This window comes from Quercus robur, chromosome 7 (assembly GCF_932294415.1).
Source record: "Quercus robur chromosome 7, dhQueRobu3.1, whole genome shotgun sequence".
Lineage (NCBI taxonomy): Eukaryota > Viridiplantae > Streptophyta > Magnoliopsida > Fagales > Fagaceae > Quercus > Quercus robur.
The window spans coordinates 19,762,029-19,834,117 of NC_065540.1; the positions used below are offsets into that span (position 1 = coordinate 19,762,029).

The window sequence follows — 72,089 nt, forward strand, 5'->3', positions numbered from 1 at the left end:
TCACATTCAGGTTCAGGAAAAAAAAAATAAAAAAAATAAAAACTATAATGAATGAAGAAAAGAAAAGGAAAAAGAAAATTATAATTGTTGCTTGAATGGATTTCTCTATAAAAATAATATATATTTTTTTAAAAGTACATTTACTCTTTAATTTTGACTGAAAAAGGATAGACCTACTCAATTTATTAAGCTCCTGCTTTTCTCTTCCTCTTCTGCTACGAAGATGATATTCTAACTTGATATTCTGTTACTATCAATGTTGGCGGCCCCTCAGCAGTACCACAGGACCTCACCACCTGTGTTAATTGTTGCCAGATGGTAGGCCACTATAGGACAATGACGTTCGCATTTGCTATGGAGTACAATGTAAGGATAATGCCGGATCATCAATAAATTCCTCTTTATTTCACCATTTTCACTTTTCCACTCTTTATTTTATTTTATTTTTATAAGCACTATTCTACTCTTTATTTTTTATATATGAAATTACGCTCTTATCCTTGAGGTTTGAGATCATCTCTGACCTAAAAGGAAAAAATATTTTCCCTCTGGACATCTATTTGACAAAATTTTATTAAATTGATGTTAAAAAATATTAGAATAATGCTAGAGACAAACTATTTTACAAAAAAATTTACAAATTGCTTATGTGGTGAATGATTATTGGTAAATGAAAAAGTGATATTAATGATAGGTTTAGATGAAAACCAATAAGAGGTTGGTTACATCAACATTTTATAAAAATGTTGTAAAATAGTTTGTGACGGTAACATTAATCAAAATATTATTTACTAACTTATCCAATTAATATGTATTTTGTTGAGTATAGGAGGTCATGGCTTGATTGTTATATGAGTTCAAATAACAGTTTTCAGTGCTTAATAAAATGTTTGAATTGCAATTCTAAATGAGTGATCAAGCACTGTATTCTGAGAACACATATGGAGTGATGTTTAGTTTTTGAGTAATAATGCTCAATGACATTATTGTAAATATTTTGAAAAATATGAGACCCACGTGATTTGACAATACACAAACCAAACATACTCATACAACTTTAAAAAGCATGGACCCGCTAAATAACTACCACTTGATTTAAAAAATACACTCGTACTAAACGTACAACTTATTTTTTCACATTTGAAAATATGTTATTAGAAATATGGTACTAAGCACATTTTTTTTGGCACAATGAATGCTTTAAATACATATTTTCATAACACTTTTTAAATTACAATTTTCACATCATTTTAAAAAACCAATACTAAACTTTCTTACCAAACAACATGTATTTTTGCAATTTATTATGCATGTTTTGGTTTTGTGTATCTGCTTGTCATGACTCATGAATGTGACTAAAGATTGAGCAAAATCTAGTCTTATTTACTTCTATGAGTAGACAAGTCATAAATTAAAAAACATAGAGAGAAATGTTGTGTTTACAAAATTTTCACAATACTTTTATATCAAATTTTAAGCGGCAAATTGTTATTGATTGTTATTGGTGAACAAAAAAATAATTTTAGTGGTGAATTCAAATTAGAATCAATAACAACTGACCACTTATGATTTGTTATAAAAGCGTTTTGAAAATATTGTAGATGTAATACTTTTTAAATGTAAAAGGCGGCAAATATGGATTGTGAAAAATAAAAAGTCATCTACCCATAAAAAGGTACCATTAATTAACTTTTCTTTGCTTCTTTTTCCCTAATTCTAAAATCAATTGTTTTAATGAAAGAGTATTTTAAGCTATTCAATACGACTTTTGCTTCTTCCTGTTCTTCTTATAAAAATCGGCTAAAATTGCCCGTAAAATGGAGTAGCTACACCACATCGCAAGTGGCAGTGAAAAAATCGCACCACACCATGCATGCATGCACGCACACACATATATTAATATGAATATTAATATTATATGAAGTAATATTATTATAAAAGATGAGCCATTTCACAACTAAAAAACTTGTTGGCAAGGGTGGCTATTTGTGTTTGCGTGTCAGGTTTGTGTCATGTTGACTCATAAGTATTCAATTATGTTGGTTGACACTAACCTGACTCGTTTAATAAACGGGCTAAGATTCCTAAACCCTAACACAACATGCTTATTAAACAATTCAATCGTGTAGACTCATTTATCAGATTTTATCAAAGTGAAAAAAATACAAATTTTAGTTTTAATCTAATTCATATGGATTTTGCCACCCCTACTTGTTGGGCTACTCTTAATCAACCCAAACTAAAGGAAAACTAGCCCAACATTTTAAAAATTGGCCAAAAACAAAGGAAAAAATAGCTTTGGATGGGTCAATCCAACTCAAAAATTTGAAAAATGTCCCAATTTAAAACTGATCAAACCACACCCTGATACATCGCATTGAACCGCATAGCATCACACATGTGACCGCAAAATTGAGATGCAATGCAATGATAGTTTTGGCCAAACCAATTGTGAAAACCTTATTATTATTATTATTATTATTGATGATCAACAACAAGTGTTCTTTGTCCATAATGGCCGTCCAATATCAAAAACGTCCAAAATAGCCTTTAGAAAGGTAAAAGAAGTATGCATCACAAACATACAATAAAGACTTACAAGCGGGCCACCAGTCATCCAACTAGGATCTGGTCGTCTACAGAGAACGTGGTCGTCCATACCATGTTAGAGTATGGACGATCAATAAACATTTAGAAATTTTCTGAGTATTTTCTACAATCTCAAATGGTTAGACCACTAACCCTCACCTCGGAACGTGGGGTGAATTCTCTGAAATTCACTCCACTCTTCCCATTAAGTCCACACATCTCCCACAATGCTAATGGCACCTAACAAGTAGACCTACTCCAAAATTTCTATAAAAGGAACCAAGCCTCTTTCAATGAATGTATGTTTTAACTATTCATCCACTCAATACACTGGTGTTCTAGAGAGAAAACTGACTTAACCGTTGGAGAGTCCTTGGCTGGTTCATCCCGATCACCCTTGACAGTTTCTTTCTTCCTCATTAGGTCATTCAACCGACGTTGTAGCCCGGAATACTCAACCTACTGATTATCATGCATCATAAATTATTATTATAAATAGGTTGTGGAGAGATTTTCCATTACAAGTCTTTTGGACCTTGATGAGCTTTTCCTTTTTATTTTAATTAATTAGTTATTTTTTACTAACCATTGTTAAACTTTGGTAAAGAGAATCTCTTACAAATTTAGTATATTCATATCTCAAAAGTGTGGAGCATTTTTAATTTTCAAATTTGGGATAGTGTGTCATTTTTCTAAACAGCAAGTGAACGGGGTGCAAATTATTTTGAGTAGGTTGTTTTGTTTGTCAAAATTAACAAGGACCTCACTCTAGTATCCCAAATTTCTAACTTTGACCTATATTAAAAACTTTAATAAAAGAAAAAACAAATTGCTCCAATTTACTATGTGGCAATTAAAAAAAGAACAATTCATGTGTAATTTTAGTTATATGACTATTTTAATGAGTCATGTAACTTGTTTAAATAATACACATGATTTTTTTTTTTTTTTTTTTATGAATTCTCACATAGTACATTATTTAAACAAGTCACATGACTCATTAAAAAGTTAATAAATTAGTAAAATCATTTTATATTCTAAAAATATTTTTTAACAACAGTTTTTCGAAATAACATTACATTATAAGGCACTGGCGGAATCAAAAATTTATCTTTGGGGGGGGGGGGGGTGGGAATTAGAATGTGATGATTAACTCATTTATGTACTATATGTAATTTCATATATAGCAATGTAAAAAATCATAAAGGGTTGGTCTAGAGATTCTCAAGACCTCATAAAATCTATGAGGTACTAAATTCAAAATTTTAACCCACATCATGAGGTCTGAAAGATTTTTTCTCTGTAATTATTTGATGAGTGTGGAATGGGGAGATTACACATACTTGGAGGAATAGTAATATTCTCAAATAGCTTCACGTCAACAAAATAAAATAAAAATACTAAAGTAAAAAAATTATAAACATTTTCAATATGAATATATAGTATTTTATGAACTAATAGACGTATTACAAAAAGTGTCAATCAAGCCTAATAGATATTTGTCAAATCATAGCGTAAAAGATAAATGTGGATTTATTTGAATTTTTGGCTATTAAGAAATAACTAGGTCATTTTATTTTTTTTTAACATTTTAATTGATTGAAAAGTTAAAAGTTGGAACAAAATTGTGAGTTATAAACCATTGTAAAAGAAAGTTTAACGATACAATTTAGGAGAACATGAATTTCAAACCCAAAAAATTATCTTTACACACATATAAATCAGTTTTGAAGGAGTCACCATATCTATATGTTGAAAATTTTTTGTTCAAATATACCTATATTATTTTCAAAGTATTCATGGGCTTTGAAGGTGCCATGGCCTCCCCTCCCCCTTAGTAGCTAGCTCCACCGCCGTTATGAGATGATTAAAAAATTCATATATGTAAGTCAAGCAGCATCTCCAAAAATGTTCTTGTAGGCATATGCATGACTAGTGGTAGAGCTATAATATTAGTGGATTTGGTTTATCTCCAGTATTTTTTAACTGGTATCTTATTTTGTTTTAATAAGAAACTGTCACATTATCCACTAACTAAATAAAATACGAAGATTAAGGCCTCGTTTGGGAGAAAGAAATGGAATGGAATGGAAAGGAATGAAAAGAATAATTTTAGAATATTCTTCCCTTCCCTTCTTCCCTTCCCTTCCCTTGTTTGGGAGTTTTAATGGAAGGAATGGAGAGCTCATTCCCTTATTGGGGAGTTTAAGTGGGAGGAAATGGAATGAGTAGGAGAGAATACTCATTCCTCTCTATTCCCTTAAAATCTCAAATTATCATTCCCTCCGAAATTGAGAGGAATGGGAGGGAATGAAATTAGATTTAATGATTTTTTTACTAAAACTCTCAAAATACCCCTATATATTCAACAATTTATTTTAAAATAGGGGTCTAATAGTAATATTGTCATAAAATGATTCCATTCCATTCTCTTCACGTTGATCCCAAACAAAATTACTTACATTTCATTTATTTTCATTCTTTTATTTTAAAACATCCAATTAATGTTACTTAATTCCATTTCATTCCATTTTTTTCCATTCATTTCCCTTACTTAAATACATTTCATTCCATTCAATTTCTTTCTATTCCCTTATGATCATTCCATTTCCATTCCCTTATGAACTCCCAAATGGAGCCTAAAACCCACTATCACTTGCTACTGTGTATTTAAAACAAATGGACGCCTCTAGTTAAAAAAGTACTGGAGATAAGTCAAATCTAATATTAACTTAAGCGGGAACATAGTTAAAAGAAAGGGGTAATTACACGTTATCACTATAAACTATACCTCAAATTACACTTTACACTTTTAATTTTCGGAATGCATAGTTAACACCATAAACTATAACATGTGTTACACTTTGCACCTTATTGTAAATTTTGCTGTCATCTTAAATGAAAAAGCTAAGTTTATGGTGTAAAGTGTAATAAAAAGTATAGTTTAGGGTTATAAAATGTAATTTCCTCAAAAATAAAAGATAGAGCAAAATTAATTCTTAAATTAATCAATATTAAGAATAATGCTAAAGATACAAATTATTTTACAATTTTTTTTACAAATTGCCGATGTGGTAAGTGATTATTTATAAATGAAAAAGTGATATTAATAGTGAATATATATGAAAATCAATAAGAGGTTGGTCACATCAACATTTTGTAAAAATATTGTAAAATAGTTTGTGCCTGTATCATTACTCCAATATTAATAATAAAGTAAATAAGTAATTAATATCATGCACAATATAATATAAATATATATGATAAATTATTTTTTGAAGTATAAATATACTGGTATAATTAAAAAAAAAAAAAAATTAAAAGCCAATGACATCTTCAACCTCGTAGTGGCTTAGTGTTTGGGGTTTGATCGCTAGTAAGTTAAGGAAAATAAGCTTAAACAAAGTGAAGTTAAATTTTCCCTAACTTATTATTATTATTATTATTATTATTTTTGAGAAACAAACACACATACAAAAGGAAGAGGGAAAAATGTTTTAACACAAAAACACATCACAATTCCACTCAAAAGTCATGATAACTTTTAAGGAAGGGTGTGACAAGTTATACTACATACAATATACATTTTTAAGTAATGTGAGACAATTATTTTTTTTTTTAGAAACAAACACACACACACACACACAAGGAATATGGAAAGAGGTTCTAACAAAAAGGCATACCATAATTCTACTCAAAAACCATGGTAACTTTTAAGGGAGGGTGAGGCAAGTTATATTACACACAACACACTCTCTTAAGCAATGTAGAACAATTACCCATTCTTTTTTTCTTACAAATAAAACTTTTCTTTAGCTAGATTGATAGAGGGTATTAAATCTTTACTTTAAAAATAAGCCAAATACACCACAAATATAATCATAATTTATATATAAAAATTTTAACAATCTAATTTGATTACTCAAAAGTAAATTAAGAAAATAATCAATGTTATATGTGCATTGATTGGTTTTTAAAAAAAAAAAAAAAAATTATATAACATCTAATATTTCTTTCTCCTTCAATTATTCAAAATTTGAGTTTATAAACAAACACCTTAAAAGGCATGAACAAACCTAGTTAAAAGTGGCTTGATTTAAGAATACTTTCCATTATTTTTGGAGTTTTAAACGTGGACTTACAGAATTAGAAAGATTATAGGGAAAAGTGGTGGATCTGGATTCTGGTGGCCGGTGGGTGTGGTTCGCTAAAGGGAAGTAAAATGGAGTCAATTAGAGGAAAAGTGGGGGTCATGCAGTTATGTAAGGAGCATCTCGGCGAGGTAGCTCTGTCATTGAGCATGACACTGATTTTTTTATTTTATTTTATTTTTTTTCCTTTCCCTAGAACAATATTGGTGTTGAATTGAATGAATTAATTAAGAACAGCAAGTTCAAAATCGAAAACTTATAGTGGCTCCAGTTATCTATGGCATGATATTTACTATTCATGAATATAGTACGTATTCACTTGCTAGCAAAATATGCTTTAAGTATCGATGACTTATCTATTTGGATTGAAGAGAGTTTTTATTTTTTAGAACAGATTATTTTTCATAATATAATTTATGCCTTTTGTTTTGAATGAAATTCAGTATTCCCATTAAAAAAAATCAAAACTTACAAAGCAAGAGAATTGGTTTGTGAAGTTTGGGATTCTTTGGAGTTTATACAATGGAATTTTAGAATTTTGATTTTACTCTCATAAGTTATATTTCGTTTACATCAGCAGTCATTTCATTCATATTTTTGTTAAGTGTTACATAAATTTGTCACGCGTGTTTAGTTCTTCTAATGAAATAATATCATGTTATTTTATTGGATTAACTAAACATGTGGTCTAATTTAAATTAAATTTAAATGAGCCCAGAATATGACCTAATATGTCACTTTGGAGCTTGGTCAAACTAGTAACTCCAGAATGATAAGGTAGTAGCTCGGTCATTTGCAACAATGAGCACACTTGGCTAGTCTAGGCATGCCTTGGAAGGAAAGCTACATGAGTAGATGACTCCTCATGTTCTAAATAAGAGAGTATAGACATTAATGGACAAAGGAAGATATGAACAAACATTTAACCCCCCAAAAAATAAAAATGTTTTAAATAAGATTTTTGTGAGAACTATGCGAAAACCTTTTTTTTAATTTTTAATAGGAACTATGCGAAAACTTAGACATTAGAGAGTCCTCCACCGACAACCTCTCGATGGCACAACTAGTGCTTTTTATTTTCTGAAAGGTGTTCATGGATCGAGATCTCCCTTCTCATCAATTGCATCATAAAACAATAAAAAATTCATAGAAAAAAAATTAAAATCCCAGCATAATAAACACAAAAATTGATTTTTTTTTTTTCCCATTAGATTTTGTAGCATAAATGATCCCATTAAAGCTCCTAATTTTTTTTTAGATAGATTTAGCAATAGTTTTTTGAGTTGTAAATTTTGTTGGATTAGTAGAGACTGTAATGGTGCAGTCTATGCTTCAGCTAAGTTGGCTGGTAGTCTTAAAAGGTATTTTTTCTTATAATAAGTCCAACCTCCCTCCTGTTAGTGCTAATAATTGTAGAGCTGATTGTTTTTTTTTTTTTAGTGGGGTTGCAAAGATTTATTAATATTATAAAAAAAAAAAAAAAAAAAAAAAACTCATTTGGCATGTCAGGAGACATCAGTGGAAACAAAGAATTACCCCACTCAATAAAATTACTGCTATTTTCATTATATATATATATATATATATATATATATAAAAGAAAAATGGTGGCTCATATATATATATAAAAGAAAAATGGTGGCTCACGAGTCACTACGCAGCAGACCCCGCTGAATGAATGAAGTCATGAACCATTTTTTCTCTCACGTGTTCGCAATACCAAACGTGAAACTTCAAAAAGTGAAAAATGGTTGCAGTGATCAGACGACTGTGCAATTGATTCAGCTTTTGTAATTTGTAATTTGAATTGATATCTATCATAGAAATAGACTTGTCCTCATCTTTTAATGTAATTTGGCGCCTCTAAACAAAAGATTAGCTTCCCCATATAGTAGTGCAACTGTTTTTTTGCTGAAATATAGTAGTGCAACTGTTAAATCAATCAGAAAAGGGGCTTTCTCATTGATAAATCAAATTAACTTTGCAAAATTAAGCTTCCCCATATAGTACTGCAACTGTTAAATCAATCAGAAAGCGACTTTCTTTTTGATAAATCAAATTAACTTTGCAAAATTAGAACATTTGCATTGGAGATGCAAAAAAAAAAAAAAAATCTGTTTCAAATACTATTTTATTTTATAATTCATCATACATCTCAATTTTTATTTTTACATACAATTTAATAAAATGATACAAACTACTTAATAAAATATAAAAAATACAACTTTTTCTCTTTCCTCGTATTCTCTTTTTCTTTTTCCTCCACTCTTTACCTAATAAAATAATATTTTTTTACAACTTGTGAACAATTGGTTCTCAAACAGGACGTAAAAAAAATACATCCCCACACTCGAATTTGGGGTTTTATTTTCTTTTGTTAGTTGCTAAAATAACAATTTGAAAGGTTTTTACACTCTTAATACTAGTACTCTAAATGTTAAATCATTGCTTGAAGATAGTCATATACAGATATGAGAATGACAAGCTCTTAATCGTTAATTCCTCTGCAAGCTCAAGTTCTAACTATGGGAACATAAATTGCAAATGATATATTAAATAAAAAGACTTAAAACCACCGGCAGGTGTGGTACAACTGGTAGGTGATTGTTGAGACTTTCACCACATCCTAGGTTCGAGTTCTCACGAGGACTATAATTGTAATTTCTGGAAGTTCTAGAAACCAATAGAGCCTGGGGTGTGTGTGGGTTCGGAATTTCCGAGTTCCAGTTCGAGTTGGTGGTACCCATGGGCTTACTCAACTGTACCGTGGGGCATGGGACAATGACTACCACACGCGAGTCCCCTTTTTTTTTTTTTTTTTTCTCAAAAAAAAAGAAGAAAGACTTAAACAGTGCAAAGACTTAGTGTACATGGTTATTTTGGTTTGATAATATAAACTATAACGGTTAGGACAAAATTTAGCTACAAAATTGGTTGTAGCAAAAAACTACAATCTTACTCGATAAAATATAAATTACCACATATTTTGAAAATCTAACCGTTGAATTGCATGTTCTTTACACTCTTAATACACATGTTAAATTTTGTGTCAATCAAATATTATTTACTATATGATCTATAAGTTTATATTTTATGCATAATTTTAAACTACAAAAACTTGCAATTTAAAAAATTTATTGATGACATAGTTACTGATCTTTAATATTTTAGAAATTTTGCAAGCATGAAGGATGTGGAGGGGTGAGCTCCCTTAAAAGGTACTGTCCACTTTGGGTGAAGACCTTCATGGTTTTGTCACACATCGGGGAACTACACCTCCCACCCCTGACATATAAGCGTTGAGTTTACGAAGGGGTGTACTAATCATGTGAGACTCCCTCCACAGAGGATATAAGAAGAAGATTTATATCTAATGATGAATTTATCAAAATTCACCTCAAATAAAAAGATATTAAATAAGGTTGTAGTTTAAAGTTATAACTAATTTTGTAAAAAAACTTTGTCCTAATTGTAATGAAGTTAGAAATAATTTATAAATCTTATCATTTGGAAAATAAAAAAAAGGGGAAAAGCTACTATACCAGAAAGCTAATAACTTAATAGTAGTCAGAAAGGAATATCTAGCTAGCTAATCAGTCTCTAATCACGTAAACATGAAGAAATCCTGTCATTATCAACAGTGCAAAGACCACAATAATACTGCAATCATGCAAGACTTTTTTGATAATAAGGCCAGACAAAGAAGGCAATAGGCTCCATCATTGACAAGAAGGGGAAAGGAAAAATTGAAACAAAAAGGGTGTAAAAAGCGATTGGCGACTATGAATACTGTAGGATCTAATCACTAATCACTTGATCTAATCACTAATCACTAATCACTTCAGATTTCTACACCCATGTTATATCGTATTTAATGCATAATTGCATAGATTATAGGTTAAAGTAGCTAGGCTGCTAATAAATGAAATGAGGAGTCCAAAAAAAAAAAATGAAATGAGAATAAAGTCACATGATATATATGAAGTGCTGGTGTTGATATGCTATGAAGTGTTTGGTGCAACTTCTACTCATGTTAGATTTATGCAATCACGAAATCATCTTTAGGTCTAATGGTATATTCCAAGATGTCCAAAGTCTGAGAAAGAATCCCCTTTTCCACTTAAAAAAGAAAACAAATCACACAGGAAATGGTTTAGTGTAAGGAAAAGGTTTGCAGCCCAAACATGTTGAAGCAGCTTCTTCGAAAAGCCCAAGAAACTTGGATTTTTTTTAAAATTTTTGGGCTGAGTCCAATCAACTTGCAATTGGAAACGTGGAAAGCATGCAATATTGCCAAAACTAGGCCAACCAAAATGCATCATTGACCCAAATGGGATGCCGGAAAGGCCCACCCAAAAGTGAATAAAAAAATATCCACAATAACAACGTGCAGATTTTTTAAAGATTCAAATAACTTATATTGTGATAAAGAGCTACTATTAAGAGCGGACGCTAAAGGATGAAATTATTTCTCAAAAAAAAAAAAAAAAAATACTGATACTGTGATACACATACTAGTATGTCCAAATAAGTGCCGATCCTGTTATACTTTGGAATAGAGCTAAGTTGACGGCCTTCTTCACTTATTTGGGCTGTCTACAGAGCGTTGCACACTTGCACTCTCTTCCACCATGACATATATCTGGGCCTTAGAATCGTAATAGTCAAGGACTTGCTCGCTCTCACTAGTAGCAGTAAGTAGTGGCCAGTGTGATTTTAACGATTTGTCCTAGAATTTGTATTAGCGTCTCTCATTGTGCCTCACGAAAACACGTTGACTAGGAGGCAAAATCTTGTTCACCATTCACAAGGTTGATGGGAACCAGAAATTGTACAACAATGTGATGTGGGTCAAGGGTTGTGTTCTGTTATGAAGGTTAGCCTCTACCAAGCTGACTTTGTTGGTTCTTATGAAAATCCTAGTAAAAATAGAATTTTTATTTAAAAAAAAAATACAGAAAAATAGTTTTTAACAAAGAAAAAAAAGAGAAAGGGATTTTCTTTTTTTAAAAACATTTTAAGTGGGGAGAAATAATTCGAAACCTAGACATTTTCATTGAAAACGCAATGAAATACTATTTAGCTTACACAAGTCTTTAACGAAAATAGTTTTTTTCAATGGTTACTTGCATTAAATATGGTCTTATCACACATTTTTCCATGGAACAAGTAGAATGAAAGAAGTGATCAGGTTACAAAAAAATTGTAAAGGTAATTTGATAGTTTGGGAGGACAACTTTAACCCTGGATATTTTTATTGAAAATACCAACGAATACGTATTGGAGTACAAGGGTTTTCTATGTTATTGTACAGATAAAGCATTTATCGAATGTGTTTGGGTTTTATTTACATACCAAACATATTTTGTGAGTAATTGTACTCTATATATATAAAAGGATACGAATACAATTAAGTCTAAAAGACTAATAATACAATAAATACAACGGTAATAATCTAATGCGCTTAAGCCCACACTTGGACTTAGGCTAATGAAACTGTCACATCCCCCCTATCCTTCCTTAAATTTATGATTGATTACAAGAAGCCAACTTGAGTTTGGTTACTACTTACTAGATTATGGATGTGGCATGGTGAAAGTGAAAGTGAAACAGACTTGGCTAATAAACTGTCACATCCCCCAATATCCTCCCTCAAATTCTTGATTGATTATTACAAGAAGCCAACTTGAGTTTGGGGACTAGATTATGGATGTGGCATGGTGAAGGAGGCTTGGTGAATACGTCGGCAAGCTGATCCTAAGAGGAGGTCGAATGAGTTATTGAGTGCCTTGAAGAAGACGGTTGTTTCTCATCATGAAACACATCTTTATGGACACATAATTGAACAACATTCCTACTATAACGTAACAATGCACGAAACTAGCAGTAGGAAGTGAAATAATCATGTATTGCAGTATCCATTGCAACCATAGAAGCTTGTATGTGGCATTAGCTAAGCCAAAGGGTGATACTTAGCCTCATTACTAGAACGAGCAACTACCATTCATTTCTTACTCTGCCAAGAGGCCCAAGAGAGAAGAAGATTGCCAAGTAGGAAACAAAAGGATGCCGATCAAATTGCCAGTGATGAACTTGTTGGGTCCCAAATAATATTATCAACAATATTAGCAATTCAAAATAACAATTACACATAAGAACACAAAATTAATTATGAGGAAACTCCTTTATCTTTGAAGGGAAAAATTACGGGACAAACTCCGAATAATTTCACTATTATCAAATTAATTATAATAATTTTTATATATGTCTCACAACTAAAGAAAAATCTTTCTTATTTTTCTTTACTCTCATACAAACTAATTATCTCTCTCAAAGGCGGCAACACTTTACTCTCTCTTTTTTATTTTCTTCTGCACACATAACTCTCTCTTGGTTGTCTTCTTTTTCTCTAAGTGGCTCCTTTTTGGCTGCTCTCTCTTTCTCTTTTGCAGCAATCCTTGTTGCTGCTCTCTCTTCAATATGCAGCACACTTCTTGTTGCTGCTCTCACCTTCCTCTTTGCGTTTCACAAGCAAAGATTCTTTTTTTCTCTCTTGGTTTCATGTTCTTTTTTCCCACTTCCCATAGGGAGGACTCTTGGGCCAAAATCATCAAATTCTTTGTAACATTGTCAATTTGTAAGAGTCTTTTCCTATTCCCTATTGGACTAGGAATATAGTACTTTTTTAATAAGGAATAGACTTTCCTTGCACACCCAGAAATGGTCTTTACTTCCACAATAAGGAAACCCAAATTAATTTTTTATTCTTCAACTAGGAAACTTAATTGACTTCCCAAGTCACAATTGGAATTTGGGGCAATTTCCCAACAATCTCCACCTTGACTTAAATTCCATCAATTGTCCTCAACTATCTTCTTTCCCCTTGCGATAGCTCCACCTTAATCAAGTAATCATCTTTTCCTCATGGAATAGCTCCACCTTAATCAAAGCAATCCCTTCTCTTCTATCTTAATTCACACAAAGAGTCATCCACTAAATCAACCAAGCTCTGATACTATTGTTGTCTTTTCTTTTACAAAATTGTGTGCAACTGATCTTGATATAGTTAATCGAATAACTCCCAATACCTGTCTATCAAGAAGATTTCATTCTTCATCTTTCATAATATCAGGTTTTGTCCCCAAAAGAGGCAGATACAACTTCTTCCCACAGAGATAATCTTCAATTTGTATCCTCCAATACTTAACAGGGCTGGCCCTAGGCCTAGGCCATTTAGGCCATGGCCTAAGGCCCCCTAACATAAAAGCCCCCCAAGTATGGGGGCGGTAAGGGTTTTTTTTTTTTTTTTTTGGGTAATTAAGGAAAAAATAAAAAATGTGAGTTACGTGTACTGTTTTTCCCCACTCTTAAGAAACCCTAAAATATTAGAGTTATGCTAGTATATTACTAGTTTGATTACATAGGTCCTATAAATTGATGTGCGAGTAATTCAATACTCAATTGATTCTGTTGTTGAAATGCCACTTCATTGTCACAACAGTTTGTAAGCTTTTTGTAGTCAAATTTGTAATAAGTTTAGCATTTTTTTTTACAAAAAAATTAATAGAAATATAACCCAATCATCATTAAGTGAATGAAATAATATAATAAATGAATGTTTGAATAATTTTTTTTTTTATTGGTGATATGTCAGTTTCTAAAACCTATATAATAAGTAAGAATTAATAATAAATTGAAATAAAAATATATAATAAAAAAATAAACTAAATATTATTTAAGTGAAATATAAAAAGGCTCATTTAAAATTTTTGCCTTAGGCCTCAAACTATCTTGGGCCAACCTTGATACCCAAAGTCTGTTCCATTAAACTTCTCAATTCCTGAAGCATTGCCTTCTTCTTCGGCCATCACTTCCACTTTAATTTTAACTTTGATACCACTTGTTGGGTCCCAAATAATATTAGCAACAATATTAGTAATCCAAAATAACAATCACACACAAGAACACAAAATTTACAAGGAAAACCCTTTTTCTTTGAAGGGAAAAACCATGGGACAAATTCTGAATAATTTCACTATTATCAAATCAATTACAATAATTTTTATGTATGTCTCACGGTTAAAGAAAAATCTCTCTTATTTTTCTTTGCTCACACACACACACACACTAATTATCTCTCTCAAAGACAGCAACACTTTACTCTCTCATTTTTATTTTCTTCACCACACACAACTTTCTCTTGGTTATCTTCTTTTTCTCTAAGTGGCTTCCTCTTCCTCTTGGCTGCACTCTCTTTTCTCTTTTGTAGCAATCCTTATTGCTGTTCTCTCTTCAATATGCGGCACACTTCTTGTTGCTGCTCTCACATTCCTCTTGCGTTTCTTCCAAGCAAAAATCCTTTTTTTCTCTCTTGGTTTCACGCTTTATTTTCTCTCTTCACATAGGGAGGACCCTCTTGGGCCAAAGCCATCAAATTTTTTTGTAGGATTGTCTATTTATAAGACTCTTTTTCTATTCCATCTTAAACTAGGAATACATTACCTCTTTAACAAGGAATAGACTTTCCTTTCATACCAAGAAATAGTCTTTCCTTCCACAACAAGGAAACCCAAATTAATTTTTTATTCTTCAACTAGGAAACCTAATTGACTTTAAGTCACAGTTGGAATTTGAGGCAATTTCCTGACAATGAACATATCATCGGCATATAGAAGAATAATGATAGCACTTTCAGTTGGTGTGTCAAATAAAGAGGACAAAATAATGAGAATTGGTTGTATATCCAAGGATGCTGCTCCTGGTTAATGCTTGGCAAACGAAGCATGTGGATCTAGCTTAAGACCATAAAGAGCACATTGAAAACAACATACTTTGGACAAAGGATTGGAAGGTCGAGGAAGAGGTTGCATGTAGGAATGACAATTTTGCCCCTCCCCTCCTCGCTTTGTCTCACGTAGGTTTTTCCCTCCACACATAGGTGGTGAGGCAAGGTTGGGGTGAGATTTTAGCCCCTGCTGTGGGTTGGAGCAGGGAGGGGATGAAATAAATTTAATTATAATTTCAAGTATATTTATATTAATGAAACAAATTTTATTAAAAAAATGTAATAGTTTTGAAGCAAATTTAATATAAAATAGAATTTTATGGGATAGGGTGGGGATGGGACAAAGAAGTTTTTCTCGTCATACTGGGCGGGGCAAGGATGAGGCAGGACAAAGTTATGCGAGGCGGGGGTGAAGATTCGAACTCGCCCCTCCCCATTACCATCCCTAGTTGCATGTACGCCTCTTCATTCATCGCACTATTAAAAATGAATTTTTTACATCCATTTAATAAAAAAAAAAAAAAAATACAAGAGAGGCAACAAATACAACAAGAGGGCAAACAAATGAAAGGTGAGCAACTGGTGCAAATATGTCTTCATAATCAATGCCATACTTTGGAGTAAAGTCCTTTACCATAAATCGAGCTTTATAGTGTTTAATTGAACTATCAAATTGAGTCTTGATCTCATAAATCCGCTTGCACCCAACTGCAAACTTTCCTAAAGGCAAGTAAAAAAGTCCATATGTAAACACCCTACAACTTAAGTTCTCATTCTCCAATGGCAACAACATAAGAGACCTAATGTAAGAGTCTAGCAAAATGTGACATGTAACCCAAATGATGTCCAAAAATAACCTAACCATGAGTATGTAAGGATTAAATCATGCTTACACTATCACATCCCAAATCATAAAATATGAATTTAGATGCATGATTAAATTATCACTCTAGATATCAATTAAAGTAACTATTTCAAAATATAATAAAACTACAAATAATAAAGTTCTTAAATAAACCATTACAATGCCTAAACATCTACAATTGCAAATAAAACCCAAATATCATAAAATCTAAAAAAAAAAAAAAAAAAGATAACTAAAATCATATAAATAATGCCATTCACTATTGAAATTGCCTAGGTACTCTAGAGTTCTACTCTTGCACTTTTTATGTTTTTGGTTAAAAGGATAATTATATTAACAAAACATTAGCCTGTTGGAAGATGGGTATCAGTTACAAAAGGGTTGCTACTAGCAGTTACATGAGCACTGTCAAAGCTTAAAGCCTTTATAACAAATAGGGGAGGGGTTACAAAGGAAACAAAACACTCTGCTTGAGCACATCCAATTTTTGCAAGGGAATCAACTGCTCTATTGGCTTCCTTGTAGTAGTGATTGAACTGGACCTGATTGAAAACTTGGAGAGTGTCCCTGCAATCATTGACCAAAAGTTGGGTTTGCCTATTAGAGTTGGATGAGGAAGAAAGGAGCTTAATAGCTTCAACAAAATCCACATTGATAATAAGATTGTGGATATGAAGATTCTTTGCCATGTGGATGCCATCCTGGAGTGCCTAAAGCTCAACCATAAGGGCAGAGGCGGAGCCAATGTGCCTAGTGAAGCCTTGAAACCATTACCCCTCGGAGTCACGTATGAGGCCCCTATTGCTGACTTTGTGATTAGTAACAGATGCATCAGTGTTAAGTTTGAACCAACCTGAAGGGGGTTTGCTCCAAAAACCTCTGACCCGAGCTCTAGGCATATGAGAAGATGGATTGGAAGTAAGGAAATGGTACTCAAGAGCTTTGGCAATACAATCCTTCAGCAGGTGGGGGTCAAACTGATTGAATTGCAGGGCCATTTTATTTCTTTTGAGCCAAATGGACCAAATACCAAAAAGGAAGAGAAGGTGCCAAGGGACACGATGGTGCCAAGAAGCAAGTCTGGAGGTGTAGTTGGTGTGAAGCCAATCTGTAATAGGTAGACTGAATGTATGGATGAGGCCAGAAGGACGGCTGAGTCGATTCCAAAAACTAATTGAGTGAGGGCATTCACGGAGCAAGTGGTTGATGGATTCCGAGCCAGAATTGCAGATAGGACATCTTTGATCAAGGTTTAACCCCCTTGAGCACAAAACTTCCCTAACAGGAATGCAATAGTATGGACATAGCCATATAAAAATAAGGAATTTTGGAGGCGCTTTTACCTTCCAAATCCAAGATAAATGGAAGTAGGGTGGTTCAAGGCATTTAAGCCTTTTGCAGCAATGTAGGCTGGCCAAAGTGTGAAGTTTCCATCATTGGAGAAAGCCCATGCTATTAAGTCCCCATTTGAGGCTCCCATATTGATAGGAACAGTGTGCAAGATGTTAAGGGTGTGGGCAAGGAGGTCAAAGGAAGGTTGAAAGTGCTAGTTGCCATTGTTATCTATCATGTGGTTGACAAGCTGATGCTCTTCACCCAAATTCAAAGGCCCGTGGAGGTGGGATCTTAAGGTGCCAAGCGAGGGCCATTTATCAAACCAAAATGATGTGTTGATGCCAAAGGTAATGACCTTTCTTAGTCTAGTATCAAGGAGAGGCTTAGCTGCTTTACAGGCAGCCCAAGCGCGATAGCAAGCACCTTTGGATGACCAAGGGTTGCTATTTGGGTTGTTGGTGAGGTATTTTGCTTAAGATAGGAGCCTCCAATTGAGTTTTGTGAGAAGGGTGACGTTTCTGGGCCTTGATTCATGTAGATCGAGTCTACCATGCTCTTTAGGGAGAGTGATAGCATTCCAATTAACCAGATGTAACCTCCTTTCCTTAGGGGTGGAGCCCCACAAAAAGTTCCTATCAGCTCTATTGATCTTAGAGCAAACCTTGGCAGGAAGGAGAGCTCCTTGCATTACATAATTCGGTATGGGGTTTGATGAAGATTGAATAAGTACTCATCTTCCTGCAAGGGAAAGGAGGCTTGCTTGCCAACTAAAGAGCTTTTGTTGAACTTTATGAATAATAAAATTAAAGTCTCTGGTGCCTTGGCCAGCAAACTTGAGGGGGAATCCAAGGTATTGATCAAACTTATTAGTTTCTAGGATGCCAAGAGAGTGGCAGACCAGCTCGTGGTTCTCTGCAGAAGTGTTCTTGGAAAAGAGAATGCGAGACTTATCCTTGCTTACTTTCTGCCCAGATAAAGCGCAAAAGGTGGGTAAAGCTTCCCCAATGGCCTGAGCATTCTTATGAGTGGCCTGACCAAAGAGAATCAAGTCGTCTGTTAAGAATAAGTGAGAGAAGGAAGGGCCGGACCTCGAAGCTTCGACAAGTTTCCAAGTATTGTTAGCAATTTTGTCCAGAATGAGTAGGCCAAGATATTCAATATAAAGGATAAAGATATAGGGCAACAATGGATCCCTTTGGAGGATACCCCGAATGGGGGTGACTTTAAGTTTCCCACCATTGAAAAGAATAGAGACCGAGGTAGACGATATGCAAGCCATGATGATGTCAATTATATTTTTGGAAAAGTTGAAATGAACAAGGACTTCACGAATAAAGCTCCACTCGAGTTTGTCAAAGGCTTTCTAGAGATCAATCTTAAGTGCCATGGTCCCAATCCTCCCTTTCTTTCTTTTTTTTCCATAGTGTGAAGAATCTCTTGGGTAATGATCATGTTATCAAGGCCTTTCCTACCCGGAATAAAAGCTACTTGTAGTGGAGAGATGAGATGATGCATGTGAGGCCGAATTCTATTGATAATAATTTTTTTGATGACCTTATAGATAATGGAGCACAGACTTATGGGTCGAAAGTGATTTAGAGTTTCCGAACCCTCCCTCTTTGGAATGAGCACCACCAAAGTTTGTTTAAGGTAATTGGGAATGCATTTGGAGTGAAAAATTGCTAGTATCTCTTCAATGCCAGATTTCCCCAAGACATTCTAAAAATGTTGTAAGAACCCAGCATGCAACCCGTCCATACCAAGGGCTTTGTAGGGCTTAAGAGAGAACATGGCTTTATGAATTTCTTGTTCTGAAACATTGGTTGATAGTCTTAAGGAGTCCTTGGCAACGAGAGATATAGCCCAGTTTAATTCAAAGTTTGAAGGAGTTACCGAGGAGGTATGGTTTGTGAGGTAGATCTTTTTGAAGCCATTTAGGATGATATCTATAACTTGATCCTCAGAGTCCAACCAGTTACCAAGATTGTCCTTAAGGCGTCTTATCTTGTTGTGCTTCCTGCGGGTGATTATTTTAATGTGATAGAAAGCAGTGTTTCTATCTCCAAGAATCTTCCAGTCAATTCTAGACTTAAGGGCACAAAATTTTTCTTCTTGGTTAAGGATGGCAGTGTATTCTAGAGATAACTCTTTTTCTAGGGAAATCAAGAAAGCTGAAGGTCTGACCGCCAATGCTTTTTGAAGGCCACTAATTCTAGCAAGAATTTTTCTTTTCTTAGCGAATAAGTTCCCAAAGACTTCCTTATTCCAATTGGAAGCCAGAGTTTTGAAGAATGAAGTGGCATGGTTTAGGTTTAGAAAGCAATCCCAAACATCCTCAACAACCCGACAGAACCCCGGATTGTTATGCCACATTTTTTCAAAGTGAAAGGGCCTATCTAGTCGAGAATGAGAGCTACTTGAAAGCTTAAGGAGCAGGGGGCAATGATCCATGCTGATCTTAGAAAGGTGGGTGAACCTAGCCTTAGGGAAAAGAAGATTCTAAACCGGGTTGGCCCAACAGCGGTCCAATCATTGTTGAATTAGTCAGAAACATCTCTGTGGTTTGTCCAGGTAAAAATGGGGCCAAAGAATCCCAAGTCAATCATATTACAGAAGTTCATACAATTACTATATGTTGAGGTACGCCTTAAGCTAACACAGTTGCCTTTTTTTTTTTTTGAACCATTCAAGATGACATTAAAATCCCCAACAATGGATCAGGGAAGATTACGAAGAAGAGAGACTGAGCAGAGATTATCCCAAAGGACTTGCCTTTCCTAAAACCGAGGACTACCATAGATAGATGAGAGGAGCCAGGGAGTGGGAGAGTTAAGTACCTTTACAATAGTGTGGATTTCCTGTTCAATGGCTCTAAGAACATCCAGGTCCACCATATCAGTATGCCTAAGGAGCCAAATCTCCCCAGTATAGCCAATGGGGTCAGTTGTATGGATATTATTATAAGGTAGAGTACAGATTATATCACCAGCTTTAGAGTCGCTTATGCAGGTCTCAGTAACCACCATAATGCCAAAAGAGTGGAAATTAGTTAGGTCACGAATTGTACTATGAAAGGAGGGCTTCATTGCACCTCGACAATTCCAAACTAGTATATTCATTTTGGGAGATAAGGAGTCGGAGAATGACCCACATTCCTGGGTGAATGCCCTCTTAGGCGTCATCCAATTCCATCTGACCTGCTTCAGGTCCATCCTGTATATTGCTAGATCTCGTGCTAGAGTAATGGCATGCTCTAGGACATTCATTTGGGTGTGATACATGACTATCTCAAGGGTGAAGCTCTCAGTTTCCATAAGAGTTTGGATGAGCTTGAGTTGGGGAAGAATGCCTTGAATAAGGACGCTTATTGTTTCCCTTGTCAAGAACATCCTTTGAAAAATTTCCACTGGTGCCAGTTTATTTTCTATGAGGTCCAGCGATGTTTTGGAGAGGCTGGATTGCAAGCGAATCCTTGAGGTGTGAGATTTCCTTTGGGTCGATCCAGTGTGAATCTCCACCACGGGTTTGGTGTGTTGTGCCAAGCTGGGTGGGTTAGAGGAAGGCAACCGTCCCTTTTGCTTACCTCCGTCAATGGGAATATGAAGCTCCATGAATTCATTACAGCCTTGTCTGTCCACCAGTAGATCATTAACGGAACCCATCTAATATTGTTGATTGTAGTGTCGCTTAGCTCCATTGCCTTGTTGTTGATCCATATTGCCCACGACATGGTGAGATAAGGTAGAGAGGTGGGGTGGTGTTGTGAGTTCAGGGGTGTTAAGGAATGGTGACCCAGTTGAGAAACAAAATGGAGCAGAAGGTTGTGGAGGCTTCAATGGCTTAGAAGTATCTAGGTTACCTGCATGGCTATTTTTGGGCTTGCTACTGGGATCGTAATTAGTTGTTCCTTTGGTGGCCACACTTTTTAAAAGAGTGGGCTGGGTTTTCCTTTGAGAAGCTAAGTGATTGGGCTTGGTAGGATAAGAGGCCTCAGAGTGAGGTGGCATGGGAGTTTGAGTGCTATTAGAGGTGATAAGGAGTTTACGTTTCCCTTTGCCTAGAGTTGAGTTGGGGTCAGTACTCATGACTGCATCAAATGGGACGTGAGGTGTGCCCTTGTCGTGTTTAACAGAAGAAGCCCTAGGTTGAAAGGGCAGTTGATGGGACACGCTTGGTGAGTGAGGCTATTTTTTTCCGCTCTGCTTTTTCCGAGAAGCCAACAGCCATGGGCCAAATGACAAAGAAGGGTCGGAGTTCTTGGAAGGTGTATCATTGAGAGGTTCCTATTCCGAAGAGCTACAATCAACAGAATCCTTTGGGGGCGGAGTGGTTTGAGCTGATGTCTGAGTGGTTGGGGCTGTCGACGGAGATTTGATGGTATAGTGGCACGACTCCTTTTTATGCCCCATTCTGCCACAAATAAAACACAAGGACTGGATTCTTTCATACATGAATTTTTGCATGAATTTGCCGATGAGGACCGTTGTTATAAGGGGCTTATCAATTTGGACTTGAACGCACAGCTTAGTATAACGACCTCTAGCGTTGGCCATTGTGTGACTATTAATGCTTAAAACTGGGCCTTTAGCCGATGCTATCTTTTTTAGGACCTCCAGTTCATGGAACTTTATAGGCAATCCCGGAAGGCAAACTCAGATTGCCACTTGAGAGAGGTCAACTTCAGACGCTGAGAACTCCGGTTCCCATGGTTTAATGGCGAGAAAGTGCTAAACAATGAACCACGGTCCTCCTTTCAGAATGTTATCCAGGTCCTCTTTGATCCAGAATCAGGCTAGGAAATAGTCATGACCTAAGTCAACTAAATCCATGTTTCTAGAAGGCTTCCAAAGTTCTCGAACACGTTGAGATAGATATTGGTAACCCACTGCTCGACCAAAAGTTTTTATGATGAGAGCATTGGACCATTGGGCACGAATGTGTACCTTCTCATCTTTAGAAAGAGAAACAGAAGCAACACCCTTGCAGAGGTCATCTTCTTCCAGATCGGAGTCAGATTCTTCTTGCACGTGGTCGAGGAGGTTAAAGGCCATTTCATATGCACCTGGGAGCTGCCCAATTAGCTTTCCTTTGTAACTGATGTTCAGGGGTTTCCGGGGTGTGCCATCTTTGATCTTTTTGGTGCTTCATTGTAGGGTGTCTTCTTCTTCGCGAGAGTGACAGGCTTGAAAGCTCATGACCTTCCTAAACTCTAGTGGCAAATCCTCTACAAAGCATCAATATTGGTAGTGTAAAAAATTTAGCAATTTGATAACATAAAAAATTTAGCAATTGGGCACCACCACTAACACAATAAAATAGTATAACTGTTAATGAAAAAGAAATTTTACTATCTTTGGCTATGCACTATAGCTCAACAGCCAAATTTTTTGGCTTTTCCTCCACTATTGCATCATGCTTTTTATTATTAGTGGTGCTAAAAATAGCAATATGACTTTTTAGCACCAACAATGCTAATGAGCAAAGAAGGAAAAGCAAAAGCCAAACAAACAATTACTCAAAATTGAAAAAAAAAAAAAAAAAAAAAAAAAAAAAAAAAAAAAAAAAACCAAAAACAAGTCCATTGCCCATTATGTGACTTTCCCAAATTCTTCAACACTTCATGTTCTCTCCCAATAACAAATAGAGACCCCAAATTTGAGCTTTGACAGTTCTTTGGTGCTTTAAATTCCATGCAAATCAAAAGTTCCTTGCCCTTGGTAGTGGCGCTGTGGCAGTGGCATCAGTGTTGAATCTAGATTTTGTCTTCAAATCAGACAATGGGTTCCTCAAGTGATGACATCTTTGGATTTGATTTTCTTGCAGATATTCCAAATATGCCATGGTCTTCCCATCTCGACTGAATTAGACTTTAAATCGAAGGTCATACACATGGTTTGTGAACTAGATACTAAAGCCCTAACAACACCATAAGACACTGTTGGCCTTGGGATTCATACCATCAAAAGGTGTACAAACCCTCGTGCTCGTGATATTGCTAGTATTGTACATCGCTACCTAGGGAAGCTAGTTGCAAAAGATGGTAGAAGTAGCGATATTGCTTTGGGCAGTGGCAAAGGTTCGTGAGAGTGCTAGATGTGGCAAGCACAATGGAAAATATGATGAAGACAATGTAGTTCAATGAAACCACCATTGTGTTACTTTGGATCCGAAGACGGTGATATCGCAGAAGTCTGAAGAAAGCACACAAGATGCTTTCTTAGATAAAACGGAAACTAAATTATTAGTTTCTTGTAGTTAACCTTGAATCCATGAATAGGTTTCCTTGAATCCACAATGTGATATTATTCTAGAATTCACTAGAGAGAAGTAATAGACAAAAATTTGAATTTTATGAATATGAAAAACTGAATTGCCTTGGAGGTTATAATGAGTTTAAATAGTAAAAGAAAACCTAGGATGACTAAGAAAATGCTCAAAAATCTCAATTCAAGCTAATCACAAGATTAGAAGCAAAATACTGATTTTGCCCCCAAAAAAAGGGAAAAATTGAGTTAAATGGAAAATTATAAAGTATGGATCTTAAGGGTTGTCTGAAAACAAGCGGGAACTTATTCTAACTTTTGAGCAAAAAATTATTAAGAAAACAAAATTTACTAAAAAGGGCAAAATCATTGTTTCCAGGGGCCTTAATAGAGGAATTTGCCAAAATTAAGGTGCACCTCTTGGCAAAGCAACGACTTTTGATCAAAATACTCCCTTCAAGCAACAAAATTTTATGCAATTCAGTCACCGTCGCCCCGATGATTTCTATAAGTGCTTTTTGGTCTTGCGTCATGACTTTAGCCTCCCAACCCCCCCCCCCCCCCCCCACACAAAATTATTCCAAGAAGGCCTATGTTGTTTGTTCTATATCAGATGATGATAGCAGGTGGTGGTTGCCAATGTTAGAGTTGGGAAAGGTAATGTTTGGTATTTCCTAGATTTGTTGTTGCGGGTTTTTTTTTTTTTCAAATTATTTGAATGGTTTGGTGATTAAGAATCTGACTCGAGCGCATGATGTTAAATTACAGTGTGGGAGGACCACTAGACATTCCTAATGTGGTCCATTGGGGTTACTAAATATATATATATATATATATATATATATATATTTTGAAGAGAGTTTCAACATGTGGTTTTTTTTTTAGTGTAACTAGTCGCTAACCCGTGCGATACACGAGATTCATTAAAAAAAAAAAGCAATATTGCAATTATCATTTGCTGCACTAAATCAGAATGTCTCAAGACTCACTAATCAAATAATACAACTAAATGGAGAAGACCCAAGCATAACATAAAATCTTCACTGATTCAAATATTAAACATTGTCAAACCTAGTACACAATGTGCTTGTGCCCAATAAAAAATTATAAAGAAAATAAGGGATAAAGAAATCCTATATATCAGCTCCATAAAAATACAAACATGCCGATAAGATTAATACCACTACCATAAGTCCATTGACAATGTAATTATTTTCATAGTTACATATATACTGTGAATAAACAAATAAACAAATTGCAATAATGATCGCAACCTTATTTTCATAATAAATAAATAGAATATAGTTACCAATGTCAAATTCTTTTGCTATGACTCAAAAAGAGTAGAAAACATAATACAATACATCTGCATTATATAGAAGAGTACATCATATATGTATTCAACATAAAACATTGAGTTATATAAATTGTTATTAATCTGTATTTCAAATCTCTTGTTAAATAAATTAAAGACACAACCATTAAGTCCATCAACACATATTTGGCAGCTATGTAAATGCAATAACAAAACTCAAAACAATAGATGAGACATTTTCATGGGCAGTGTACTACACAGCCTTATTAAGTGCATCCCTTTTCTGAGGATCCAAATGTCCCTTATAGTGAAATAATGGGCAAATGGCCACTGAATGTTTTTGCATTTTAATCAACCTCAAAGCCTGCATAAAATTAAAGAATAATTAGTGTTATAATTTTTTATAAATTATATCTTCAAGTGACAATTTGCCAAACACATCCATCTAAATCCACATATCCAACTAATTTTCACAATCTAAGCAATAATTACGTCAAAAGCTAAGTGTCCTGTATTAGATTATTAGAGCTATTTATGTCAAATCAATTTCCATTCTCAAATAAAAGACAATGCATTGTCTAATTCCTAGTTTTATAATATTGAAATCAAGTTAGAGCATACACATAGCATTCTGTATGCAAACTTCAACCAAATCACAAAGAAATAACTGGGGTTAGAAGACAAACCAATTTTTGCAACTCCTTTCATTTAGTTATTTCTTATCTATTCATTTAGCAGTTCAACTATTTCAAAGCAACAACTTGAAGGACTTACTTTTTCCATTGCTCAAATACACAAAGGAAGGCCTTGCTCTCTTTTTGTTTCTACATTGGATAGTGACTCCCCTTGAATATGATGTCTGCTTCAAAAGTAACCATTAAGAGACGTGAGCACTTAACAGTACTTCAACAATCATCAATTTGCATATTTTAAATAAGTATCATGCAACATAAACTTAACATGACACATAATGTTCATAAATCATTGTTAAGAAAAATCTAATGCACCTACTTTCATAAGAAACTTACCATGATACATACAGTTCTTTTAGTCAACCAATCATGGATAGGGGGCCATGAAGGCAAATCCTTCTGCCAAGGAATTCAATACATTCTAAGAAACAAAAATGTTATATCCCTCATAACTAAAAAGCAATGCTCTACTAGCTGGAACTCATAAGAATTAAAGAATTCACACAGAGTTGTAAATTAACCCACATAACTTGCAAGAATTCCAAATTAACACAAATTAACACAGAGTTGTAAAGCAATCTCTTGAAAAACTAATAAACAAACAAACAAACAAACAAACAAAGAGGGTAAATTGAAGATAAAAGGGAAATATGAAAAGAAAAAACATTAAGTCCATTAAGTGCATCAACACATATTTGGTAGCTATGTAAATGCAATAACAAAACTCAAAACAATAGATGAGACATCTTCATGGGCAGTGTCCTACATAGCCTTATTAAGTGCATCCTTTTTCTGAGGATCCAAATGTCCCTTATAGTGAAATAATTGGCAAATGGCCACTGAATGTCTTTGCATTTTAATCAACCTCAAAGCCTGCATAAAATTAAAGACTAATTAGTGTTATAATTTTTTTATAAATTATATCTTCAAGTGACAATCTGCCAAACACATCCATCTAAATCCACATATCCAACTAATTTTCACAATTTAAGCAATAATTACGTCAAAAAAAGAAGAAAGCGGTACCAATTTAACAGGATATATCACTACTTGTTATTTGGAAAGCAAAAAATAACAAATTATAGTTCACTAACTCATTTATCCTAAAATTTTCAAATACATGCTAACAAATAGATATTGATATAAAATATTCACCTTGTAACAAAACTTAATAAGTCTCAAACACACATCTTTAATAGCTTTAAATGAATTTGTCATAATTGTATTTAAACTATGGCTCAAGCAATAAGAGGAAGCAAATATTATTCCATAAAAAACTATTCTCTTCTTGTCTAATAATGTTTAGGAGGGTTGTTGCCTTGAATTCAGCTATATTCTCTCAATTCCATCAATCACAGCACATACCATGTTGGCATGAAAAGAAACAAAAAATAATCCAAACAACAATAGAGGACTTTCACAGAACAGACATAAAATTTTTACCAAGCATAAATCAACTACACTCAATTTTCATAGAGTACAAAATGTAAATATTTTGTACTCTAAATGACACAATGGATTCTGCACAGTGACCTTGCCTAATCATATCAAAATATGCCCCAAGGATCCAAAAGCCAAGACAGTATTTAAATTTAAAACTTTCACACTTGACCATAACAACTGCTTGCCTTATAAATCATTTTGCTTTATTCAAATGAAAATCCCAAGTTAACATAAAGCACAATCTTGTAGTCATTTGATTTAAAAAACATTTATTCTATTGCAATGATCATTATAACTTATTCAACAGATTTTAACACCTTTAAATTTAAAGCAACAAAATTAAACAACAATTAATTTGCATTTGTCAAATGACTACACTACAACATTCAAGCTTGAATTACAGAACGATGATCAAGGATAAACCATCTAAATCTAAGAAACAAAGCAAAAACCATTATATAAAAACACACACACACACACACACACACACACACACACACTAAAACACATAGAAACCTAACCCAAATTCCTTTATCAACACAAAATCCTCCAATCTAAGCATGGTCACCATCAAAGGGTCCCACACATTTGAGGGAGACTATCAAACCAACACCCAAAAACCCTTTCAATTATATTTCCACCTTTTTTGCTTCTTGATTTTGTAGATGTCTTCTATCATGCTATGCTTTTCTCATCATTCAACCTTAATTAAAACCAATAACCAAAATAACTAAATTAAAAAAATTAACCCAAAATAACAAAACCTAAATAACATTTAACACAAATTTTTTGTTGTTAACATCTTCCAAACCCATCAATATAAGCTAATCATTCAAAACAAACACTCTCAAACGAAACCCTAAATCATATTTAACAACCAAAAATGAAACCCTAGATCATATTTAACATCCCAAATTATAGAACAAAATAAAAAACTTACCGGTAATGTTTGCGGAGAGAATCAAAAACTTTTTGCCACTAAAGGAGTGGCTGGCTAGCGCCCGCGGACTATAGTTTAGGGGTTTGAAGGTAGAGAAGGGACAAAGATTGGAAGCAGGGGAACGTGTATGTAGAGAGAGGCATGGAGGAAATTGTGTGTTTGAAGATGGAGATGGGGGTCTGGGATTGCGTGAAGAAGAAGAGAGGGAGTTTAATGAGTTTGCGTTACTATGTTTGCGTTTAAGGGGAAGAGTGTTTTTTTAATTTATTTTTTTTTTATCGGGTTTAGGTTTTGGGGAGAAGGAAATTTACGGTTTTAGGCTTCAAGCTTTTTTTTTTAAGGCTGAAATTTTTGGGTGTTTTAGGCTTTGAGCCTTTAAAATTTTTTTTAAGTTTTTTTTTTTTAATATTGTGCTGACGTGGAAAATTGTGGGAGCTTCAAAAACTTTGGCTTTATATATATAGATGAAGGATTGAAATCTATAATAATTTGTCTTTGACTGCTCAACATTTTGCTTTCTTGCCAAGTTTCCAACCATATGATATGATGTTTCCTCAACTTTATGTACCCGAATGTAATCAAATGCTTTTAACGTAATAGAAAAGGAAAAGTTGCTATTATTATAGAAATCTCATAAATAAATTTCATTATTTGTATCTAGTTGGATCATGGATGATGCATGGCTTTCGTCCTACTTTTATCAAAAGAATTATTAAAAGGTCCTTTCCCTGAATCCTTAGTTGTCAAAGCTTTTATTGTTAATTGGCTTTGATAAAGCTAATAATATGGGACACCTTTTGCGATCTAGAGGTATGTGACCCATTCTACTGTCTAAAAATATTTGTTGAGAAAATCCAAAAAATTGAAATGGAATTTATGTTATAAATGTTGTACATTAGCAATTGGCAAAGTCGACGTATTCTGTTTGGAGAGCAGGTTTGATGGTCTAGGATACCATAAAAGTGTAACTTTTTTTAGTTTACTTTGTTTTTGTTGGATTTGTGCCGAAAGAAGGGAGAAATTGGTGAACTGAGCATCCCACAACCACAAAATGTAGGGAATATATATGAAATTCCTAGATTTGTGAGATATGTAAAATTAGAGAAAAATATGCTAGAAAGAAAACAATCACACAAGACAATATTTACGTGATTCGGCAATTAACTTATATCCACAGAGTTATAGTAATTCACTATTTATAGAGAAAAAAAATACAAGGCGTGGTAGTACAATTTTTCTTTCTCAAAACTACATACCAAATTCTAATTTGAAACAACGGTATTTCTATCATGCACAAAGAATTCACAATGGGCTAAAAAAGGAGAAACAAATATTCTCAGGGGCAAGTCTTTGCTTCATGGAATAAATTTAAGAAAATCTCTTGTTATAAATCATAACACTTTTATATTTGGTCGGATTATAATTTAGATTAAACATAATTAGGCTCCATGTAGCCCAACACAACAAGTGTAGTTGTAACTTGTATCTATTTGTAGCAATATTATATCAATGAATAGATATATGCAAATTATAGAATTGGATTTAGAAATATACTCATAAATAAAAAAGACAAAATAACAGATCCTAGATGACCAAGACAATGACACCAAAGATGAGAGGGAGTTGCTTTCGTCGCAAGTGATGAACGTATGCAAGCCGACTTGGATAACAGTATTACAAGAGTGAATGCCCACTGCTGTCACAAAAAGATAATTGCATTGCGTTACAAAATTGCTACAATCAAATACACAATGCCAGCTTTATAATATATAGAAGTGGGTTGTGTGCTTTTCCCCTATATCCTTAAGAACATCTCAATATTGTGAAGCAATAGAAATTTTGACCTAATTAAAATCCTAAACTGTTTAACAAAGAAAAAAAAAGTTGTGAATATGTCGAATCATCATTGATGATTGATTTCTCTTAACAATTTGAGACTTCAATATTTGTAAGTCAGTCTCCCACAGAATATATTGTCAACATTAACCACCAAATTTCTCATAAAGTCATATACTAAACATTCTCTTTACTCTTCTTCTCAACACCAAAATCATCGAGTTTTGGGTGAAATCTGCCTTTAATTGGACAAGTTAAAGTTATTGGGCTACCCTCTATTGTAAGTATTTTTTTTTTTGAGGAAACTCTATTGTAAGTAAAGTACATTATAATTTTATACACTTTAAAATTTATTTTATACTTGTCGGTTGTGATATTATAATTATGTATAAAGTGTTTTTTTTTTTTTGGTATATATTTTTTATTAGAATTTTTTACTATAAAATATCAATTTGAATATAATTAAAAAAAAGAGAGATAGAAATAGAGACAAATGTTAAAATCAATTGAACATCAAATAAGATTTCTTGGTGAATTTGTTACGAGAAATGTAAGAAAAAAAAAAAAAAACATAACTGGAAATTTTGATGAAAAATTTATAAATGAGCAAAATATTCTTCATTAAAATCGAGAAGATGATGAAATAAGAAAATAGAAAGATAACAACGAAAATAATCATAATGATGTTCAAACATTTAATATATTAATTCTTGATTATAAAAGATTAGATTTTGTTCTAAATACATGTATCATTTATAGAATTTTATTGATAATATTTGTTATAATTATTTTTATAAAAAATTATTTTTTGAAACAAGATCATTCGAGAAGTATAACTCAAGATAATAGACACTAAAAGGAAGAATGAGGAGTAAATCAGTAAAGGACGAAGCTATTGAAGAGTACAATAAGATTCCTAAGGTCCACGTAAAATTCCGATATCATAAACATTGTGAAACTTACAATAGGATTTTAATTTATGATGCTTGATCTTAATTTGGTGATTCCTCTTAGTTAGTATAATTTTTTTTTTCCAAGATAATTTGATAGTTATAATGAAAGGAGGAATTTGACCCTTGAATATTTTTATAGAAAACATCAAAAAGTTATAGTTGAGTTACAAGACTTTTGACTTTACTTAATGTAAGGACTCAATTCGTAACGACCCCAAAATGATATTGGATTCGTATGTTAAGGATCCAAACAATATAATTTGTAGAGCGTGGGTATTCAAGAACTAGATTAACCTTTCTAGAAGTAAAAAGATTCAAACTCACGTTTATAGATGGATCAGAGCTGCTATAACCATCGGTTTTTCTTTGAAACCAATATAACTCTTTTCTTTCTAAGTTTTCTTCCTCAGTCTTCACTCTGTTTCTCTTTATCTTTCGATCCCCTTTCTGCATGCTCTCCTTTCATGTTATATACCGCATTCTTTATTCCATCTTCACCACACACGTGTAGGTTGGGTTCAGGGGATCTCTTTCTGTCCCATCTAACACCTTCTGGAACCTCTTTCTAGTAGCTGTAAGGCTGCTTCATCACTATTCAGGCATCACTTTCACATTAATGCGGCCAGAGAGTTGGTTGAGAGGCAATTAATGCGGAGGCAGCTGTTACTATAGATATTTGTTTGCCTTCTCTCTCTCCCACCTTTGGCCCCTTATCCCACCTTGAGTGGTGACGTAGCTCCGAGGTATGTTTGTAACCAGATGGCATCCTGATCGTCCTCGGACTCGTATTGCCGAGAAGGGTTTTGTCCTCGAATGAATACTGAACTCACCTTTCGTGATATTCCCTCTTCCCTTCGTTTGGTTACCCCTTCAATCTGATATGGGCCTCCTCGGGCAGGTTTGCCTCCTCGGATGGGCCACAGGCCCAATTAACTTGACTTTAATAACTTTAGCGACTGATCGGCCCCCACACTTAATATTAAATAACCTTTTAGTGTAGGTGAATTTGGAATCAAAATCTTTTATTCAAACACACACACAAAAACCAGTCAAACTAACACATAATATGTGACTTCCAGGAAAAATAAAAAAGTTAACTGATGAGTGAGAATATAGTAGGTTGATAAGTACAAATGTACAATCCAAAAATTTAACAGTAAGATTGTACGTAGTAAGTTGAGTTGGGTTTAGGAAAATGACATGCAACATTTGGTAATAGTGGCTTATATAAGCTCATATTTAAGGGTGGTAATTTGTGTTAACAGGTCTTGTAAAGATATTCAAATATATAATTAAATCCTAACTCGACTAATTTAATATAATCTTGTAAAAATCCCTCGACCTTAACAAAACTTATTTATTAAGCGTGTTCACGTTATACAACTCATTTTAACTTGTTTAATATACAATCTAAGAAAAATTAAGCAAAAATAGAATTTTTTTCTTCACCTTCTTCTTCTTTATTTTAGGTAAAAGGATTATGACTTTAGGATTGTAGTTATTTTTAAAATTCAAATTTACGTTTAGATAAATATGTTTATATGAATTAGGCCATTTTGACTTATTTATTGTGTTAATGCATGTCGACTTACTTGAACACGAATCTATTTACACTAGAGTACTAAACACTAATGACTAATCCGCAAACAAATGTGTGGTGTTGTATTCACATGATGCGGCAAACATGGCCACCCTTACTCATATCTTCACAGTAATTGCACTTATTAAAAATAGGACGGATTGATCAGACGTACGATACATGGAAGCAGAACCGACATCCATCACATGATGATGATGGCTCCATTTTTTTTTTTGTTGTTGATGTTGTTGTTGTTGGCTAAGCCATGGTGGGTTGGCTCCACTTGTAGACATTAGAATGTTTCACTATCAGATTTCGTCAACCACCTTCAGGGGTGGAGTCAGGAATTTTTGTTTGGGGGCCAAGTTGCGATACTAATATATTTATTAAGACAACCCTCATATATATATATATATATATACACGTTTTTTTTAATATATTCACACATATATACACATTTTTATTTGATAAGTTATATATATACACTCACCCAACAAAAAAAAGAAAAAAGAAAAAGAACTTAGTATTTTCAATCAAAATTATGTTTGATGACAATCTTTATAAAATAAAATTCATTTTTTTTTCCATTTTCATAGTGAAATTCTTAAAATGTTTCATTTTAAATATAAATTATCAAATTTTATACTAAAGTAAGTACAAAATCTTTCAATTGAACTAATAAAAATTTCAAAAACATGCAACTAAAGCCATTAAAATAAGTTAAGCTCCAAACATATTTGAAATTATCTTACTCTAACTTATTATGTATCCACTAAAGACACATTTCATGTGTTGTTTTAGTGACAAGAATTTTATAATGAGTTGATGACTTGTTAATTGCCATATAACTGGTTAAAAAAGATAAATGCAAACATATTTGATATCAAACTTTATCAAATACTTAACAGATGTAAGAGCACATTTTACAATAAAAAATAAAATTGCAAAAAAGAAAGTTATATCTCTATAACTATTAGACCAATTATTTTTTTTAAGAACATCATTAGACTAATTCAAATATTTGAGGGGGCCAACTCTTATTTTTATAGACTAAACTTTAAAAATATTAAAATAATTATATATATAATTAAAAAAATTTCAAAATTTTGGGGGGCCAACCTTCAACTTAGCTCCGCCCCCCACCTTCCATAGCCTACAAGCCCTACAGTACATGACACAATTGCCCTCGTTCCCCAACGAGTCACACTACACTTCTCCACTCCGGTGCAAAGAACACACATTCATATATCTTCTAGGTATATATGGCCTAGAGGACCCCACCCTTTATAACCGTAACCTTTTATTTTTAGATTTAAATAAGTCCATCCTAATCTCACATCAACGGCCCACATTCACTCCCATCTTTTCATGCCATCCCACTTCACAAATTGCATATCTCAATATCCTTTAAGTACAAGCTTCTCACCTCACTCCAGCTCACTCCTCAGTAGTCAGTCCCCACTTCCCTCGTCACGCTGTCTTTTTCCACCCAATGGATTCTGTTTTATCAAAATGGCTTCTCTTATTCTTCTTCACCATTACGCTTACAACGACCACTAAGCTCGCACGTGCTCAACTCCCCGGCACGTGGGAACTTGTGGTCGAGAACGCTGGCATAGCTTCCATGCACACAGCTGTCACACGCTTCAACACCGTGGTCCTTCTAGACCGAACCAACATCGGCCCCTCCCGCAAAATGCTCCCCAAGGGCCACTGCCGTTTCGACCGCACCGACGCCGTTTTGAAGCGAGACTGTTACGCCCACTCCGTCGTCCTCGACCTCCAAACCAAACTAATCCGACCGTTAATGATTTTGACCGACACGTGGTGCTCATCGGGCCAGTTTCTCCCAGATGGTACTCTGTTACAGACGGGCGGGGATTTGGACGGGTTGAGGAAGATCCGAAAGTTCGAACCGTGTGAACGCGATGGGCACTGCAACTGGGTTGAGCTTGATGACGTGGAGCTAAAGGATGGTCGGTGGTACGCTTCGAATCAAATATTACCAGACGGGTCGGTGATTATTATCGGTGGGAGAGCAACGAGTACAGTTGAGTACTATCCGCCGAGAAAAAACGGTGCCGTTGCGCTCCCATTCCTTGCTGACGTGGAAGATAGTCAGATGGACAATCTGTACCCTTACGTTCATCTCCTCCCCAACGGTCACCTTTTCATCTTCGCTAACAACAAAGCAGTGTTGTATGACCACGAGGCTAACATGGTCGTGAAGAATTATCCACCGTTGGATGGGGGCCCACGTAACTATCCATCGGCTGGATCATCCGCCATGCTGGCACTTGATGGCGACTACTCAACGGCTGTGATTGTGGTCTGCGGTGGCGCACAATACGGTGCGTTTATTGAGAGGAGCACGGACACACCGGCGCACGGTAGCTGTGGGCGTATTGTAGCGACAGGACCCGACCCGGTTTGGGAAATGGAGGATATGGCATTCGGGCGGATTATGGGGGATATGGTTATGTTACCCACGGGTGAGGTTTTGATTATCAATGGAGCTCAAGCGGGTACTCAAGGGTTTGAGATGGGTTCGAACCCGTGTTTGTACCCGCTTCTTTATCGACCCGACCAACCAGTCGGGTTACGGTTTATGACTTTGACTCCAGGTACTGTTCCCAGAATGTACCACTCAACTGCCAACCTGTTACCGGATGGACGGGTTTTGATCGCCGGAAGCAATCCGCATGTTCTTTACAGATTCAATGCTGAGTTCCCGACCGAATTGCGAATTGAAGCGTTCTCGCCCGAGTACTTGTCGGCGGATCGGGCGAATATCCGACCCGTGATTGAGGGAATTCCTGAAACGGTGCGTTACGGTGATGTGTTTGAAGTGTCTCTATCTGTTACATTACCTGTTGTGGGGATTGTGGAAGTGAATTTTGGAAGTGCGCCTTTTGCAACGCATTCATTTTCGCAAGGACAAAGGTTGGTTAAATTAGCCGTTAAAAGTGCCGTACCAGACGGTGATGGCCGTTATAAAGTGGGATGTACGGCGCCGCCAAATGGGATGGTTGCTCCGCCGGGTTATTACATGGCATTTGCTGTCAATCAGGGCGTGCCAAGTGTTGCACGTTGGGTACAGCTGGCAGCAAAATGATATAGTTCCTTTAAAAAAACAAATTATTTTATATATATATATATATCTATATATATAGTTTCATTTTTTTGTTTAATTGAAAATATTTTCTTTTTATGAAAGTGCAATTTTAGTTTTCATTACAATTGCACACTGGGAAATTGCAAATTTGTAACTGGTGATAAAAGAAAATGTTGATGAAGAAAACATCTAATGGCTGATGGGTTTTAGACCACTTTTTTTGTTTTGTTTTGTTTTATTTATTTATTTATTTTTGTTGTAATAGCTTAAAGTGTGCGTTGCTTTTTTTCTTGACTGATTGGTAAAAAGGTTGTTAAAGTATGATTTTATGTTGAAAAAAACATGGTTTTTAAAAGCTGTAGCAACTGAGTTAAGGATGATATCGAAGTGATGGATTCAACTGACTTTGATTCAAGGTGATGATGGCATATAAGCTTTGTTGCGTCGGTTTTACAATCCTGAGGACATGGATAATAATTTGAAAATCTTTATTGAGATATCCCTTGAAAAAAATCATTTGGATAGGAACAAAGCTTGGTGAATCTACTGTCTGTAGTGCGTACAATATGGATGTTCGACATTGACAAAGTGCAACACAGGTTGAATCAATCAGTTGCTTCTTCTAGAAGTCTAGGAGTTTTTAATTTGGAGAATTCATTGGTCCGTGAAAATCCCTCAGAAAATGAATATTTTCTTTGAAGAGTTCTCAAATATTCCATTCCCACTGTGTCTAACATGTGAAATAAGAAAATCCCAGTAGACTGAATAAGCCGGATTTTGTAAACAAAGTGAGGAAACTGTTGTTCATGCTTAGACATGGCAAAATGGGTCAAAATTTTCTGACCTGACCCAATTGACCCGCAACCCAATTGACCCGACTCACCCATTTTGCCACATCTACTAATGTTGAGTAGATTGAGATTGAGGTGTAATTTTTATAAAACATTTACTTGCCACTCTTTACTTGCCACTTTCATTTTCTCTTCCTACTTTAAAAAGATCGAAGATTATACTAAGGTTAGATTCTAAAAAGCTGGAACAAGAGTTAAGTTTGGATATCAAGTGTTTAGTGGTAATTGGTAATAGTATCACCAGTGAGAATCTAATCACAGTTAAAGAACTCATAAACAATTGACAGATTGCATCTATTTCAAAAAAAAAAAAAAAAAAAACTTGTTTGAAAAATACGGGTCAACTCGACCCGACTTGCGACCCTACTCAACCTACGACCTGATTGACCCGCAAACTCGATTGATCCGACCCAAATCGCCTGTTTTGCCACGTCTCATGCTCTATGGTTTTGTGATGCGGCAGATTTGGGGCCTGTTTTGTTATGTTCTCTAAATTATAGTTTTCGTTGTTTAAACAACATAACATGTATTTTCACAACATATTTTCTTCTACACATATTTTCACAACACTTAAATGTTGCTAGAACAATATGAGCCCTAACCACATAAATGCTCAACAACTTTGACATGACTACTACTAGATTTGTGAGTTAGAGAGATAATTCATAATTGCCCATCCCTGATGTGTGGTAGTTTGTATGGAGGAGTTTAACCTCCTCTTTTTTTTTCTTTTCTATTTTTTTTTTTTTTTTGGTTAAAGGGAAAACAATTACAAGAGAGTTATCTCACACAAGCAGTGAGACCAGTTCCAGTACTTCTAATTACATACATGCCAGCTATATCCATATTTACTAAATACAAAACATCAAGGCTTGGCGGAGAACTAAAATCAACAAAATCTTCCTCCATGGTATGCCCCCACCTTGCAAGCGCATCCGCACATTGATTGCCTTCTCTATACACATGCACCACTTAACCTCCTCATTTTAGTGAAGCTGTTGCAGCTGATGTACCTTAACGAATTTTTTCAATACAATTTAGTAATCTTTTACTAAAAAAAAAAAAAAAATGTAGCAAATTAGCAAAAGAAACTTTCAAAAAAGAAAAGAAAGAACATGATGGCAAAACATCCTCTAAATAATTCCTTATTACCTTCACTTGAGTGTTACTTGCTAAGTTGGTAGCCTATATGGCTATACATTCTAGAGCCTTTAGTTTATGTGGAAAGTTGCAATAGTTTTAGTAAGAAGAAAAGGTGGGGCATCTAATCCTAGTGGGGGTAGTAATGATATGAGAGAAGAAAACATAATGGTCCATCAGGTTAAGTAATAAAGAAAAAGAATACAGTTTTGGTAGTGGTTTAAGTTCACTTTTTCTCTTTTCTCCCAAAAAAAAAAAAAAAAAAAAATTCACTTTTTCTCTGAAAGGCAAAATGCAAGTAGCGGTTTCGTTAAGCAAAGGAAGCTGGAAAGACACTAATCAAAGACTCAAGAAAAGGGGCATAAAATTTTGTCACTATTAAATACTAAAGAATCCTTTGGACCTTTTGGAGGTACCAAATTAATTTTGTCGAAAGCTTGTGAATGTAATGGGACAACCATAAAGTCATGATAGGGAATTTACAAATTAAAAGTTTGATGTCACTTTAGAGCCCCACTTTGTGGGCATTGAAAACAAGCCCTCCATGCCTTACCAAAAGCGTGTGCCCTATGCTGGGATGCTCTATGTCTAGGCCCTCGGGGATGTGCACGGTTGGATTGAGGGACACATGTTTTTTCAATCCAATTTACCGTGGTTAGGTTGAAAAAAATCAAACCCAATCCAACCTATCATAAGAGTTCAACTCAACCCACGTGAATTGAGTTGGGCAAAATTATTATTATTACTTTTTTAACTAAGCATTAGAATAACACATTTATAAGATTATCAACACAGATAACAATAGATATATATTCTTATTTGTGTTATTTTAATACACTAATCAAACTTAAACGTAACACCAAACCAACACAAACTATTTCATTAGTGTATCAAACTGAAAGTTCAATATGTGTTTAAAACACTTTGAACGTTTAGACCCCCAATTTACAAATTACCAATTCAAGCTTATTATCAAACAATTAATATGCGGAATATGAACATAAACATATAACAGAATTGATAAACAATCTTAGACCAAATAAAATCACATTCACAGCAGAAATTAAATGGCAAAGATTAAGGGAAGAGAGATGCAAATACAAGGACAACACACGATGTGTTATCGAAAAGGAAACTGAAGCTCTCGACGTAAAACCTCTCCGCCGCCCGCCAAACGGTAAATAATCCATTAAAGAATGTAGTTGGGATACATGAACAGTAGAAGACCCTTCAAGCCTAATCTACCCAGTGTACCTAAGCCCTCCAAGCTCCTACTCCAACGAGGTTACGCCGAATCTATTTCTTCTTTAACTTATCGGATTCCGTTATAAACCATAACATCAACCAATATGAAATTGGTCACTTCTTAACTGCTTCCCAAAGCACCAAATAGCATTCTCACAGATATAGGTATGGTGAGAAAAGGTTTTGGTAATGTACCTCTCAAGGATGCAACAATAGAGAGGAAGAGAGTAGAGGAATTTGAAGAGTCTCTATGAGAAGATTGGGGATGAGTTAATCTTGTTTTTCTCTAGGGTTTCTCTCTCAAAATTCTCTCTGGAAGCTCTTTACATTTCGTGGATATAAGGGGTATATATACTAGGGTGAGAAAGGAATGCCAAGAGTCAGGTTTTTCAAAACAGAGCTGGCTGGCGACTTGGCCTTGCGACTTGACTGAGTTGCGAGTTCCAGCCGCGAGGTAACTGAATGGTCAGTCTGTACTTTTTGTCCTGTAGTGCTTCAGCTGGCATGACGCTTCAACTTCTGGCATGCTTGGCACGTGTGCAACTTCTAGCGGCTTGCAAGCCGCGAGCCACCCGCGAGATCCAGTCGCGAGTCCCTGCTTCTTTGCACAATCTTGAGTATTTCTTCACACTCTCTCACACACTACCCTTACATGATTCTCATCTAAATACAGGGTTACTAATTGCTAAAATACAAGCAAATTTGGCAAATAATAAAGCCAACAAAATGGTTGATAAAATTTCAACCTTACAATCTCCCCCTTTGGCTATTCCGTGACAAAACCCTAAAACAAACTCTAGACTTAACATGTGAGTTGGGAACAGTTAAACAAAACTCACTCACACCTAACTCTAGAATCTGTGTAGCTCTTGAATTATATGAACAAGAATCTCCTGAAACACAATAACACAATATGATCATTGTATGTAGAAAAACTTGTAATGCATATGAGGCAAGTACAATGCGATCAAGCAAAATGGAATTAAGTAATAAACCATGACTTGATCAAACAAGCAATCACTATAAAATAGTGACCATAATACTCATTCACACTTGTAATGAACATCCGGACATACAAGCTAATAAGCTCAATGCAAATCACTTGCATGTCCAACACTCAACCAATGCACAATACAAAAAGTATATGCATCTAGGAACAAGATCCTACTAGGGCACAAGAGTGAGAGTACTAAAAGGAAATGCATAACATTTAGCTAGAAGTACTAGGCAACAAAACATAAAGGCTGCATTAGCATGGTACAAACAATAAAAGCCTACAAAACACATGGAAACAAACTCTAAAAGTTTACAAAAGCAACATGGGTACAAATGTACCATAAATAAGTTCCATAAAACACAGAAATAACATATGCTAATATGAAGCAAAATATTAAACAGAAATATTGAATCATAGGCCTGCTTGCTTAAATCTCCCCCTTTGATCAAGCTACTTCTCCCCCTTTCATTGTATTCCCCCTATGAACGTCATCTCCCCCTTTTTGTCATGAAATAGTTAGTCTATATCTTCTTCTAGCTTCCTTTGAATCTGATCCAATTGAGTTTGGAGAGATGTGAACTTCAGATCCCACCGAATGTTGTGATGGTGTAAGATAGATGTGAGTCCGGACATCTTGGTGCTCGACTCGTTGACAGAGGTCACAATGTTGTCGAGTTTTTCGTCAAAGGAGAGTGAGCTAGAGTGCGAACCACTGTGAGATGTGGAAGTTTCCGTTTTGATTTTCTTCCGACTATGACTAATGCTAGCGTTGAGTGTACGCACGTTGATTGGACTCAGTTTTGTGCAGGGAGACTCATCTTTTGTTGGGTGAATCCCTTTGAGCTTCAAAATCCTAGAAATGAGACAGCAAAAAGGAACGCATATTCTTGACTCAGTTCTACGAACTGTTTTGCGCAGAATGTGAAAGATATGAGCACAGATGTCAATCTTGACATCAGAGATTAGATCATGTAGAAACAAGGCACGTCCGTGGTTCATATACCTAGTGTTGGATAAGGGGTACAGGTTGTGAAACATGACGATTGTGAGCATTCTCAGTTTTGGAGGAAGAGAGGAAACGTTGACTGAGTTTCCATTTGATGAGAATTTCAAGTCTTTGCCAAGACCATCCTGAAGTAGTACCTCATCTGGACATAGATCATTATAAACCGATGAGTTTTTAAGCATCGGCCGGTTGATGTGAAGGATCTCTGCCAAATATGCGGGAGAGACTGAGAAACCTTTTCTTCTAACCCAGCACTTGAGTTCTTCACCTTCCACAATTGCATTGCAATAAAATTCTTTTACCAAATTCTCTTAAGCTTCATCAACGTCGGAGAGAAGGTAATTCCAATCCTTGTGCGCAAACCATTTTGGGATGTCAGTGTTAAGAAGTGACGATTGATCAACAGCCCTTACAATTAACGGTGTAGCATCTCTGAAGTAATTCTCATGAGTCTGAAAGGCAGCATAGGATCTGAATTTGTTGGGATCGAACACTCTTGATGGTGAATGTGTCCTTTTTGTTCTAGGTGAGAGGTCATCAACTTCAATGATAGGCTCCTTCCCTTTGCTACTACCTCCTTTCATAGCTGCTCTTTTGAATGGAGACATTTTCACCCTGATCATGTTTCAAAAAAAAAAAAAAAACAAAAGAAACCCCACAATACCACAGACATTATTAGCAATGGGTTAGTTCGAAAACATGGATAATGAAGAAAACTCTAAAAACTTGAGATAAAGGTCCAAAACATGACAATGAGTGTGTGTGTGTTAGTAATGACCCAATATTGACTTAAGATAGAGTAGATCAGTATATAAACACCACAAATCATACAATGATTTCACCAGAATATCACACAATGATTTCACCGGAATATTAGATACCCATATACAATCAAGAGAGATACAGATATCATTAGAAACACACAATCCAAGAGGAATAGGCAGTACATGAGAAAAATAAAGAGTAAGAGACAAAACCCAAACCTTTCCTTGAAGATTGAGAAAGTGGTGACAAAGAAGTTGAAGATTTTGTGTGTGAACACGGTGGTGTTGAAAGAGTGAAATTCAGACCAGAAGATGAACATTCATTGGATGTGAGGGAAATATGAAGACCCTTTTTGAAATCAGTATTGAAAAAGAACCTCTTTGTGCAAAACACGCGATTTTTGTGACAGAGTCAAGTCGCCAAGGTAAGCCGCGAAACACTTCGAAAACAAGGCTTGAAAATTTTTCTAAGTGTTTTTCGCGACTGGAAGGTCTACCCGCGGGGAAGTCGCGAGCTGAACCGCGAAAATCTTTGTATGGGTCGCGAACAAGTCGCCACCATGAGTCGTGAAACACATGAAAATCCAAATTTTTGAAAAATATTCTAAATATTTTTCGCGACTGGATCATTTACCTGCTAGTGAGTCACTAGTGAGTTGTGAAAAATCTCTGTATGGGCTCTTGACTGGAGCATGCGACTAGGTCAACCCGCGACTGAGTCGCAAAAAAAGGGCAACACTAGTTTTGAAAATTTTGAGAATTTTTGTAAAAACAAAGTACTTTCCTAAAACAACTAAAATACTTAAAAATCTTTTTGTATTTGAGCAACAAAGATTGAGCATGTGAAAACACATTTAATCAAGTACAATCGCACGAATGAATATGGCATTCATTGAACATAGACATGTGTGTTGTGTGTGAATATCAAAAATGAGATAGTCCTTAGTTTAATATGAAGTTTCAATGATCAATTCAATCAAAGCATACGCAACTAGCACTAAATTATGTGATCCATCTCAATTATAGAAATATGCATATATGACCTCCCACATAAACTTGAATACAATATCTTTGAAACTTTTCATTTGGCTCCATATTCAACATATCATTTGATCTTTTTGAATCAACACATCTCATTGTGAGATCGATGCCTGAAATTTTTGATATTTCACTTTGATGAGGTAGCATTTGGCTTTTTGGACATCATACAATTTTATTTTTGGTCGCTTTCCCTTTTTCCTAGTCAAATACTAGTATGTGCGACAGGCTTTTGTAGCTCATTATCTCTTTTCATTTGGAGATTTACATTTGAGAGTTCTTTTAAGTAAAAATAATAAAATAAATGAGTGGGAAAATATATAGGCACAAGTCTATGCATGTCTCTAGATCAACAAAATCATTCACTAATCATTCATGACAAGTTTGAAGATCTATTTACTACAGTCACATAGATGTCAAGAGTTCTCCCACATTGATATAAGTGCATAGGAAACAAGCTATGCTTGTAGATGCACAAAGCCATTTGCACAAAGGTACAAGGTAAAACATATTATGAGACAAAACTCAACAAAGTTGATCAAACCTTTTGATTTTCTACTTTTTATGTGTTTTTGGATTTTGACACAAAAAAAAATTGATAAAAAAAAAAATTAAGTAAAGACAACTAAAGCAGATAAAGCAATTAACAACTAAAAAGATCATGCTATACAGATAGCCAACAAAGTAGTGTGTGCCCTACAAACAAATTAACTCAATATAAAGAGGTGAAGCACATAGCATACAAGAGATTCAAGGAATTGTACCAACACCAATGGTCTTATGGAGGGATTCAAACCGTGGACCATCTAGAGGCTTAGTGAAGATGTTCGCCTTTTGATTATCTGTGTGTATGAATTCAAGACACACAACTTTTTCTTCCACCAAATCCCGAATGAAATGGTAACGTATCTCTATGTGTTTAGACTTTGAATGCTGAATAGGGTTCTTAGAGAGATTTATGGCACTGGTGTTATCACAAAAAACACACATTGTATCTTGAGGAATCCCATAGTCATGAAGTAGCTTCTTCATCCAAAGGAGTTGTGTGCAGTAACTTCTAGCTGCTATGTACTCTGCTTCAGTTGTAGAGAGAGACATGGAATTTTGTTTCTTGCTCATCCAAAAGATAAGATTGTTACCAAGTTAGAAGCAACCTCCTGAAGTACTCTTTCAATCATCCACACTTCCAGCCCAGTCTGCATCTAAATAACCGACAAGGCAAGCATTCGAGTCCTTTGAGTGACACAACCCATAATCTGGAGTTCCATTGATATATTGTATAATTCGCTTCACCACAGTTAGGTGTGATTCCTTTGGAGCAGCTTGATATCTAGCACAAACACCAACACTGAACGCAATATCCGGTCTGCTAGCTGTAAGATAAAGTAGACTCCCAATGATACTCCTATACAAGGTTGGACTCACTTCTACCTCGGAAGAATTAACATTCAGTTTTGTAGACGAACTCATAGGAGTAGAGGCATACTTTTTGGAGTCTAGTCCAAACTTCTTGACAATGTTTCTAGCATACTTTTCTTGTGAAACGAATATGCCTTCTTTCTTTTGTTTGACTTGAAAGTCCAAGAAAAATGTAAGCTCCTCCACCATACTCATCTCAAATTCTTTCTTCATCTCCTCAGAGAATTCTATAGCTCGATCATCAATGGTAGCTCCAAATACTATGTCATCAACATATACTTGAGCCACGAGAAAGTAATTTTCATCATTCTTGACAATCATAGTCCGGTCAGCATATCTCCTTTTGAATCCTCTATCTAAGAGGTAATGGGTAAGCCGATCATACCAAGCTCTAGGAGCTTGTTTTAAGCCATAAAGGGCTTTCTTCAATCTTACACATGATCAGGGAAATGAGGATCCTCAAAACCTTTGGGTTGTTCAACAAACACTTCTTCGTTCAGGTATCCATTCAAAAATGCACATTTTACATCCATTTGGTAGAGTTTGAAGTTCATAGTGCATGCAATGGACATAAGAATTCGAATAGACTCAAGTCTTGCCGCAGGAGCGAAGGATTCATCAAAGTCTACTCCTTCTACTTGAGTGTATCCTTGAGCTACTAACTGAGATTTATTTCGGATTATCTCTCCATCTTCATCGGTCTTGTTTTTGAATATCCATTTAGTGCCGATGACATGAACATTTTCAGGCCTTGGAGCAAGTTCTCACACATCATTTCTCACGAATTGATTCAGCTCTTCATGCATTGACTCAACCCAATTTTCATCTTGGAGAGCTTCTTCTACCCTTTTTGGCTCAAATTGAGCAAGGTAGCAATGATACGTTACATGATTGACCAAAAGAATGTTTCATTTTCTAAGGCGAAGACCTTCATCTAAAGTCCCTATAATGTTGCAATTCGGATGGTTCTTAATCACTCTTGATGATGGTTTTTTTGATGTTGAGACTTCATTATTTCGAGAGATAGGAGGATGAACTTCCGGAGGAGTGAGAGGACTTGATGTTCTAGATATTGATCTTGTTTCCATTCTTGGGTTCATAGGAGTTGATTCCTCTTCCAATGTAGGTCCTTCAACTTCTATATCAAGAGCTTTGACCTTAACAGTAAGTTCTTTGGTGCTCGGTCTTTCTCCATCATTAACCATCTCTACCCTTATTATGACATCATCAATTTTTACATTGATGGACTCCATTACTGTCTTAGTTCTCTTGTTAAAAATCCTTTATGCCTGTTGACACTCTATTTTGCAACCTGTATTTAACCTCACATGGAAAGTAAAAGGGTAATTTCACTTTGGAAATACGCATCTTGATTCTGGTCATCATATCCTTAATCTTATTTCACCAAAATGATCTTGATGTTGTAACAATCAAATCGACCGGTCATGAGCCCTAATCGGACCATCAGATTGAAAGTTATCATCAAATCAAGTTTTAATGGTTGAGATGCACTATCATAAATTGAGTCCAACTATATGTGATTATGGTCAATTGATTTCAATTGGTTATAAGTGTAATCAATTTGAGATCGATGATGTGTCATAATTTGATTAGTTAGGACTACATTTTATGGTAGGGTTGCACACACCTAATTAACTAGATAGTTAAAGATTAATTATTCAATGAGTAATTTGTGCAATTATCTTTTAATTAGAGTAAATTTGGAACCAATTAAATCTGAAAGGAGTGATTGGAGTCATTTAATGTTAATTGGGAGCTAATTTGGGACCTATTAATATTAATTGTGCTAAAATCATTTTCTAACAAATGACCTCTACTCACCATTTCATTGATATCTCTCAGAATATTTTGAATCTGTGAATAAGATTAATTTTCCTAGAAGCTAGACATTCGAGGCTTCAATTTGAGTACAAGAATGAGACAACTCCGATCAGAATTAAGGCAGATATGATTTTTCGAAGTTGGCTTTACAGGCTGTTACAGTAGCTACGGAAAAATTGAACTTTGCTTGCTCTTCACTCTCATCAATCTCCACATTTAATGCACCAGATTTCCCCAAAGGCTGAAATGAAGTCTAAGTTCATGATTCTTTGTCAACCCTCATTAAATGACCTTCCATTCATATTTCCTCCACCTCTATTATATAAATTCCCCATTTCTTTCATTCTAAAGCACACAAAAAAAACCCCTCTCTCTTCTCTTCTCTTGAGTTCTAGTGAAGTTGAGTAGTCTTGTCATATCTTGGTCTTTCTGAGACTTAAGGTATTGAGTGAGACTCACTCACCCTCTCCTAGCTTTTCTTTTCCTCCACCTTTGGGACTTCCATCAAGAGTCCCTCCTCCACCATATGGATCTTGCATGAAGGTATAATCCTCTTTCCTAACTGTTTGTTCATGTTGCCATGATGAGAATTTAAGATTAAAGCATGATAATCCTCTTGAATATGTTTGAATGTTCTTATGTGTTCTTCACATGTTCTTGATTGTTCATCACATATTCATGCATATCACTAGATTTAATCTTAAATCCACATCAAAAATATGAAAAACATGTTTGTTTAATGATTCTTTCAAATCCTTGAATCTAGGATATCACGATCCACACACATTCACTAGAATTTATTTGTCAATCCAAATGAAATGCTTAATAAATTGAATTAGAGTTTATCACATGCACAAACTTTAAATTCAACATACAAATTAATTGATAACATATTGAATAATGTGATATGAATGTTGGCCAACATAATCTAGAAGACCGGTTTCATAGGGCAAGGTGGGTACTTAACACCTTCCTACCTTGTAACGTGGCCTCCGAACTTAGATCAAGGGTTAGTTGATCAAATGCTTATCCATGTAATTTTCAATTTTTAGATTGTAACTAGGAAACAAAGCCATGTACTTTATCTTAGATTGTATCTAGGGCCAAAGTCATGTAATTTTCCTATGATCAATGTAAATTCAATTACAGATTAATAAAATGAGGAATTTTTCAATTTTTGGTTTTCTTATTTATTCCAATAATTAAATAAGTGGCGATTCCATTGTAAAACTCTTAATTTAAAGGGAAAAAATATAACTAGTCGAACCTCCATTTTGAGAGCAATAACATGACTCCACCCATTCACGAGGGTTTGGCCAACATCCTATAAAAACGGGTTGGGGGCGCGGTTTCTCACAATGCCCGGCTAGTAGTAGAATACCCAAGAAAAATGCCTTCATCACTTTTTGCATCAAATTTCCCAAGGTTCCCTCGATCATTTAGAATGTAGCACTTGCTTCCAAACACTTGGAAGTACTTTAGTCTCGGCTTCTTTCCATTCCAAATCTCATAAGCGGTCTTCTTTGTTCCCGCTCGGAAGAATATTTTATTACCAATGTGACATAAAGTGTTCACGTCTTCTCCCCAAAACTTTTGAGGAATTTACTTATTTAGTAGCATAACTCTTGCCATTTCTTGAATCACCCGATTTTTTCTCTCTACCACTCTATTTTGCTGAGGAGTTTTGGGGGCTGAAAATTCCCTTTCGATTCCATTATTTTTACAAAATGACTCAAATCTTGCATTCTTAAACTCCTTGCCATGATCACTCCTTATCTTGACAATAGGAACCCCTTTCTCGTTTTGTTGTCTTTTGCAAAGAATTTCCAATTTCTCACATGCTCCTGATTTTTCTCTAAGAAATTCAATCCAAGTGTATCTTGAGAAATCATCAATAATGACCATAATGTACCTCTTTCCTCCTAGACTTTCAGTTCTTGTAAGCCCCATTAGATCAACGTGAAGAAGCTCTAAACATCGTGAAGTAGCAATCACATTCATCTTGTGATGACTTGCCTTTGTTTGCTTTCCCATTTGGCATGCACCACAAATAGTCTCCTTCACCTTTCCAAACTTTGGAAGTCCCTCAACTGCTTCAAGTTTAGATATTTTAGCTACTTGTTTGAAATTTGCATGCCCAAATCTGTGATGCCAAAGTTCCAACATGTCAACACGAGCACTTCTACATGAAATGGATGCCGTAGGAACTAGTCCATTGCAATTTTCAGTAGTCCTATTTCCCTCCAAGACTTGAATCCCTTCTTCATTAATGATTATCCATCCCTTCTTTAAGAATTGGACAAGGAAATCCTCATCACATATTTGAGTGATGCTTAAGAGATTCGCCTTCAGCCCTTTGATGTATAAGACATCTTTCAATAGAGGTAATCTCGGTATCTCAATAGTCCCTTTGCCGAGAACTTGAGCATGACTCCCATCACCAAACATCACATAATCACCAACCTTCTCTTTGAGTGTCTTAAACAGTGATTTATCTCCTGTCATATGACGAGAACAGCCGCTATCAAGATACCATAAGCATAAATTAAGTTCCTTCAATGAGGTATGCACAAATAGACAAGCGTGAGACAAACATTCTTGACCTTTAAACAGAAATTTATCTTCAATTTCCATGCTTCTGTTAGATTGAATTTTCTTTTTTAGATTATCAACCTTCTCACACAATATTCTATTTTTTTCTTTTGTACTTCTTAATCAAAGAGTTAGATTCACATAAGCTATTGTGTAAGATGTGATTCTTATTTTCAAAATATTTCAGCATGTGAACAAACATCCTAGCATGTTTCTTTGTTTTTAATAACTCTAAGAGTTCATTGTTAGGACACCCTTCAAACACACTCATAGAGTCATTATCACAAACATTTAAACCACAATTTAGCATGACCTTTTCCATGGCTGCATCCATAGCACAGGGGTCTAGGATTGCACTTAGGTAATTAAACCACAGCAAGTGCACCTCCTCTGATACCAAATGAAAGTTCAATATGTGTATAAAACACCTTGAACGTTTAGACTCCCAATTTACAAATTACCAATTCAAGCTTATTATCAAACAATTAATGTGCAGAATATGAATATAAGCATATATTAGAATTGATAAACAATCTTAGACCAAATAAAACCACATTCACAGCAGAAATTAAATGCCAAAAATTAAGGGAAGAGAGATGCAAACACAAGGACAACACACGATGTGTTATCGAAGAGGAAACCAAAGCCCTCGGCGTAAAACCTCTTTGCCGCCCTCCAAGCGGTAAATAATCCATTAAAGAATGTAGTTGGGATACATGAACAGCAGAAGACCCTTCAAGCCTAATCTACCCAGTGTACCTAAGCCCTCTAAGCTCCTACTCCAACGAGTTTACGCTGAACCTATTTCTTCTTTAGCTTACCAGATTTCGCTATAAATCATAGCATCAACTAATATGAAATTGGTCCCTTCTTAATTGCTTCCCAAAGCACCAAACAGCCCTCTCACAGATATGGGTATAGTGAGAAAAGGTTTTGGTAATATACTTCTCAAGGATGTAACAATGGAGAGGAAGAGAGTAGAGGAATTAGAAGAGTCTCCTCTATGTGAATATTGGGGATGAGTCAATTTTGTTTTTCTCTAGGGTTTCTCTCTCAAAATTCTTTCTGGAAGCTCTTTACATTTCGTGGGTATAAGGGATATATATACTAGGGTGAGAAAAGAATGCGAAGAGTTAGGTTTTTCAAAACAGAGTTGGCTGGCGGCTTACCTTCGCGACTTGATTGAGCCGTGAGTTCCAGCCGCGAGGTAATTGAATGGCCAGTCTGTACTTTTTGTCCTGTAGTGCTCCAGCTGGCATGACGCTTCAACTTCTAGCATGCTTGGCACGTGTGCAACTTTTGGCGACTTGCAAGCCACAAGCCACCAGCGAGATCCAGTCGCGAGTCCCTACTTCTTTGTACAATCTTGAGCATTTCTTCACACTCTCTCACACACTGCCCTTACATGATTTCCACCTAAATACAGGGTTACTAATTGCTAAAATACAAGCAAATTTGGCACAGAATAAAGCCAACAAGATGGTTGATAAAATTTCAACCTTACACAAACCAACACAAATAAGTCAAATAACAACAATTATAAATTTGTTGGCAGTGCATCAAACCAATACAAATGTAATGAGAAAATAGGTTAGAATTTATTTTTAGTATTAGGGAGAGGGGAAAAAGACCACATAATATATTTTAAAAATATATATTAAATATAAGTGGGTTGGGTTGGGTTGGGTTAGGCGGATTTGTGAATTATATGATCCACACCTGACCCAACTAGTTGGGTTGGGTTGGTTTTGGCAAATTGGTAGGTTGCCTACACACCTCTACCTATGTTTGTTACCTAGCATAGTATCTTGTCCTTTTGTTAGCTTGTGACAATATTTTTTTTTCTTCTACTTTTCCGTTCAAATCACTTTTTAAGCTAAGCTAAATTTACGACAAAATTCAATTAACCAAAAATCTTTATTCACAAAGTGAGCCTACTAAGTTACGAATTAGAGCGTTCTTGCCCAAATACTTGTCAATGGATTAGACGGATATCTGACCAATAATGGAGGGATTTTTTGAAACAGTATGTTATGGTGAGGTGTTTGAATTGTCTGTATTAGCTACGTTGCTTGTGGTTGGGATAAACCTGAAAAAATTGGACTGGACCTAGTAACTCGACTCGAACTTGAGAATTCTTGACCCAGAGTAAAAATTGGTTGACCCATACTAGACCTTTTTTTTGTGGTCAGGTCTGGTCAACTTATTTCACCCACGAGCCAACCCGTCTTTTAACATTAACATTAAAAAAAAAAAAAAAAATCAAATAAGCTGGTAAATCGCTTCAATATACTAAGGCTGTGTTTGGTTGCTGGAAAACGTTTTCCGGAAAATACATATTTTCCGGAAATGCTAATTTCCGGAAAAGGAAAATGTTTTCATGGTGTTTGGTTGCACTTCAAAAAATTTTCCGGAAAATATTTTCTGCTGTTTTGGAAAGAAAGGAAAACACAAATTCAGAAAAACACAACCCACAACCCAGGAAAAAATCGCGATCCACGGCGACAAATTCAGTCCGACGACTGCACCGTCGATCGCTATCCACGGCGCGATCGCGATCCACGGCGCGATCGCGATCCGAGATCGCGATCGACGCGGTGAGATCGCGATCTCGCGAAGCACTGCGCCGATCGCGATCGACGCGGCGAGATCGCGATCTCGCGAAGCACGGCGCGATCGCGATCGACGCGGCGAGATCGCGATCGACGCTTAGCAATCGGCGGCGCGGACTGGAGCTCGACTGGGTTCGCCGGCAATCATCAGACTGGACTGGAGCTCGCCTTCCTCACGCGCGCTCGCTCTCTCCCTTTTTCCGGAATTCATTTGAAGTGAATATAGGAACGGAAATTCATTTCCGTGGTCAAAGCTTTTTTTTTTCAGTCAACGGATTTTAATTTCCGGAAAATAGAATTTTCCGGACCAACCAAACACACCTATTTTCCGGAAAATCATTTCCGGAATGCGTTTGAAGTCGATTCAAACGCAGCCTAAACCATGTAAATGTAAAATGATGTCAACCATCCAAAGGTAATGACTACATTGAATCAAATGGTAGCCAACATAAAATTTTCTTTCTAGTTTGATCATGTGACAATAAGCTTTAGAGAATTTGAGCTTACAGTATAAATTTTGAGAGTATCAACTAGCTTAGATTGAAGAATTAAAAAAAAAAAAAAAAAAGGCAGTTTCATTACAGTGGTATGCTAGTTGCCTTCTTGGAACCAACCACGCTCTACCGACCAAATCCATAGTCTCATAGGGATTTTGAAGAAAGCCCCATGCCATTATGTGTGGTGAATCATTGTGGTAGTCACCCTTATAGGAGGAGGGAAAGAGGGGGGGGGGGGGGTCTTGTCTTCTTCTCCAAAATATTGAAACATCTCTACATCATTTGGTGTGATAAAATATTCAGATTATTGGTTTAAACCCGAAATTTATGCAATAAAACTCATAAGATCCTTGCCATTGTCTGTCTTATCTACTGCAAATGAACCATTATCCCTTTCATTGTCTCCAAGTGGAACAAAGTCTGTATCTAAGAGGATGAGAGTAGAATTAATGTGTTATTATTGCCCAAGGATGCCACCAGAGTTATGGGCATTTAATGTTCTTTTTTAAAAAAAGAAAAGAAAAAAAAAGAGTTTATTTATTTATTTAATTTTATGGATTTTTTAAGGTAAGAATTAAAAATAAATAAAAAAGTAAAACTATGTTGTTTGTGGGCACTTAATAGAAAATCACCTAACTTTTATGGTGATGATGTCATTAGAAAACTTGGAATTGTGTATACTTAAATCTATGTATTATTTTAACTTTTTTTTTTTGGAGTTTTTTTTTTGACATTTAATGTGTCTATATATGTATATAAATTTTTTTTTTTTTTTTTACATGTGAAAAAATTAAGAGTTGAATGTAACTCGATTAACCCGATTCGTTTGTAACCCATTTTTGACATGAAGTCAATTAATTCAACCCGACCCATTTGTCAGGTCTATACGGTTGGGATTGTGGAAGTGAATTTGGGAAGTGCGCCTTTTGCAATGCGTTCATTCTCGCAAGGCCAAAAGTTAGTGAAATTAGATGTTAAAAACATTGTCCCAAACGGTGACGGCCATTATAAAGTTGGGCGTATGGCACCACCAAATGGGATGGTTGCTCCAGTGGGTTATTACATGGCATTTGCTGTCAATCAGGACGTGCCAAGTTTTGCACATTGGGTACAGCTAATGGTGTAATGTTTTCTTCTTCTTTTTTGGGTAAAATATTATTTTTGTGCCTAAATTATCACAAAAGTTTTTTTTTCCCGAAACTTTCAGAAATTCTTTTTTTGACCCTAAACTTTGCAAAAGATTCTAATTTTCATCCTTTTGTCTATTTCTGTTAGTTTATCTCTTATGTGGGCTGACAGAGTGCTTATGTGATATTTGACTTGGGCTACATTATTTTTATTTTTTTAAAATATTGACATGTGGAAATAATTATTGGGATACGTGGGAACCATTTTCAAAAGCCCAAAATTACCCCCTCATACCCTTACTTGACCCACAGTCCCTCCATTCATAAAAACCTCACTCCCTCCATTTGTGAAACCCCACCCCACAACAATAGTCCAATTGGCGACCAAAATCTAGAGTACAAACCAGAGGTGCAAGCAGGGCTGGCCCTATGCCTAGGCCATGGCCTAAGGCCCCCGAAATTAAAATGGGGCCATTAATTTTTTTTTTTTTTTTTTTTTTTTTTTAAAATTAAAAAAAAGTGTAACTTGCACTTTTTTTTTTTTACCACATAAGTCTTATAAATTGATATGTTTGATCACAATAAGTAATTCAATATTCATTTATTCTTTTCTTGAAATGTCACATCAGTTTGTAAGTTTTTTATAGTAAAATTTTTTTAGCATCTTCTTCACAAAAAAAAAAAAAAGAATTTATAGAAATACAACAAAATCACCAATTCACCATTAAGTGAATGAAAAATGCTAAAACTAATACAAATTTTATGACAAAACACATACAAATTGATCAAACAATATAATAAATGAATGTTTTGAATAACTTTTATTTATTGATCAATTTGTAAAGCTTCCATAGTATCACTAGCTCACTTTGAATGAATTAATCTTATTAATTAGTAAGGATTAATAATAGATTTGAAATAAATAAATTATGATATAAAAAATAAAATAAATATCATTTAAGTGATATTTAGATATAAAAAGACCCATTTAAAACTTTCATCTTAGGGGTTAAACTATTTTGGGCCGGCCCTGCGTGCAAGTCACTTCAACCTCATTCGCCAGTGTTGAGGAGATGAAATAAGGTTCAGAACCCTGCCGTGAAGTTGAAGTCGCTATTGAAATCGAAGCCTACTGACTAACATAAAACCCAACAAAATAAGACTGCCATAATCCATGGCAGCAACAAGAAACTAAGATCCTAAATCGGTTTTTCTTTCGTCAAATATAGTTGGTAGATTCCTAGTGCTACATAGAATATAAGCTATTTACTAAAGCAACCACAAATGGTCCCAACTATTCAATTCCAAATACAAAGGAAAACCATAGTAAAGTATGAGCAAAAAATTAATAACAACCCAGAATAGTACCTTCCACGCTATTGATAACCCAGAATTGAGAACTGAATTTGAAAATACAGAACAAAGTTTTGATCGACCCTTTGTAAATAACAGAGAAACAAAGGATATATGAACCTATTAAATGAAAAGAACCAAAAAAAAAGAAAAGAAAAAAAAAAAAGAATAGATCAGAGCTAATAAGAACCTAAGAACAGACTCGAGCTTCACGGTGGAGCAACCTTCAATTTCATATCTCGACGCAGTGGAGCTTTACGGCAGAGCAACCTCCAATTTCATATCTCAACGTAGTAGAACTTCACGGTAGAGACTAACGGCCAATTGGGGTTGTCGGTTTGATTTGAAAAGGAACTATTCCGCCGATTGGCTTTTCTCAGTTTAGGGGTTTAGGGATTTTGGCTTAATGCACACACACATGGATTTGAGAGATTTTGGTCTGAGGGGTAATTTTGGGCTTTTCCCTGTATCGTTCCAATTTTCCCTGTAATTTTGGGCTTTTAAAAATGGTTCTAAGTGTCCCTATAATTATTTTTCATGTGTCCATATTTTTAAAAAATAAAATAATGTAGTCAGTCTGGTACCACATCAGCAATCTCTCAGGTAGACATAGCAAAACAGGTCAGAATTTTTTAACCCGACCCGACCTAAAAATACCTAATCCGAACCCCATTTTTTTTTACCCGAAGTAAAAACAGGTTGACCCGTGACTCGACCCGTGGTTTTTTGTGGGTCAACCCGACTTGACCTGTGATCTGACCCGAACCCGAACCATTTTTTAAAACTTTTTTTTTTGTAAAAAAATAATAAAATTACGACAATATTAGTTTAATTGTTTGTTGTGAGTTTTAAGGAAATAATTGAGACATTTACATAATTGCATGCAAATTAATTGAAAGATGAATGGTTGAGCATTCTGTAATGAGTAAAGATTTTTAGATATCAAATAGCAAAGTACATGCTAAGATAATCTTTTTACAATAAAGTTAAAAACATAGATTTAAAATTGTAAACATGTGTCATCCAATATTGTCAAATTAACATAAATTATGAATGCTTAGTCCTATTTTTTTTAACAATTTATGTCCAAAATAAACGGCTTTCAAAATAAATTATGATATTTCTTAAAGTTTGTTATTTAATAATGATATGATTTTCATAAAAGAGACCATGTATAAGCAAGTAAATAATCAAACTTTAATGTATATCTCAAATTGAAATAGAGTGCTAACCACAATTGATAATAGATTATAAAATTAATTTTCAAGATTGTAAATTTTTTATATGTTTTTATTCTTTGTCAAATGAGTTATCCAATAAGTCATTTGTAATTTTGTTTTATAATTTGAGATGTTGATATTGTGTAGAAATAAAACTTGTGCATTTGTTTTACTTATCTTTGTGTTATTTTGTTTTAGATAGCAATGTTAGGATTTGTATAATTTAAAAATTATTGAATAAGTATTAATAAGTTTAACTGAGTTCATTTTTGATATAAGTGGTGAATTCAAAATAATACATTTTAGATCAAGTAATTTGTTGCATGACTTTTCAAATGGCATATACAAGTTGTTTTCTTTATAAAAAAAAAAAAAAAAAATCATGTGAAAATACGGGACAACCCGACCTGACCTGCAACTCGATTGACCCGAACTTATTTTTAACTTGCTTAAAATGACCCGTTTTTTACCTGCAACTCGTTTGATCCAACCCGATTGAGCCGACCCGACCCGACCCAACCATTTTGTCATGTTTACTCTCAGGTCATATAAGACATAAACTTACAAAAATAGATAGAGGGACGAAAATTAGAATGTTTTGCGAAGTTTAGGGACGAAAATAGAATTTTCAAAAGTTTAAGAACGAAAAACGAACTTTTGTGATAGTTTAATAAAACTGATATTTTACTTTTTTTTTTTTTTTTAATAGAAAAAGCTAATGGCGTAATGTTTTTTTTTTTTTTTTTTCTTTTTGAGAAACAATGGCGTAATGTTGGTTCCTCTTTTTACTTATTTTTAAATCTTGTTTTTCTTTTTTCGTTTTGTTTTAAAAACTTAAAAGTTTCTTTTTAGAAAAGTGCAATTGTAGTTTTCATTAATGGGCAGAATAGCCCTAGAAATTGCAAATTTGTAACTGTTGATAAAAGAAAATGTAATTATGGTGATGATGAAAAGTGAAACTTGTTATTCGTTTACAAGTTTGTAACAAATTTGTAAAGTGAAAATGAAAAGTGAAAAGTGAAAATGAAAATGAATGATTGGGTCTTTTGAGTGCTTTCATTTATTAAAAAAATAAAATCATTCTCAATAGCTTTAAATGCATTCCTTATTCCTTATTCCCTTTAAATGCATTTTATATACATCTAATATATTATATCTTTTTTATTTTTATCACATCAAGTTATTTCATTGAGTTCCTTCTGAAAAAAAAAAAAAAGAAGTTATTTCATTGAGTTACAAAATTTTTAGCCCCTTTAAATAAGTTCTTATTGCATAAATGTGAAAATGGTGCGAGGATTTTATAAATAAAAGTCACTTTTATGTAAGAGAAATGCTTAATACAGACAGCGATAAATCGAATAATTTCACATGTTTTGAGAACCTTGAGCTGAGATATTGTGGAAAGTTATCATACCGGTAATAGTGAGAACAAAAGGCGGGGCATCAAATCCTAGATTTCTAATGGTGGTAGTAAACTAGTAATGATACCAAATAGAAGTCAGTGGGAAGAGAAGAAAACATACTGGTCCATTAGGTTAAGCAAAAAGAAAAAAAGTAAACAGTTTTGTTAGTGGTTGCTAGGTACTTGAAAGTTGGAAGAAACCAATCAAGACTCAAAGATAGGGGCATAAAATTTTGTCACTATTAAATGCTAAAGAATCCTTTAGGACCCTTTGAGGTACCTAATTAATTTTATTATATAAGCTTTTGAATGTAATGAGACAACCATAAATGATAAAGGGTGAAAATAGCCAAATATCACGTTTTGGTAAAATTTGTGGCAAACTTGCATTGTTTCGAAAATATTTAGCAATTTATCACTTTTTTAGTACTCGAGTTCCACAAAATCGAGTTCTGACTAGTACTCGAGTTCTTAGTGAGTAGCTAGCGTACCATTGCTGACTTGGAATTTATGTAATTAAAAAAAATAATGTGGTACTCGATATTACTGAAATCGAGTAATCTCTTTATAGTACTCGAGCTTAGTGCAGTCGAATAACTTGTTTTTTTGTATTTTTGTATTTTTTTTTTCTATTGGAATGACTTGAATAGTCAAACTTAGTGGTTTGACATTAGCCAACAAACCATTAAATGGCTTGCATGCCCATGTCAGGAAGATGCATGATATTCAAGAAGTTTCATGCGTGAAGAAATGCAAGAGCTTGCATTAAATGTTTTTCATGAATTGTCAAAAAAGATGGCCAGGAACAACACTTGACATGCAAACCAAATTCATTCTTCTTTTCTTTGGCCATAAATGCTTGCCATTTTCTTTGACTTGAGTGACTTCCTACGGGAGATAAAAAAAAAACAAAAAAAAAAAGAAAGAAAAGAAGAAGAAGAAAGAGTGCCCCCATGTTAGACAGAGAGATAGAAAAGAACTTGACTGTAAAAAGAAAAAGAAAAAAAAAAAAAAGGTACTCGACTGTATGAAGCTGGAATACTATAAAGAAATACTCGATTTCAATAATATCGAGTACCACATTATTTTTTTAATTACACAAATTCTAGGTCAGCAGTGTCACATTATTTTTTAATTGTTAAATATTTCCGAAACAGTGCTAGTTTGTCACAAATTTTGTCAAAACGTAATATTTGGCTATTTTCGCCAATGATAAAGTCTTGATAGCGAATTTTTAAATTAAAAGTTTGAGCTCACTTTAGAGCCCCACTTTGTGGGATTGAAAGTTTTTTTGGTAATCGGGGAATATATATTAAGCAAAGGTAGCAACTACATAGCCCAAAGGCCAGCACTAGTACAAATCCTATTACATCCTAGACTGGAAAGGTCATAAAGTAAAAGCGAAGACACCTGCATAGGCGGAGTGTCTGAGAGAACAAAAGGCTGCTGGAGGTGAAGTGCCATTCTTGGAAGTTGGTTGGCAAATGCATTTGCTTCTTTAAAGCAGTGTTTCAGCTTCCACCTGGGGATCTGATTCATTAAGTTCTTGCAGTCATCAACCAAAGGGGCATAGTCAGCAATGGAGACACTGCTACTGTTTAGGAGGTCCACTACTGATTTAGCATCAAGTTCTATCTCTACATCGGGCAATTGGAGTTGAATACATAGGGACAACCCATCCCTTATTGCCCACAGCTCAGCATGTAGACTGTTTAGCGTGTGCCCTATATATGTCCCTATGTCAACTGTCTAGCATATTATCTTGTTCTTTTGATATGCATGTGGCTGTTAATAAACTATTTTTTTTTTTAATAATTCGAACCCGATTTTGAGAAAAAAACTTATTTTTGTTTATTTATTTTAATAAATAAGTCAAACTCAAACCCAAATTCAGCTTAAACTATTAAACGAATCGAATTTAAAAATAATAATGTGTTTATGAACAAGAGTGTAAACGTGAGACTTGGGGTCTGTTTGGATACCGCTTATTGTTGAAAACACTGTAATAAAATAATTTTTAAATGTGTAAATAGTACCGTGGGACCTAGTTTTAAAGTTTTTTTTGGAAAAAAAAATACTTGTGGGTCCCGTGCACTGGGCGTGCAAAACACTGACCACGCGCAAAACGCTATCCAAACGTACACTTGATTTAACTATATATAATATTATATATTTTTTATATATATACTTATCTTAAAATATAAATATATAGACTTGAAATCGAATTAAATAAATTTGTAAGTAAGTTTATTTGATATCAAATTATTATTTATATTTTATTGATATTATAAAAAAATCCATTTGTTGTGAAAATTCATAGATTTGTAAAGGGGTGATTTTACCATATATAGGAAAAGAAAGAGTTAATCAAATAGCTTACGAACAAGCTCGAGCTTGTTTGACAAAAAAAATAAAAAACCAAGTTTAAACATGTAATCTTCTTTGGTGATAAGCTCAAATTCGGCTTATGCTCAAAATACAATTAAATAAATAAGCTTAATTTTTAATATTCCCTTCAACTTGGCTCATTTATTGCCCTACTTATGCATGTCTTTGTTATTGTATCTTTCAATTTAAAAATGCAAAGAAAATTGACAAGATAATTTTTTACTAGTTCATTCAAATCACTTTTTAACCTAAGCTAAATTTATGAGAAAATTCTGTTAACAAAAAATCTTTATTTACAAATGATAGGACATATGTGTTGCACATGTTAGGAATATATGTCACTATTTTATATAATTAGCTAATCCTTTGACAAAATGCATTTTACTTATATTTGGGTAGATCTACGATGTGTTTAATACTTCAAGAAACCTTGTTTCAAGATCAAGTGTTAAAGTCATGCAAGTCTGTCCAAGATTCAAGTTGAGAAAGGGTCTGTCATTAAAGCTTGACAGCTAGCTCGACAGCTAGCATCTATCGAGCTTTAAGAGCTGTTCCAGCCCCATGGCTTAATAGCAGCTCAACAAATAGCTATCTGTCGAGGTTTAAGAAAAACAGATTTTTCTGTTTTGTTTTCTTCCAATCCATGATTATGTGTTTAGACTTTCTTTTCTCACAAACCTAAACATATAAAAAGATTATTTTAAGGGCCGTCAAAGGTGACACAAGTTGCATAAATGTTGAGCAAAGTTTGTTCATGCAAATTGTGATCGGAGACAGAATTTGTCCTAGTTAATCTCTTTTGTGAAGAAGCTGCTGTGTTTGTGCACCGTAGAGTTTTGTAACCAAGCATCTTTTTGATCTTCATTGTCTAGATGAACTGAAGAATTTTGTAGCCAACAACCTTCTCTAGTTGGTGATTGAAGTCGCATACTGGAATTTTGGTAATTGGTTAGTCACGTATTGGGAGCTGTGCATTACAAGGAGAGATTGTCACTACAGAATAAGTCCAATTAGGTATTGGGGTAAGGGTTCAACTATAGGTTGGTAGAAGGTACTGTGATTCCTTTACTTGTAACCGCTTGTTTTGATAATAGTGGATTATCGGGAGTGGTGATCTTAAAATCGTCTGGTGGGGTTTTTGTCGTGTAGGTTTTCCCTAATCGTAAACAAATCACTGTGTTAATTTAATTTTCACTGCATACTTAGTTTAATTGGTGATATGTTTGTGCTACTACGCATCTTGCATGTTAATTTGATTAATCAATAAACTTGGCTAATTAATCAATTAATTAATTCATTACAAGGGGTCAATACATTTTTGGCCTGTCAACAAAACATGGGTTTGGTTAGGTTTTGGCTTTCGCATTTGATATTGTGGTTCCATCCTTTTCAAGATGCCCTAAATTTTTCAAGAGCTTTCACATTGATCTCCATAACTTTTTCTCCCAATTTTAGGATAAGAACATACTTTCTTATTTTAGCTTACCACTTTTAATAATCTATATCAGATTTCATATTCGGGCCTAATGCGAGGCTTTTTTTTGGACTTCTCTCCCTAAGTTGGGGGTCTTACCCTATTTTAAGAAATTCAATGTGATTGCCCGAGATTTACGGCTTGTTTGGATTTGGTATTTTCACTCACCCATGTCTCAAAATCAGTAGGTCCCACACATTAGACATTTGTTTGGATATGTTTTCATTTTCTGTTTCCATCACTCAAAACTCACCAAATTGAGTTATTAGTTAGTGAGAATGAAAAAAAGAAGAAGAAGAAGGTGTTTTTGAGTTATGGAAATAGAGTTATGATAGAAAATTCGTAAATTCCCTCACATACTGGGCCCCACGGACAGAGTCTTGTCACTTCACACATCAGCCTTTACTCCCCCCACCGACGACTCTATTCACTTTTCAAACCAAACCGATTTCCTACAATACTTTTTCCTTTACTTTTTTTTTTTCTTCAGCTCCCAAGCAAACCCTCTCCATACCATACCTATCGATTTGCTCTCTCCCATTCCGGTTTACCACTCCAGCTGACCGAGAAGCACAGTGTGGTTTGGTTCTCCATCTAAACATGGTGCTTCTACTTAAAGCTCAAAACCAAAGTCCTTGCCGTCAGTGGCGGATCCAGGAATTTTTCCTAGGGGGGGCTAAGTTAAATATAACCATATTCTTAAGGAAAACGAAATTTTTATTTTTTTATTTTTATATAAGTTAACTTTAACTCACTAAGGTTGTGTCATAGGATCGTTCATGGTACTTGTGGGGCCAGAGAATTTGTGACCCTGTCACACTTTACATTAGGGTCCAAGGCCCGAACCGAGGAGAGGCATTGCCGAGGACATATAGTGAAAGTCCAAATAGCCTTGAGACATAGCCGAGGATGATTCTGTCCTCGGCATCCCAAAGCACTCCTAAAAGAAAGGGCAAGAACGATATAGGAACAGTTTAGGGAAAAATCGAACACATCCACGTTGATGGAGAAAGGACCCCTGAACAATTTGGCGACAAAGAACAAAGGAAAGGCTGCCATTTCTGCAATTAAATACACTGCGCCAGACAGAGCAATGCTTTTCAGCTTTTACAACCACCCCCAACCACTTTGGGTATGGGTTGATGGGACAAGTATCAGCCCTGGAAAGCTGAACCTACATGTGGACGTTGGAGGAAGAGTAAAGGCTAATATAAAAAGAGAGGTAAGCAATCCAAAGGAAGGGGCTGGGAAAAAAAGGCCTAGAACCAGTGCCTCCCAGGCCATGCCGAGGAGAAAGACTTCTCGAGCAAACATGGTTCATCTTTGTTTGAGTACCATGACCACCCACCGTTCGGTGACCAAGGCCTAGCCTTTCAAGCCCACGCTCTACAAATTATATTGTTTGGGCCCTTAACATGCGAACCCAACATCATTTTGGGCTAGTTACAAATTGAGTCCTTACAATTGGCGCCGTCTGTGGGGAAGGCTTGTGCGTTGGCACAGGCGGTGGATCAAGAAAGTCCCTCCATCACTTCCAGCAGCTCGTTGTTAGGGGCTACGCTTCGAAGCGTCAGTAGCGCGGACGGTTCTAGGGGCTTCCAACGTCAGATCAACGTCCCACACCTTGGCTGAGGGGCTAATCCCCCCAAACTTAAAGAAAATTCTAAGTTTTAGATAGAACCAAGGTCTTGTATGGTTCTTGGACTTAAACCTATGGAGAAACCAACTACTTAAGGAAAATTCTAAGTTTTGGACAGAATCAAGATATTGCATGGTGTTCGGACTCAAACCTATGGGGAAACCAACTGCAAATTCTAAGTTCTGGACAGAACCAAGGTATTGCATGGTCCTCGGACTCAAACCTATAGGGAAACCAACTACTTAAGGAAAATTCTAAGTTTTGGACAGAACCAAGGTATTGCATAGTCCGCGGACTCAAAACTATGGGGAAACCAACTACTTAAGGAAAATTCTAAGTTTTCGACAGAACCAAGGTCTTGTATGGTCCTCGGACTCAAACCTATGGGGAAACCAACTACTTAAGGAAAATTCTAAGTTTTGGACAGAACCAAGGTCTTGTATGGTCCTCGGACTCAAACCTATGGGGAAACCAACTACTTACGGAAAATTCTAAGTTTTGGACAGAACCAAGGTCTTGTATGGTCCACGGACTCAAACCTACGAGGAAACCAACTACTTAAGAAAAATTCTAAGTTTTGGCAGAACCAAGGTATTGCATGATCCTCGGACTCAAAACTACGGGGAAACCAACTACTTAAAGAAAATTCTAAGTTTTGGATAGAACCAAGGTCTTGTATGGTCCTCGGACTCAAACCTATGGGGAAACCAACTATTTAAGGAAAATTCTAAGTTTTGGGTAGAACCAAGGTATTGCATGATCCTCGGACTCAAACCTATGGGGAAACCAACTATTTAAGGAAAATTCTAAGTTTTGGATAGAACCAAGGTCTTGTATGGTCCTCGGACTCAAACCTATGGGGAAACCAACTATTTAAGGAAAATTCTAAGTTTTGGACAGAACCAAGGTCTTGTATGGTCCACGGACTCAAACCTTTGGGGAAACCAACTACTTAAAAGAAATTCTAAGTTTTGGACAGAACCAAGGTATTGCATGGTTCTCGGACTCAAACCTATGGGGAAACCAACTACTTAAAGAAAATTCTAAGTTTTGGACAGAACCAAGGTCTTGTATGGTCCTCGGACTCAAACCTATGGGGAAACCAACTACTTAAAGAAAATTCTAAGTTTTGGATAGAACCAAGGTCTTGTATGGTCCTCGGACTCAAACCTATGGGGAAACCAACTGCTTAAGGAAAATTCTAAGTTTTGGACAGAACCAAGGTCTTGTATGGTCTGCGGACTCAAACTTATGGGGAAACCAACTACTTAAAGAAATTCTAAGTTTTGGACAGAACCAAGGTATTGCATGGTCCTCGGACTCAAACCTATGGGGAAACCAACTACTTAAAGAAAATTCTAAGTTTTGCACAGAACCAAGGTATTGCATGATTCTCGGACTCAAACTTATAGGGAAACCAACTACTTAAAGAAAATTCTAATTTTTGGACAGAACCAAGGTCTTCTATGGTCCTCGGACTTAAATCTATGAAGAAACCAACTACTTAAGGAAAATTCTAAGTTTTGGACAGAACCAAGGTATTGCATGGTCCTCGGACTCAAACCTATGGGGAAACCAACTACTTAAGGAAAATTCTAAATTTTGGATAGAACCAAGGTATTGCATGGTCCTCGGACTCAAACCTATGGGGAAACTAACTACTTAAGGAAAATTCTAAGTTTTGGACAGAACCAAGGTCTTGCATGGTCCTCGGACTCAAACCTATGGGGAAACCAACTACTTAAAGAAAATTCTAAGTTTTGGACAGAACCAAGGTATTGCATGGTCCTCGGACTCAAACCTATGGGGAAACCAACTACTTAAGGAAAATTCTAAATTTTGGATAGAACCAAGGTATTGCATGGTCCTCGGACTCAAACCTATGGGGAAACCAACTACTTAAAGAAAATTCTAAGTTTTGCACAGAACCAAGGTATTGCATGATTCTCGGACTCAAACTTATAGGGAAACCAACTACTTAAAGAAAATTCTAATTTTTGGACAGAACCAAGGTCTTCTATGGTCCTCGGACTTAACTCTATGAAGAAACCAACTACTTAAGGAAAATTCTAAGTTTTGGACAGAACCAAGGTATTGCATGGTCCTCGGACTCAAACCTATGGGGAAACCAACTACTTAAGGAAAATTCTAAATTTTGGATAGAACCAAGGTATTGCATGGTCCTCGGACTCAAACCTATGGGGAAACTAACTACTTAAGGAAAATTCTAAGTTTTGGACAGAACCAAGGTCTTGCATGGTCCTCGGACTCAAACCTATGGGGAAACCAACTACTTAAAGAAAATTCTAAGTTTTGGACAGAACCAAGGTATTGCATGGTCCTCGGACTCAAACCTATGGGGAAACCAACTACTTAAGGAAAATTCTAAATTTTGGATAGAACCAAGGTATTGCATGGTCCTCGAACTCAAACCTATGGGGAAACCAACTACTTAAGGAAAATTCTAAGTTTTGGACAGAACCAAGGTCTTGCATGGTCTTCGGACTCAAACCTATGGGGAAACCAACTACTTAAAGAAAATTCTAAGTTTTGGACAGAACCTAGGTATTGCATGGTCCTCGGACTTAAACCTATGGGGAAACCAACTACTTAAGGAAATTCTAAGTTTTGGACAGAACCAAGGTCTTGTATGGTCTGCGGACTCAAACTTATGGGAAAACCAACTACTTAAAGAAATTCTAAGTTTTGGACAGAACCAAGGTATTGCATGGTCCTCGGACTCAAACCTATGGGGAGATTAGTCATTAGAAAATGGATAAAGTCTTAGACAGAATGGAAATCCCGTCCTGTCCTCGGATCCCCAGCTCTAAGGAAACTAATGTAAACGAGTATTTAGGCCCGGTACAGTCATACCTCGGTCCTCGGACCGGATGCCAAAAATGGTTAAGGCCATGAATGTTGTTAGGAGCGTGGTAAAGCATCCTAGTACACAGCGACCATCTCGGATAGTTCATTTTGGGTTACCCATCCTCGGATGATCACCTCATACGCAATACAGAACGTTCAGCTGTTATCTTGGTTAGTTTTATATGTATAACCTTTTTCAGGTTGGCGTTATTGTGCCTGTTAGTCTCAGTAAGTTCAAAATGATAGCTTTTTGTTAATAGGGGGTTCGGCCCTAAGTATCGTTCCAAAAAAAAAAATAAAAAAAAAATAAAAAATAGCACATCCATTCACAGTATAACTATTGCAGAAAAGAAAGAATACTTAGAATAAGATAAAGTCATCTTTTATTAATACCAAGAAATAGTACAGCATACAATGAGGGGCTTAAGCAAGCCTATACTAGAAGCTAACTACAAAGGTAAAAAGAAAAAGCAAAAAAGGAAAAAGATACAAGGGAACGATAAATCCTTCAAAATTCTGCTCTTGTGGCGACTAGGCGTGTCAGGATGGCCCCTTTGACGGAAGGGGAGAAGAGGCAGAAGAAGAAGCAGAAACACCAGGATGTCCCTAGTGATGGAAGAGAAGAAGAAGTAGAGGTAAAAGAAGGCACCAGAGAAGGAGGAGAGGAGGAAGCGAGGATGCCCAATCCCCGCATCAGCTCTGACTCCTAACACGCGGATGTCATATTAGCAGGGCTCGAGAGAGAGCGGATGGTACCAACGATGAGAAACCCCATTGCTGTCGCACCAAAAATCTGACACGACCAACACCTGCTTCGGATTTTGGCTAAAGGAGGAGGAGGCTTCTCCCCTACCTTGTGAAAGGGGAGAGCTGTCTTGAGTCTCCGTCTCCCTTGCCCTGACCGCGCCATCTTAAGTCTCGAAGAGACCTAGTGCTTCTGGAGAGGGTGTGGTCCCTTCACCCCCATTTTTGCCTCAAACATATCACTCTCTAAGGCTGAAATTGCACTGATAATAAAAACTTTGTGCGCAGTTGGAGGTTTAGGAATTTGAAGAGACCGAAGGGTCTGTATGTAAAGGAAGTGACCTCCTACCTTGTTTCTTATACGGAAGTCAAGTCTGGTGGCATTTAATCTGTACAGATTTCCAAGGAAAGCTACAAACGAGACAATTTCCACTCAACTCCCAACGCCGTCTACAACCGTTGGATGGGCGTTGCCTCGTAAAAGGAACTTATTAAAAACGCGTCTCGTACACTGAAACGGCAGAGGCGCGACGTGAGTAAAACTAAAGGAATGTTTTATGACCGGGAGCATTTCCCAGGCAAACGAAAAGACACTGATATTAGTGAAGGACAAAGCTGGGCAAGCCATGATATAGGCCCGACATCACCAAAACCCTCCTCTCCGACCAAGAGGTCGGGCAGCAGGATTTTGTGGGGCTATTGTGGGGCCAAAGAATTTGTGACCCTGACCCACTTTACATTAGGGCCCAAGGCCCGAGCCGAGGAGAGGCATTGCTGATGACATATAATGAAAGTCCAAATAGCCTTGAGACATAGCTGAGGATGATTCTGTCCTCGGCATCCCAAAGCACTCCTAAATCAAAGGGCAAGAACGGTATAGGAACAGTTTAGGGAAAAGTCGAACACATCCACGTTGATGGATAAAGGACCCCTGGACAATTTGGCGACAAAGAACAAAGAAAAGGCTGCCATTTCTGCAATTAAATACTCTGCGCCAGATAGAGCAATACTTTTCAGCTTTTACAACCACCCCCAACCACTTTGGGTATGGGCTGATGGGACATGTATTAGCCCTGAAAAGCTGAACCTACACGTGGACGTTGGAGGAAGAGTAAAGGCTAATATAAAAAGAGAGGTAAGCAATCCAAAGGAAGGGGCTGGGAAAAAAAGGCCAAGAACCAGTGCCTCCCAGGCCATGCTGAGGAGAAAGAATTTTCGAGCAAACATGGTTCACCTCTGTATGAGTACCATGACCACCCACCGTCCGGTGACCAAGACCTAGCCTTTCAAGGCCACGCTCTACAAATTATATTGTTTGGGCCCTTAACGTGCGAACCCAACATCATTTTAGGGTCGTTACAAATTGAGTCCTTACAGTACTAAAACTATTTATGATTGATCTTAAACTAATTTTTTAATCTTTATTTATTTTATTTTTGTATATACCATTAAACAATCACTCAAAAACTCATTGCAATATCACATTCAAAAGAAAGCAATATTCCTTAAATTCATATCTTTGAGCTAGTATAGGGGTTTAACATCAGTATTCTTATTCTAGATAGAGAATTGTGTAGTATTCTCCAAGTCTTAAACATTTTTTCTCTTAAGGTTGGTTTGGATAGAACGTTCACGTCTACGTTTGTTCTCCTTGCGTGTTTTCAGTTTTTTTTTTTAAGACCATCGCCTGGTGTACTGTTCATGAGACATGAATAGTGCACCAAGGCATATGAACAGTAAAAAAGGAGTTAACAGTAATTTTTCATACATTTAAAAATTATTTTGCTACAGTGTTTTCAGTTTTCAACAAAATAAGTTGTATCCAAACGCACACTTAAAATATGTATCAATTATAGATAAGTTTCTCATTAAAATACCTATATATATATATATATATATATTAGAACCTGAATATTAAAATTTAAATACTAACTATAAAGTCACTTTTTTCACTTTTTTTTCACTTAAAAAATGTAAAATATTATTTATGCTAAAAAAATAAAAGAAACAGCCTATTTATGTTTGTTTTTATATTAATGCTTCAATAGTCTATAATTACACATTCTACAAACAATATTATTTTTAGAGGATCAAACACAAATATATAAACAAACGTATAACAAATAGCAATAACACTAATCATGGTAAAATAAGCAAACAAATAAGTTAGTAACCTTTGTTGAAAAGTAAAAAATAATATAAGGTGCCAGCAACAAGCCACTAAACTGGTACTGTGTGGCGTCATATACAAGCTAAATAAACACCTTTTTTTTTTTTTTTTTTTTAATATTAAAACAGAGATACTTTTTAGTCTTTTTCCTCCAAACAGATAGAAATCTCGGCAAAAGATAAAACTAAATATAGAGAAACAGAAATATACCGCATTTCCATTGGTCTACTGGCCACTAATTTGGAGGTCGCCAGTCGTTGATTCACTTGAACGGAGGCTGGAGCGTAGCAATCGACAAGAACCAAAGAAAACTGTTGAGTTTGTTGCAGTGCTGAGATTGCAGTGGTACAAGGAATTTTTTGTTTTATTCATATTTATTTTAAGTAAATAACCTTTATATGTCAAAGATTTTTATTTTTGGTATTTGGAGGAGCTAATGGGCCAAGGAATGGACTGGATTTTTTAAATTTTTTTTTTTTTTTTTTTTTTTTTTTTTTTTTTCCTTAATGAATCTTAAGATATGTGAGAGACAAGTGAATTTTAACTAAATATCGAATCCATAATATTTTTTTTTCTCAAATTCGGGGAGGGCCAATAATTTGATTTACAAACAATTTATATATAATTTTTTTTTTTCAATTTATTAAGGCAGTAAATGAAAATTTAAAAAAATTAGGGGGGCCTCAACATGGCTCCGCCAGTAAATGGTATGATATGTTTCTTATGGCAAATACGAACCAAATTTGTTTGTCCAATTAGTTTTCTTAATTGATATCTCCTCATGCCTGCATCAAGAAATTATTTGGATCATAATGGTCTGTCCAAGTTAATAAATGGATTGCACAAGATTTGCTTAATCGATTGGTTTGACCTTTCTATTATCCTTGGTTGCCCAAAAATTTGGTGTTTTTAAAAATATCCTACAAAATTGATCAATTAGAATATAAATTATGGTAAGATAACAAAGCACTACCTACTCTTACATTACGAGAATAAAAATTGTTGCAGTATCCCAAACCGGGGAAAGGTTGTTGTAAGATCATCAAACATAAGGGAGGATCCTGTAATTTTCTTTGGTCAGGCACTAGATGCTTAAAATACTTCTATGATAAAAATTAAAATTTACAAGTGATTGAAAGTTATATATATATACACACACTTCAAAATTGATTTTGGTAGAGTAATATTGGCTATGCTGGTATTTATTAGGTTAGGTCTCATTTTGAATCCGTTTAATGAGAAATATTAAATTATAGTATTTAGCCAGATTTATACACAACAAAAAATCCTTAGTCTCAAAACTCTGGGGTCAATTATGGATTCTCAATAGACTAATCGAGGTCAACAAAAAACCCTTAGTCTCATTTTTAAGCCTAATTTGCATCCAAACTTCAAAAATAAGCCACCCAAAAGCTAAACTAACACCAATCCTATGCATGCATCCAAGCCCGCTTACTTTTTTTCACACTTAACTTATTTCTATACCATTCTCAAAAAAAAAAAAAAAAAAAAAAAAAAAAAAAAAAAAAAAAAACTTATTTCTATACCACTTTCAGTCAATAAACCAATCTAATCGCACTCTAAATTTTCTGTTTGTTGATTGTGATAATCTTACTGTAAATTTTCCTTAAAAATCGTTATAGCATGGTTAGCACAACTCTACTTTTTAGGACTTTAAATTTGTTTCTTAGGAAAAATTCTCAAATCTACATTTAAGAAATATTATTCGAGGCCCCAAAGTTTTTTAAGTTCTGTGAATTCCAAGATTTCTAAGTGATGAATTTTCAGGCTTTCTTTGGTCCAGGCCCACAAGTGCTTTTTCACTTATTTTTTGCCCAAATGCTCCGCTTTCGTAAAAGTGGTTGAAACTCGAGCATACAGTAGTACAGAGAGAGACACACACACACAACTAAGAACACACAAGTGTGGAAGATTAGGATTTGGGTCTGAGTTCTTTTCTTCCTCCTTTGTCTTGATTGACACTTACTTAAGCATGTGTCTCAAAAGTGTTTGTTTGTTTGTTTTTTTTTTTTTTTTTTTTTAAATTGATTGGAATATTTCATTTAGGTGAAGTTGGGTTTTGTTACTTTTGTAAAGCTCTTTTGAGGTAACCTTTATTTCCCCAAATTTGTTGCGTAAGCTCAAATTGTGTAAAACTTTAGTACAGGACCATTGTAACTTTTTAATTATAGTGGGTTGTTTGGAGCTTGACCCATGAATGTAGACTTAGTGCCACGTAAATCTTGTGTGTATTGTATATGCTTATGTGTTTGATAATTTGTCTCTTAGATTCTATATTACATACCTTGCTAACTTAGCCTTGGAATATGTTGTGGCTAACTTCCATTACCTTATAGTTAATAAATTAACACTTGATTAACAATAAATACATATTTATTTATTTATTGATGGAACTTGATTAACAATATTGATTGATTCTCACCAAGAAGTTGGTGATATTTTCCCACAAATTTAGGATTCGAAATTTTTGCATCCATTGATTAAGTACATAGAGAAATATGGACAACTGCAACACATGCTTAGACAAACTTCGATTAGAATTGCATGTCCTAGAATACTTCAAATTTCTTAATTAGCTATTTAGACAAGATACTAAATTAGAACCACTATCCCTTCCGTAATGACATCAACCAACGAAATATATGCATCTATGAAGCCATTGAAGCTACACCTTAACATCCTCATCATCTCCTTCATTAAATTCAACCACAGCCACCCTCTGCACATTTTTGTAAGAATACCTTCGAGCCAAGAACACATAGAAGATCATGTTCACCGCAGTTATGCCCGCTAACAGCCAGTAAAATTTGTCTAAGCGGCTAGTATTCAAATCTTTACCAAACCAACCATGTCCGCCCTTCTTGGTTACGCGGGCAACAATTGTTATCAACCAGCTACTGACGAAATTTGCGGCTCCTATCACACTAAGGTAAAATGCAATACCTAAGCTTCTCATGGAATCAGGAACTTGGTCGTAAAAGTACTCCTGCAAGCCCACCAGAGTAAATCCATCTCCAAAACCAATGATGAGATATTGTGGAGCCAACCAGAAAATACTCATTGAAAGTGAACTCTTTTTTGGATCATTCTCTACTACATTTAGTCTTTTCTTTTCAACAAGGGCTGCAACCACCATTGTAACAATTGAGAATAGCATCCCAATACCAATCCTCTGGAGGATATTGATGCCTCGCTCATTTCCTGTCGCTTTTCGTAACTTAGGGACGAGGATTTTCTCGTAGATGGTAACAGAGACTATCATTCCTATCGCAGCCAGGCCGTAAACTGAGGCTGGGGGCATCTCAAAACCGTTTGCAATTTTTCGATCCAGAGTAACACCTTGTTTGATGAAGAAAGTGGTGCCTTGTGCTACACAAATTCCAAATGGTAGAGTAGCAATCCATATGGGAATCATATTCAGAATAAGCTTCAACTCCTCGACCTTGGTTATGGTTGCCAGTCTACAAGGGCTTTGTTTCTCAGCCGGACTATCGTTGTCTTCCAGAATAGCTGCTTTGTCGAGAAACCTGCAATGCATTAGCAATAAATTATTCATGTAGTACTCTTGACATACTGCTTGACAAGAAGTTGCATTTAATTAAAACTGAAAAATGAGGGATCCACATGCATACTTGAGCTTGCTTGTGTGGCACAGAAACCTCCCAATGTTTTTCTCTGACTTGGGAATTTCATACAATTGAGAAGGATCGGAAGGGTAAGGGAGATTTCTCTTTCTAATGGCTGCAACAAGAACTTTGAACAATGGTGTCAAGGGACTCCCTGTTGCTGCCCTATAACGGTAAAACGGCCTTCCCATGA

The 72,089-nt window shown here is 35.4% G+C and overlaps 3 protein-coding genes across 3 annotated transcripts in view; 1 reads left to right on the forward strand and 2 right to left on the reverse strand.

Annotated features, from left to right (window-relative positions):
* Positions 1-19,444: 19,444 nt before the first annotated feature.
* On the reverse strand, positions 19,445-20,098 carry LOC126691131 (uncharacterized). Its single transcript, XM_050386204.1, has one exon. The coding sequence runs from the start codon at positions 20,096-20,098 to the stop codon at positions 19,445-19,447; it is 654 nt and encodes a 217-aa protein (XP_050242161.1).
* A 14,082-nt stretch (positions 20,099-34,180) lies between these two features.
* Positions 34,181-36,075, forward strand: LOC126692678 (aldehyde oxidase GLOX). The gene has a single exon (XM_050388376.1). The coding sequence runs from the start codon at positions 34,239-34,241 to the stop codon at positions 35,859-35,861; it is 1,623 nt and encodes a 540-aa protein (XP_050244333.1). The 5' UTR covers positions 34,181-34,238; the 3' UTR covers positions 35,862-36,075.
* A 34,550-nt stretch (positions 36,076-70,625) lies between these two features.
* LOC126692679 (protein NRT1/ PTR FAMILY 5.6-like) overlaps positions 70,626-72,089 on the reverse strand; it is a 5,259-nt gene continuing 3,795 nt past the window's right edge. The window contains exons 3-4 of the mRNA XM_050388377.1: positions 71,903-72,089; positions 70,626-71,797 (exon numbers count right to left, since the gene is read on the reverse strand). The exon at positions 71,903-72,089 is cut by the window's right edge and continues 358 nt beyond it. Coding sequence (XP_050244334.1) covers positions 70,936-71,797; positions 71,903-72,089 — 1,049 coding nt within the window. The 3' untranslated portion in view covers positions 70,626-70,935. The remainder of the gene's footprint in view (positions 71,798-71,902) is intronic.

What these genes read in the sequence shown, in the direction of transcription:
- LOC126692678 (XM_050388376.1), top strand. Translation starts at nt 34,239, where the DNA reads ATGGATTCTGTTTTATCAAAATGGCTTCTCTTATTCTTCTTCACCATT.
- LOC126691131 (XM_050386204.1), bottom strand. Translation starts at nt 20,098, where the DNA reads ATGTGGCATAACAATCCGGGGTTCTGTCGGGTTGTTGAGGATGTTTGG.